At 40.4% G+C, this 72,089-nt stretch overlaps 2 protein-coding genes across 2 annotated transcripts; one reads left to right on the top strand and one right to left on the bottom strand.

Moving 5' to 3' along the window:
• Nucleotides 1-43,233: 43,233 nt before the first annotated feature.
• LOC145160925 (uncharacterized) lies at nucleotides 43,234-45,608 on the top strand. Its single transcript, XM_079080342.1, has 6 exons — nucleotides 43,234-43,781; nucleotides 43,982-44,124; nucleotides 44,314-44,457; nucleotides 44,628-44,813; nucleotides 44,906-45,030; nucleotides 45,120-45,608. The coding sequence occupies exons 1-6, from the start codon at nucleotides 43,583-43,585 to the stop codon at nucleotides 45,352-45,354; spliced, it is 1,032 nt and encodes a 343-aa protein (XP_078936468.1). The 5' UTR covers nucleotides 43,234-43,582; the 3' UTR covers nucleotides 45,355-45,608.
• A 460-nt stretch (nucleotides 45,609-46,068) lies between these two features.
• On the bottom strand, nucleotides 46,069-47,633 carry LOC145160838 (uncharacterized). The gene has a single exon (XM_079080232.1). The coding sequence runs from the start codon at nucleotides 47,447-47,449 to the stop codon at nucleotides 46,247-46,249; it is 1,203 nt and encodes a 400-aa protein (XP_078936358.1). The 5' UTR covers nucleotides 47,450-47,633; the 3' UTR covers nucleotides 46,069-46,246.
• Between the last annotated feature and the right edge of the window lie 24,456 nt (nucleotides 47,634-72,089).

Below are 72,089 nucleotides of genomic sequence, written 5' to 3'. Positions count from 1 at the left end.
TGAACTTGTGGGTTAGGGAGAATAATTGGAGGAGGTGGAGGAAGAGAAGTATGACTTCCATGAGCCAAACTCGGGAAGTCATATTCATTAGGAAAGCTTGGTTTGGGAAGATCATTGTTGTCTAAACCAGACATCAACAATGGGAGAAATTCACGTAAAGTTGATTTAAGTCCTTAATATCACCCAATATGATATATTAAGGCTCGGACCCAACAAACTATTTTATAACTTGGAAGAGGGATGCCGTAATCCAAGCTATAAAATATTTGAAGATAGGTGAATGACGATTCACCAATTTCCACCAAGATAAACGAAATGTATTATTAGGTTTTAATTGGTTTTGAAACTCCTAGATTCTTTTGAGATTCATTGAACTTTTCAATGGCATGTTTCAATCTCGAGTGTGCTCTTCAGGTTTTGTGACTGGGATGCCGAGGATCACAAAACAAGGTGTGAAGTAACCATGCAAATATACTTGGTACCCTTAATATTTACCCCTCAATCGATGTGCTGGTTAACCACACACGCTCCAACGATACTATGATAAACATTAAGTTACCCTTTTCCTACCTTGTTAAGTCCAGGTTAGTGTGCCGGTTAACCACACACTCTCCACTAACAGCTTAAACAAAGTGCAAAGTGTAATTTCATGGATTAGCACCTTATTCACATTTTCCTAAGTAACTAAGATTGGGAATTTATAAGTGTTTAGTTACTTAGTATTTATCATTATACTTATAATGAAGGGAGAATTATAGTCCTTGTCCTACCTGTTCGGCTAACGACCCTCCACCGGTTAAAGAAGCGGTGAGTGAGAGTGGACACCCATTAAACTGCCATTTTATAGGCAGTAACCTTATACCCCCTTATAGACCGGCGTCGTGAATGAGGCCTACTAATGGTAAAACGACTTGCTCTTATACATATAATATATTAAACTTTTAATATTATAATTGTATAAGGGTGTATTTTAGACATTTAAAATACTTGGTGGTTTAATCTATTAATTAAACTAGACTTTTAATTTAATTAAACTCAAACCATATATTTATGGATTAATAATACTCTTTTAATTAAACGCTTTAATTAACTATTAATAAAGTCCATAAGAGTTAATTTGAACTATTCAACAAAACATCATAATTCCAATTATTAAACTCAAAATTAAAACCATTTAATTAATTGTTTAAGTTATGAACCCAAGAGTTTTAGAATTCAATTCTTTTTTTCATAAAAAACTTTTCTCAAATTCCAAAACTTGAGGGCAAGTTTTGTAATTCTTGAAAACCTTTGGATTCCATAACTTACGGAATTAATGGTGTTTTATGATGAAACTTTCCATGTTCCATAACTTAAGAACAAGTTATGGAATTCTTTAAAACATTAACACCAAATTTTGTAACTCCATAAAAACTTTGAATCAATTTTTTTTTTAAAGAAAACTTTCATATCCATAACTTATGGAAGTTTCAAAAACCCTTAAGATCACAACTTTAAAAAAAACTTTTGAGCTCCAAAATTTTATGACAAAATATGTAACTCCTTAAAACATTTAGATTAAACTTTTAAAACTAATAAAATAATCATATCATTTTATCTGTTACTAAATTTGACCTAATTCAACTCATATAACAAATGATTTAAATTTTACAAATAATTCATTTTTCACAAAACAAGTAATTATCTTAAAATTTGACAAACGTCATGTTTTTTTTTTCCTTTTTTCTTCAACTTGAAAATAAAACATTTGCATCAATATAACAGAAAACAACCTATGGCTCTGATACCACTGTTGGGTTTTGAGCATTCTAACACTCCTATGGTGTACATGCAACCCTATAAACCTTGGATCTATGTTTTCTCTATTATACATGCAAATATTAACTGTTCCAAGGTTTCATCCTAACTAGCATATTATGAAGCACCTATACTACAAAGTTCTAGTTAGATGACATACCTTTTGATGTTGCTTGATGTCTTCAAGCTTTAAGAGCTTAGCCCCAATAGTGTGGAAGCCTCAAATGGAATCAAAAATCACCAAAACACCTTGGAAGAACTTGAGAGAATATGTATGCACACTAAAATCGGCCCACTCTTATTTTCACACACTTGTGCCAATTTTGTGAGCTAAGGACCCCTTTATATATTATGGAGGATTAGGGTTACATCCATCTAAACCCTAATACCCATGACCTTTCATTTACATAGGATCCATGGGTTAAAAGCTCCATGGACCATCCATGAAAGCTTAGCCCAACCTAAATGAACTTGGCCCATTCCATATATATAAGAGTCCATATTTAATTAGTTCTTTTTGATCACTTAATTAATTCTAAATTAATTCTTGATCAATACTAATTAAATAATATGATTCCATATTAATATATTAGAACTTATAATATATTAATATAAATCATAAATATACTATTCTCAAAAGACTATCCATATAAATTGTGCCGGTGAAGTGCAACCCAAATGGACCATGCCGGGTCGGGTCAAGTACATACCAAATATAGTTATGGACTTAGACATTAATCCAACAGTAACACCCATAAATTTCAAACCAATTTAAACTTTCAAAAACAACCCAAGTTCCATTAGTTATTACAAAAAGGTTTCCAAATGGTTTATCATCACATTATCCCAGAAACAAAATCATAAAAAGTGAGGAGCGGTACGATCACGCCTTTGCCTTGCCACGATCTCCTGATGTACCTGAAACAATAATCGATAAATGTAAGCTCGAAGGCTTAGTGAGTTACCCCCAAAATACCCATACACACATAACCATACACATACAGTAACAAACAGCACACTATGGGCCCAGTCAACCATCTGGTTGGAATACCCCTGGCCCTCAACCATCGGGTTGGAATGCCAACATACTACGAGTCCAATCATCCTCGGGATGGAATACTCTCGGCCCACAACCATCGGGTTGGAATGCCCACACACCTACACATACAACAACTACTATGGGTCCAATCATCCATCAGGATGGGATACCCCAGGCCCTCAACCATCGGGTTGGAATGCCAACCTACTATGAGTCCAATCATCCTCGGGATGGAATACTCTCGACCCACAACCATCGGGTTGGATTGACCACATACTATGAGTCCAATCATCCTCGGGATGGAATACTCGCGGCCCACAACCATCGGGTTGGAATGCCCACATAACCAATCAAACATGTGCACCTATATCAGATAATCATATAACAGTCTACCAGACAACATACTAGGGCCCTATCATCCTCGGGATGGGATACCCTCCACTACTGCTCAATCATGTGCACATATAACAGGTAATCTCCTACCAGCATACATACAATCAGACCACTATAGGTCACTAAGCATAAACACATCCGCTCTAACAGGATACAGATCTAACCGATCATACAAGCATATAACCATCCTATCTACCAGGATGTCGAGCTAACATATCGTAATAGTAACTATCTCAAATAACAATTCAAAGGGCTGGCCTTGGTGCCTTAGACCCTTGAGTACAGTGAGGATAACTCACATTGCAATTGCCGAACTGAAGAGATGAGATCAAAACTCCCGATCACCGCCACGAACACCACCGCCTAAAACTCCATTGAAACCATAACCATCAGAGCCCAAATTACCAAAATACCCCTTTGAAGTCACACTGGTCAACTCTTGGTCAAAGTCACAGTCCTGGTCAAAGTCAATCTTCCTGGTTGACCCTACTCGCTGAGTCATCCTAGTGACTCGCCGAGTTCACGAACTCAGAACCCCACAATTCGCGACTGGACTTGCCGAGTCACCCCATGACTCGTCGAGTCCTTCAATCCGAGTCCTAGCCTGTCCAACTCACTGATTCACCACTCAACTCACTGATTTGCATCATAACCAGTTGGGTTAGGGTTTGCGACCCAACTCGTCGAGTCCAAGAACAGACTCGCCGAGTCTACTTAAGTCATGTCTATTCAGAGGATTTCAGACCATCACACTGCTTCCAACTCATAGATCTGGACTCCTAGGGCTAGTTTCACACGTAAAGTTTCCAACTTTACGTGCATGCAAGGCAATATAGGATCAACACAAGCTAGAAAGAAGGTTTAAGACAAGAATGCTCTTATACATGCACAAAGGCTGATGCTTTATGCTTCCATGGACCAAAACCAGCCTAGATCTGAAGTTGCAACCTCAGATCTAGTCCCTACACCCGAAATGGATCCCAATCAAGCTAAAAAGCCCCAAAACCTTAACCATGAATAGATCTAAAAGGGAAAAGCTCAAGGTAACATCTTGTTACCTCAGAAACGTGCCCAAAATGAAGTAGGTTCCGGATCTACAAGGATTCTTTGATGCTAGCCTCTTGATCTACAAGCTTCCTTCCCTATATTCCTCCTCTAAAGCTCAAATCTCTTCAACAATGGAATCTCACACGATTTTAGGGTTTACTGACTCTCAAGGGTAACAAGGAGGCTGAGGGGAGGACATAAGGTCCTTTAAATAGGGTGCAAACCCTAAGATTTAGGGTTTTCTCCTCCCAGCACCAACTCGTCGAGTCCCGCCGCCGACTCGGCGAGTTGGTCACTTAACACGTGGCCAAAACCCGCTCCGAATCGACGAGTTAAGATACCTACTCGTCGAGTCTACTCCTTTATTTACACATAGCACCCCGAACTTATATTCCTGAATTTGGGATGTTACAACTCTCCCCCACTTAAATTAGGCTTCGTCCTCGAAGCCTGCTGCAGCACACAATTCCGGATAACACTCCTACATTGCAGCCTCCGGTCTCCCAAACTAGCCCAAATCTCTTCAGGCGCTACTACCGTGTCCCTTCTAAGGACAACTCCTTCCTGTCATGAACACACTTTCGTGACTTGCGAAAGTTAGATACTACTATAATTCACTGGGCTCTCTCACAGGGCTAGTCTATCTTTCCCTTTCCAAAACTGGCGATAACCCGAGTAACTTGCAATATTGGAAACTCATCTTGTCCCCTTCCTGAATCTAGTCCCTTTCCGCGCTGACAGGATATGCATCCTTCAGCTTCCGGGAAACTCTTATGAACAACCAGCTATATCACATAAACGCTCATACCTGGCCCACTCAGCCTCGGGCTGGAATACCAGGTATGCCTACGACGAGTCCAGTCATCCCTAGGATGGTATACCCTCGTATCCTCACGCATGTTTGGCCCAATCAACCCTCGGGTTGGAATACCAAACACATCAGGTCCAATCAATCATAGGGTCCGGTCATCCCCATGATGGAATACCCTAGATTGGAATACCACCACATTCATAACCCATGCCTATAACCATACTCGGAATCCAAGGATTTATCCTTGCATCTCCTTCAAACTTCTCTGATTCGACACAACCGAGCACAACTCGCCCAAATCTCGACAATACGTCTACCTCAAACCCGCTATAGCAGTGAATACAACTGTCACAATCTCTACGCCCACGACCTATGACTGGAATACCCTTACGTGGTCCTCAGTATAAGTCTGGATTGCCTCTTAGCCCACATCATGAGTCTGGTATGCCCTCCCCGGCCCTCAGCTCATGACTGGGATGCTCCCGATGACCGATCGACACTACTGTCGTCACTTCAGTTTCCCAACACTTCGACCTTACAGATATCCACTTTCCTCCGCCACTCGAAGGGCCTAATCGACGCTCCTCTCATCAACGCACAACATACGATGCGAAAACTACTACCACACGCGAATCACAATGGCTCAAACCAACAACAACATACCTACCACTACCGGCCAACCAGCACGGCCCTCATATCTAACCCATACCACCCCTTTGGGTTAGCATACTAATATGTCTAATCAATTCGACTATTGAGTCGAAAATTCTCAGGGTCTGTTGGCCTAACGCCTCAACCCTGCTGCTCCCTTCGAGCCTCCGTGCCTACGACTTACAGTCGGCCCGCACCGGGTATCTTGGCCTACTGCATAAAGCAGGACCGCCTCAACCCTATCCAATGCCATAACCGATCAAGAAAAGACCTAACTCGGTTCCCAAAACCTAAATGACATGATATTCTAATCCCAAACCTTCCCAAAACTGACTAATACCCATTCAGATCCACTCTCAGTCCCCAACTGGAGTATTACCTGACCCAAGAAGATGAAGCCTCGGAGATACTCCGAACTGATGGGATCGCCAATATCCTTTGAACTCCGTCCGACTTCTAATAACAACTTCCATTCAGCCAAAATACACCGGAGTCCTCAGTATACCGGACCTCCTTATTGCACCCCTCAAGTAACCGCCATCCAAACTGCATCAGGCAGCACCTTCCAGAGCAAACACCGCATCTGAGAATTTCCAATTCTCCCCCACTTAGAGCACTAACTATTGTCTACCGGCGGCGAAGCTGGTACGCGACTCGACTATCCTATCTGGGGCAACGAACTTCGAAGAACCCGAGCTCCTACTGATGATTTCTGAATCCCTGAATCATGAATGCTCGTCCTGGTCTGGCGATTTCTCTGTCCTATCCCTTTCCCTTGAATGCACCACTGGATCCTACCCATCTAAGATCCCTTAACAATACATTCCACCTAGCATCTACTACGCCCTAATAACTCACGCAGAAAGAAACGGAAACTCATAATACAAATATGAACAAAAGATAGGAAGAAAGACATACCGGCCGTCACCTCTGGCGTTGTCCCTGTCTCCTCGGCCATAAGCTTATAGGCACGCCCATGAGCCCTCGGAGGCTCTGCTCTACCCTGACCCCCGTCAGTAAGCCTCAAGGTGGTTGGTGCTGGGGCCTGCACTTGCCTGGCAGCCAAAAGAGGACATTGGGCCTTCATATGGCCCACATGCTCGCAATGATAACAAAGTCGGACTCCGGCCACTGGTGTTTGCTGTCTGCAGTCCCTGGCTATGTGACCCTCCTTGCCACACTTGTGGCACCCAGAATAAAACCGACAACCTCCATCATGCACCTTGTCGCACTTCCCACAAGTGCGACCCCTCTGACTCCCCTGTCGATAATCAGTGGCCCTCAACCGTTTCGGCGCAGGCTGTGACTGCACTGGGGCCTGTCTCTACTCCCTCAGCTGGAGCTCAATCTCTAACTCGCGCTGCCTGGCGGCCTCCTGCAACTCCAACAAAGTATCACATCTATGTGTGGACACAAACTGTCTGATGTCCCTCTTAAGCATGCTCAGATATCGGGTCATCTGATCCTGCTCCGAAGCAAACTCAGGGCAGAACATCGCCCTTTCTGTAAACATCCTGGTGATCTCCGTCACCGACTCTGAATCCTGTCTAAGCTACAAAAACTCCTGAGCCAATCTCTCCCGCTCTACCCGCGGAACATATCGAGTACTGAACATATCCAGAAACTGATCCCAAGTCACCGCAGCTCACTGCGCGTCAGAGTATGATCCCGTAGTTAACCTCCACCAATCTTTCGCCCCGAGCCTCAAAAGGTTCAGAGCACACCTCACCCTCTGCTCGGCAGGGCACGGACACGTGAAGAAACTTCCCTCCACATCCGACAACCATCTCATAGCAACGATCGGATCGTGAACCCCGTCGAAGGTAGGGGCTTCGTATTATCGAAGTCCCGGTACTGGAAACCCCGTCCGACTCCTGCCCCTGCCGCTGCTATAGCCGCTGTAGCTGCCGCGGCAGCCGTCTCAGTAAAAGCTGCATAACGATCATCGAAGTACTCCATCATAGCGGACTTAATAGTCCCGAACAACTCCGGAATCTGACCCCAGATAATCTCAACCACCTCCTCGCGGATGATCTCCCTGACCCGATCCTCTGTCAACATTGGCCCCTCCTGACCGATAATCTTAGGTGCCACTGGGGCCCCCTGATCACCCTGTCCTGATCCCGATCCGGATCCAGTCACGACACGCCTCGTAACCACCATACTGAAAATAGAAGAGGAAGATATCAGACAATCCGCATACACGACGGGGAACCTACTCCCAACCCAACCCTAGGGGTTGTGACTTCCTTGACACACGTATGGGTCTTGTGCTTTCAGTACTACGGGCCCATACTACCTTCCACACCTACCCATATTTGTCTCAAGTATCACCACAACACCCTACAATAAACATATACATAGCGAGCGATAAATCCTCACTCCTAGAGGAATGCTAAATATCTCATAACTGGCCTCCCGGCCACTCACTACCCACCCATCCACCAACTGCCACACGACCCTCCATTGGTGCCAGTTAACTATTGCATGAATACAATCACATACCACACGACTTAAACAATCTTAGACTAAAAGATTTAACCCCACAACGGTTGGACTCAGACAAGAGTTGCGCAGCAGGACCAAATCCCTTACCCTAAGACCATTTAACCCATGTAGCATGTGACATAGAGTATTCACCCAATAGTTAGTTCACACGCGAAAGAGTCACAAACAATCAATTGAGGTACTCTACATAAGATAAGGCATCAAAGATCAGGCAATTCTATCATACGAGTCCTGAGGATCCCTATCTTATTACTAGCATGTTGTTCTAACATATCACATAATATCAAATAACTTGTATGGTATTTTGGGGTCTACTTACTGGCTCCGGCTGATCGTACACCCTACATCCACCTTTTCTTATTTTGAAAACCTTTTGAAAAATCCTTTCCTTGATTTGAGATTGGAGTTACACGAGTGTTCCTCCAATTCACTCAAACCAAGGCTCTGATACCAACTTGTAACACCCATAAATTTCAAACCAATTTAAACTTTCAAAAACAACCCAAGTTCCATTAGTTATTACAAAAAGGTTTTCAAATGGTTTATCATCAGAGTATCCCAGAAACAAAATCATAAAAAGTGAGGAGCGGTACGATCACGCCTTTGCCTTGCCACGATCTCCTGATGTACCTGAAACAATAATCGATAAATGTAAGCTCGAAGGCTTAGTGAGTTACCCCCAAAATACCCATACACACATAACCATACACATACAGTAACAAACAGCACACTATGGGCCCAGTCAACCATCGGGTTGGAATACCCCTGGCCCTCAACCATCGGGTTGGAATGCCAACATACTACGAGTCCAATCATCCTCAGGATGGAATACTCTCGGCCCACAACCATCGGGTTGGAATGCCCACACACCTACACATACAACAACTACTATGTGTCCAATCATCCATCAGGATGGGATACCCCAGGCCCTCAACCATCGGGTTGGAATGCCAACCTACTATGAGTCCAATCATCCTCGGGATGGAATACTCTCGGCCCACAACCATCGGGTTGGATTGCCCACTTACTATGAGTCCAATCATCCTCGGGATGGAATACTCGCGGCCCACAACCATCGGGTTGGATTGCCCACATAACCAATCAAACATGTGCACCTATATCAGATAATCATATAACAGTCTACCAGACAACATACTAGGGCCCTATCATCCTCGGGATGGGATACCCTCCACTACTGCTCAATCATGTGCACATATAACAGGTAATCTCCTACCAGCATACAGACAGTCAGACCACTATAGGTCACTAAGCATAAACACATCCGCTCTAACAGGATACAGATCTAACCGATCATACAAGCATGTAACCATCCTATCTACCAGGATGTCGAGCTAACATATCGTAATAGTAACTATCTCAAATAACAATTCAAAGGGCTGACTTTGGTGCCTTAGACCCTTGAGTACAGTGAGGATAACTCACATTGCAATTGCCGAACTGAAGAGATGAGATCAAAACTCCCGATCACCGCCACGAACACCAACACCTAAAACTCCATTGAAACCATAACCATCAAAGCCCAAATTACCAAAATACCCCTTTGAAGTCACACTGGTCAACTCTTGGTCAAAGTCACAGTCCTGGTCAAAGTCAATCTTCCTGGTTGACCCTACTCGCCGAGTCATCCTAGTGACTCGCCGAGTTCACGAACTCAGAACCCCACAATTCGCGACTGGACTCGCCGAGTCACCCCATGACTCGTCGAGTCCTTCAATCCGAGTCCTAGCCTGTCCAACTCACTGATTCACCACTCAACTCACTGATTTGCATCATAACCAGTTGGGTTAGGGTTTGCGACCCAACTCGTCGAGTCCAAGAACAGACTCGCCGAGTCTACTTAAGTCATGTCTATTCAGACGATTTCAGACCATCACACTGCTTCCAACTCATAGATCTGGACTCCTAGGGCTAGTTTCACACGTAAAGTTTCCAACTTTACGTGCATGTAAGGCAATATAGGCTCAACACAAGCTAGAAAGAAGGTTTAAGACAAGAATGCTCTTATACATGCACAAAGGCTGATGCTTTATGCTTCCATGGACCAAAACCAGCCTAAATCTGAAGTTGCAACCTCAGATCTAGTCCCTACACCCGAAATGGATCCCAATCAAGCTAAAAAGCCCCAAAACCTTAACCATGAATAGATCTAAAAGGGAAAAGCTCAAGGTAACATCTTGTTACCTCAGAAACGTGCCCAAAATGAAGTAGGTTCCGGATCTACAAGGATTCTTTGATGCTAGCCTCTTGATCTACAAGCTTCCTTCTCTATATTCCTCCTCCAAAGCTCAAATCTCTTCAACAATGGAAGCTCACATGATTTTAGGGTTTACTGACTCTCAAGGGTAACAAGGAGGCCGAGGGGAGGACATAAGGTCCTTTAAATAGGGTGCAAACCCTAAGATTTAGGGTTTTCTCCTCCCAGTACCGACTCGTCGAGTCCCGCCGCCGACTCGGCGAGTTGGTCACTTAACACGTGGCCAAAACTCGCTCTGACTCGACGAGTTAAGATACCTACTCGTCGATTCTACTCCTTTATTTACACATAGCACCCCAAACTTATATTCCTGAATTTGGGATGTTACAGTCGTTGGAGCAGCTGTCAGAGATTCCTCACACGAGATTTTACAGCTAACATTTGAGGTGAGTTTCATCCAGTAGGAACGGGTCTAAGGCACCAAGGTCGGCCTGTTTAGTTAGTAGTAATTTCGGACTACGGTCCGATGCCGGGCGGGGCCCGATGTAGGTTTATATGCTTTTCCGGATTTCGATCTGATGTCGGGGTGGTCCCGAGGAATGCTTGTATGCTTGATGTCTTTGTAATTCTTACATATGTTTGTATTGTATGTTTCCGGACTTCGGTCCGATGCCTGGGCGGTCCCATGGAATGATAGTATGTTACCGGATTACGGTCCGATGCCGGGCAAGGCCCGAGGAATGTTCAAGTGTTAATGTTACATGCTTAGGTTTATGTGTATTACTGATTATGCTCATATGTATTCCGAGATGTGCTCGATGTCGGGCGGGGCCCAATGCCGGGCGGGGCCCGATGCCGGGAAAGCCGATGCCGAGCTTGACCCGATGTAGCAGGGGCGGGGCCCAAGACATGTTTATGTGTTATGTGTATGGTATGTGGTAGTTGGGGAGACTCACTAAGCTTCATGCTTACAGTTTTCAGTTTTGGTTTCAGGTACTTCCGCTAGTAAATGGAAGAGCTCGGGATGACTTCATGACACACACCACTGTTTTTAGTCTGGGAGGATTTACTCTGATTTATGATACATGGTTTTGATACATTGACGGATATTATGATATTTTTGAGATACATGATTATGATTTTTATGTGATTGATAATATTGATGGTTTTATTTATTGATTTAAAACGAAATTTTTGGTCTATAGTCAACAAATTCATAACTACAATGGATTCCATTGTTTTCATCATAATTCCCCCCCCCCACCCCCCACCCACCCAAACCATCTCAAATCCAAGTTTATCCACTCCTTATAATATTATAGATACAAAATTTCCAAATTTGATTTCTAGGGTTCATGGAGATTTTTACCCAAATAATCAAATCCATCAATGAGATAACTGGATTGAGATTAGAACCATGGAAACCATTCAATGGACGTTAGAAAACCAAACCCTAATTATCAATTGAAGCCAAAATCGACATTAAGGTTTTCCCCAAACCTTGAGTTCGAAATTTAGAGGTAGAAGAGAAGAGATTATGTGACATCCCCATTTTCACGGCCAGAAAAGACCGATTTTGTTTATGCTTGTTTGAAAATCAGAGTAACATTTTTACATAAAAGTGTTGCGGAATTTGTTCCTAAAATAAAAATATGATAAAGATTTATCAAATCATTTCCGTAGATATGTATTTCATTAAAAAGACTCGGGATGTCATGTTTGATACAAATCAAAAGCATAAACAGTACAATATAAGACTTACTACATTATTTCATATCTACAGGCCTATATCCGTAATCCCTCATCCAAAACATCACATCTATGCTCGAGCGCCACTACCTGTAATACATGAAACTGAGTGGGTCAGGCTTGGGAGCCTGGTGAGCACATAGGGTTTTCAACCCACAATAAATAAATTTATTAATTTCATCAACCAACAATAACCCGATTACCCGTTCCCGTTATCCTCACATTACGTCCCTAAACACCTATCATAAGGGACCTAGACTAAGGATCATCATCGGGATGGACACTACTGCTAAGGGGATTCCTCAGCAATAAATGTCCTTAAGGGAACCATGAGGGGGATGGAGTACACCGGTGAACACATCGTTCACAAACACCTACAGGTTGCGAGCCTGCTAGCGTTCCACTGGACTGTCTACAAAAGTCTGTGGTTGTTATCCATACTCCGCTAGATGACAGAATCAACAACAACAACATCGAGGCCTCTCATCATTTTATCACACATCGTCTATTACATCTACCCATGTTTTACCCCAACATTTTTGTAGATATAAAATACATATACAGTTTAAATCATTTAAAACATGTATAAAAATCTTTCATCAACATAGACAACAAGTATTTAGACAATATGCACACATAGCACGTAGTTTATATTAAATACTTCATATCTATGTGTAAGATGAAAGTAACTATGCACTCACCTGAAGAGGTGGTGATTCCGAACTCAGATAGCGCTTCGTTACTCTTAAAACAATTTCCTTCAACAGAACCTAGTATCATTAACACTAGGGTTTAGTCTAACATTCAGCGAGACTAATTAATAGTCTAGATAGTGTTACTATTATATAAGCGTTAAACAATACTCTTCACCCACTATGTACAGACAGGGGCCAGACATAAAACACCGGAGGGCAGGACCATTTTGGCATATAGTACTTCTGAAATCCAACAACCCTATGCGACCCTTTAAACTAGATTCCCTGTACCGAGAGTGGTTAAAAAGGTATTATAACGACTCTTATATAACTCATAATAACAACCCAAATAATTATTATAAGGTCCTAATACCATTACTATAATTAATTAAAACCTATATTAAAAATAGCGTAGGCGTAGCTCACTTACAGCGGGTTTTCTTGAAAATCGGACTCCGCCGGAGCAGAGTTTTTGAGCCGAAAGGCTATTTTCTTGGGGCTTCGGGAGCCTCGGGGCTTCCTTCGGGTGCTAGGGGTTTACCTAGACTTTAGGGGGGGGGGGGTTGGGGCTTTAGAGAGAGAAAGTAGAGAGAGAGAGAAGAGTTTGGATGATGTGAAGAATGAGGGAACCTGACACCTCTATTTATAGGCCGAATTCCTGATCGACTCGCCGAGTCCATGCCACATGTCAACTTTCTGGTGGCCAAACGTGTGTGGCATGTATTGTGCCACGTCACCCCTTTTGCAGCAGCACCCTGCAGAATTCTAAACCCCGTAACCTTCGCATATGAGCTTCGTTTTCGATGTTATTTTTTTCCATGCGTAGGTAAAAACAAGATCTACAACTTTCATTTAGACTCTGTCGGCTAATTCTCGACCGATCTTAAATTTAACAGTAGGAGGAGATTAGACTGTTAAATGACCGCGAAGAATTCGTAACTCCTTCATACGGACTCCGTTTTCGTATGTCTTTTTACCGTTGAGTTCCTATTAATGAGATCTTCAACTCTCATTTAGGTCGCGTAAGCCAAAAACCGCTCGAACTAAAATTTGAGTTTCGGGTCATGCACTACTAAGCCGAATCTTAGAAAAATCATAACTTCTTCATACGAAGTTAGATTTGGGCGTTCTTTTTATGGATGTTCTCGGTTTAATATATTCTACGACTTTCGTTTAGATTACTAAGGTCAAAAGGTCCTCTATCTCAAATTCTCTATTTACGCTTCCCGGTGCCGTAGCGGTTCCGTCGCAAAACTTCGACGGGTCATAAATTCTTCGTTATAACTCGGATTTCGGCGTTCTTTATATCCCCGGAATCCTTGTTTCGACCACTACAACTTTATGTAAAGATATCGGGCTTATATCACACTTTAATTTTGACGCTTATTTTTATCCTTTATTAATTATATCTTTATAACTAAGTATATAACACATAAATGCACATAATTCACATAATACTCAAATAATTCATCTTTATTACTTCAAAAAGAGTTACAATTGTTGACCTAGACTATTACATCATCTAACAATGCTTAGCCCCGAAACACAGGCGTTACAATTCTCTCCCCCTTACGATGATTCCGTCCCGGAATCATGCGTCAGCAAACAGATGCGGATAGCCACTCATCATGTCACTTTCTATTTCCCAAGTGAGATTCGGCCCATTCGAATGTTTCCAACGGACTAGCACTAAGTCGACTATCTTGCATCGTAACTTCTTAGTCTTACGGTCAACAATTGCCCCAGGCTCTTCAATCAGCCTCTTATTCTCATCCATTCTTAACTCTGAGATTGGAATTATGTCGGGAACTTCTCCCGTGAACTTCCTCAAATAACACACATGGAAGGTGTTATGAATTCCATCCAGTTCTTCGGGTAATTCGAGTTTGTAAGCTTGGTTCCCAATCTTCTGAAGAACTTTAAACGGTCCAATAAACCTTGGACTTAACTTTCCTCGTTTCCCGAATCTTATAAGTCCCTTCCACGGTGAGACTTTAAGCAAGACCGAATCCCCAACTTCAAAAGTCATTGGTCGTCTTTTTCTTGTCAGCATAGCTCTTCTGACGATCCTGAGCTGCTAACATTCTTTCCCTAATCACTTTCAGCTTCTCAGTAGTTTCGTGGACTATCTCGGGGCCCATAAACTGCTTTTCTCCAGCCTTAAGCCATCAAGACGGCGTACGACACTTATGTCCGTACAAGACTTGATAGGGTGCCATCTTGATGCTCGAGTGGAAACTGTTGTTGCAGGAAAATTCTACCAAAGGTAAGTGCTCATCCCAGTTTCCTTGGAACTCCAGGGTACATGCTCTCAGCATATCTTCCAGTGTTTGAATCGTTCTTTCGCTCTGACCATCAGTCTGCGGATGGTAAGTTGTATTCAAACACAACTTTGTACCCATTTCCTCTTGTAGACTTCCCCAAAACCTTGACGTGAAACGACTATCACGATCCGATACAATTGTCAAAGGAACACCGTGAAGTCTTACCACTTCCTTCACGTAAGCATTTGCAAGCTTATCCATAGACCACCTCTCGTTGGCTGCTATGAAGTGTGCACTCTTGGTGAAACGATCCACGACTACCCAAATCATGTCGTGACCGTTCTTCGTCCTGGGTAGTTTAGTCACAAAATCCATGGTGATGTCTTCCCATTTACCCATGGGCACAAGTAAAGGTTCTAAACTCCCATACGGTTTCTGATGTTGTGCCTTAACTCTTGCACAAGTTACACACTCGACCACATACTTTGCAACATCGAGCTTCATCGTCGGCTACCAGTAGTAGGGTTTTAGGTTCCTATACATTTTTGTGTTGCCGGGATGAATTGAGTACATGGTCTTGTGAGCTTCTTGTAAGTCCCCAAAAATGCTTGTGTATCAATCAGATCTGTTTGATGGTGCGGAATCCCAATCAAACGGATGATGTCAGATCAAAATAGAAGAGAACGAGGAGAAGAATAACTTGAATCTTGAATGTATTGATGATATGATTGAAGTTCCTTACACAAGATTCACTTTCTCTCTCTTCTCTCGTTCTCTATTCTTCTATTCACTATCTGTTCCTCACACCCCTCACCCCTATATATACATGAGAAACATTGGCCGTAAACAGGGTTTACGGCCGTAAACACCCACCTGGCCGGAAACCTGACCGTAAACTCATAAAACATTACAGAAAAATACAATTGCCTAGAAAAGCAAAGTATAAACCATAATTTTGACCCAACAATCTCCCCCTTGGTTTATAACTTTCTTTTCTTAATTGACCCAACAAGCTCCCCCTAAAAAGTAGCTGGCTTTTCTTGTTAATCTTCATTGGGAGCTTGGCTTCAGCATTAATCTTCAAATTCTTCACAGCTTCAAGATGAACATGATGAATCTTCAATAATTGACTTCATCTTGAGCAGTTGGGCATTTCTTCAAGATTTGACTCTGAACGCACATTGGGTGAGGAGGCTTGATGTACTGATCTTTGAAAGATAGCTTTCAGCTTGAAAATCTTCAGAGAGAACATCAGAGAGAACATCAGAGAGAACAAATCTTCTGGATCACTTCAGCAGGTTCAAGTTAGCAGCAGACTGATTGAGGAGGCTTCAATGCAATCCGTCACCTAATCTTCAAGTGCAGCTTCACCTTGCTTATGGGGTTGAAAGATTGAATGTTGAAAGAATAATCTTCATTTCTTGCTCCTTCGAATAAGAATTCTTCGATGCTCACGGATGAAGCCTTGGCTCAGAAATCTTCGACACAAACTCCGTGAGTCTCATCTATACCTGAATTCACTTTTCAAGACAAAACAAAACTAAAAGAAAACTTAGCACACAATATTTTTGGATTTTTCATATTTTCTGAAAAAGAAATAAAACAGAAATAACACTATTTTTGGATTTTTAATTTTTTGATTTTTGTTTGGTTTTCAAAAATTTTAATTCTCCCCTAATATTTAAATTAGAAGAAAACTATGAACAAATTTAACAAAAATAAAAATGATATCTAACTTTAAGAGTGATTTGGGATCAAAGTTTTTAAACAGCCTTTATCCGTTTATCAGTACCTCTCCCTTCATGAATAGATCTGGTCAATCACCGGTATTGTGGTCCACTTAAACACGAGAGATTGTGACAAAATTAGGACATACTATAAGTGACAAGACAATGTGATCCTAAGTTCCTAGATAATATTCCTTAAGGACCATTCAGCTGACGACGACCAAAGATATTGTTGTCCACCTAAATTGAGCAGCGAGATCTACAGACAACCTAGTGATTGTTCAATTTTAAATGTACTAGAACATGTTTCCCGCTTCCTGACATACCCCAATAATCAGGAACTTCCAAAGTACTCCTTACTTTAGGTGAACAGACAATTATTATGAAAGAAGTCAGATTTAGAGTGCATATGCTATACACCCATGTCGGATCTCTTCCAATCTCGCAGAGGGTGAAACATATGACTAACCAGATTTAGAGGGATTGAGAAGTAGAATTGTGCGTATGCTGTGTACCAGGTCGGATGTATTTCAATCACGCAAAGGAGACAACATATGACTAACAGACAGGAAGAATTGCATAGATAGAAGATGCAGAGAAATAGAATTGCATATGTTACAGTCCAGGTCGGATGACGCAGAGGAGGCAACATATGACTAACAGAAAGAAAGCAAGAAAATAATTTCCTACAGACCTACTTTATCGGAATTCCCCAGTCTCCCCATCAATACCGGAATTAAGGACAAAGTCCGTACATCGAGGAAGAGTTAAACCACGGTTCTAGATACAGATTATTTTAGTGTGACCGGTGGATTATCATGTATATCTCCCTGCTCAACCTATCTGAGCGTCATATTGTCAGGCTAAATGGATCTATCTAGGTCAAGATTTTTCAATTCTCTAGATTCCTTAAGTTCATTAATGCCTAGTCAAGTCCATTTTAATCTTTCGTGCCTACCAGCGCATCGAACACAAAGCCTAGATAATTCAGATTCAGTCCCTTACACAGATTCAGATTGCCTGTTATCACATGATTATATCACTTCCCAAAACATCATCTACAAACAAAAACTATCAGCAACATATTTTTGATTTTTTGATTTTCTAATGTTTTTGTTTTAAAATTTTCTAATTTTTGTTTTGTTTTTATTTCTCCCCCTAAATTTGTGCATAGGAGAGAAACGAAAGTAAATGCGCAAATTTAAACTATCCTAAAACAAAAATTAGACTTTAAAGCGAATCAGCTTAAGAAAAACTCGGGAGTATAGAGAAGAAAACTCAAACCGTAAGTCACCGATTGAATTTGCATCCAGAAGGTCTGAGAACAGCACGCGTAATCTCATAACAGATCCAAAAATTCTTCACATCGCTAAGCACTAACCCCATGAGTGATCCCTTCCTTTCTTCCCTTCCCGCAAAGGACACATACTCTCAAATAATGTTCTGAGTGTTGTACAGTTGAGAGATGCCTCCTATCATGTGCCAGGAACAGCCACTATCAACAAACTGAAGTCTGATGATATGCCTCCATAGCTGCTCCGACACAGAGCGGGATCATTTGGTCTTTGGAACCCAGTCCATTTTGAAACTGGGTAGACCTTTGTCATCTACGCAAGATACATTCTCCCATGACATGTCCTGTTTATCACAAACAGAAGATGTAGAAATATTAGAGTCATTAGTTGATTTGGGAGATTGAGCTTTCGGAACCCATTTGTAGTTGGGTTTGACCCATTTCTTTTTCGATCCGATGGGTGGCTCAGTACTTGCTTTTGATCTTGATGTCGGCCGTTGAGATGACTTTAACCTAACCGGTCTTTGTTTCACTGGAGCATCTCTTGGATTGGGCTTCTTGGCTGACATTCCCTTCTTGCCCTTGAGATTCAGATTCTTGGCCTTGTGGGTTTGATTCTTGGCCTTCTGCGCGTTCCAGTCACCATTGTCTGAACGTGACCTTGAGGGGTTTCTTTTGGAGTATCTCCCTCTTGGCGCGTTCTGCCACCCTTGTGCATAGTAGGGAACGTATGCGCGATTAGGACAATTTCTGGAAATGTGACCAGGCGTTCCACAGTGAAAACATGTCTTTTTCTTCATTGTGAAGTTGTTTCTTCCTGCCCCTGGTGGCGTATCCTTGCCTTGTCTCTTATTGTTCCAACAAGCACAATTACAACAGGCACTCTGTTTCACTGGAATTGGTGGCCTGTATTTCTCAACAGCAGGTTGATCAGAAGCAGCTGAGTTCGAAGCAACAGATTCAGAGCTCAAGGAGATGTTGGTTTGTTCAATGGTTTTCTCATTGTTCTCATATTCTGCTACTTTACTATCAGACACACTCTCTTCAGCTGCTTGCTTGGATTGGTTTAAGGATTGATCTGCATAGGAAGTAGAAACATTAGTATTTTCAACATTAATAATGCCTCCTGATACAAAACCAGCTGGTTTGCCATAAACCGTGAATGGTTCGTTGGCAATCTCCTCTTTAGTCATAGGGTGATACTGATACGTGTGATTGAAAGGAGGATGAACTTTATCGTATCCTAAACCCTTTTGCTGGTTATGTTTAAAATGCATGCAATGGTCTATCATGTTCGCTACTACTTCGCTTGACACATCAAATTTTCTAAAATCAAAATCTGCATTTTCAAATTTGCTTTTTAATGTGTCAAGCTCAGCAGTTAATTCAGCAAGTTGTCTCTTAACATAGTCATAATTTTCACATTTATTACTATAGTCTTCGTGAAGCTTCCTAAAGTCTTTGGTTTTTGCTTCTAGTTCAGCCTTCAGGGGTTTCTGTCCTTTCCTAAGTTGATATCCTTCGTATTTTAGGTCCTCAACTTCCCTTTTTAGCAAATCATTATGTTCACGAAGAATTTTAATCGTATCTTCACAAGATGGAGTACATGAAACTTCATTGACCGGGATGTTTGCGGAACTCATTGTTTTTCCACACTTCAAAGCGTCAAGTTCTTCAATTACAGCAGCAAGACTAAGACGATTGACATCTTTTGTCTTCTTGATGATAGCCACGTTCATATCCCATGACTTCGGAAGTGCATTCAACAGCTTTTTGTTTATCTCAAATTTAGTTAAGAAGATCCCAGCTGTATTCATCTCAGTAGTAAGTGTAGTAAATCGCTGCAGCTGAGCTTCCAGGGTTTCTCCAGGGATATAGTTGAACATGTTGAATTTTTGTTTTAACATATCCTGACTCTCTTTCATGTCTTAAAAGTCAAACTTAAAAGTCAAATCGAAAATCTAAATTTGAAAATTTAAAAGTCAAAAGAGAAAATCAAAGTTTAAAGTCAAAGGTCAAATTTTAAAAGTCAAAGTCAAAATTTTAAGTAAAAAGTCAAAAATAAAAGTCAAAATTTAAAAACAAATTTTTTTGGGTGAAAACGGAATTTAAAAATAAAGGAAATTGATTTTTTGGGTTAAAAGTGTCAATATGCGAAATTATGAACGAGACAGTAACGACTTATGAATTAAATCGCGAAGGTTTGTAGCATGTGATATGTTGGTTCAACTGGTAAGGCGGAGGGGGAAGGAGGCAGGTGATCCGGGTTCGATCCTTGCAACCCCCAAAAACGCTTCGCTTTCTTTTAAGTGTATGCAGTGCGAACTTCGGACCCTGATCGAAGTCTCGCACACGCTGCTGACCGAGACCGAGACCGAGGCTGGCCGTAAACGAAGCTGACCGTGAACGCGAAGGCCGTAATCTCGGACCGTAAACTCCGGGGCCGTAAACTTCGGCCGCAAACTCTGAGGTCGTAAACTTCGGAAACCCTAGCTGCTGACCGTACACGCCGCCACCCCCTCGCTGTTTACGACAAAAAACAACGTTTTTCACCCTTTTTACTACAAAACTCGATCAAAAACTCGTTTTTATCAAAAATGCGAAGAACAAACCCCCCCTAATTTTCATAGATCTATCCAAAAACGCAGGAATCCTTCAAAAATAAGATCAAATCAGCTCCAGATCTGACAAAATTAATTGATACAACCAAGCTCTGATACCAATTGTAAGTCCCCAAAAATGCTTGTGTATCAATCAGATCCGTTTGATGGTGCGGAATCCCAATCAAACGGATGATGTCAGATCAAAATAGAAGAGAAGGAGGAGAAGAATAACTTGAATCTTGACTGTATTGATGATATGATTGAAGTTCCTTACACAAGATTCACTTTCTCTCTCTTCTCTCGTTCTCTATTCTTCTATTCACTATCTGTTCCTCACACCCCTCACCCCTATATATACATGAGAAACATTGGCCGTAAACAGGGTTTACGGCCGTAAACCTATTTACGGCCGTAAACACCCACGTGGCCGGAAACCTAACCGTAAACTCATAAAACATTACAGAAAAATACAATTGCCTAGAAAAGCAAAGTATAAACCATAATTTTGACCCAACACTTCTTCCATCAGAACATCTCTTATTCCTCCCGTCTTAGGTACCCAAATCCGATCTTGGAATACCTTCAGTCCTTGACTGTTTGTACCGAACACTAACGTTTTGCCCAAACGTTCTTCCTTTCGGTCATCCTTCTCTGAAGCTTCTTCTTGAGCTTTCCTGATACTTTCCACAATCGTCGAGACAACTTCTATTCTCAACGCTCTTGGCCTTTTTCTTTTAAGGTTGACTTTTCTACTGAGAGCATCAGCGACAACATTTGATTTACCGGGGTGGTAAAGTATCTCACAGTCGTAGTCCTTGAGTAACTCTAGCCAACGTCGTTGTCTCATGTTCAATTCTTTCTGATTAAAGAGATACTGGAGACTCTTATGATCAGTGAAAAGTTTGCACTTCGTGCCATAGAGGTAATGCCTCCATATCTTTAGAGCAAAAACTACCGCTGCCAACTCCAAATCGTGAGTAGGGTAGTTCTTTTCATGCTCCTTCAATTGTCGAGACGCGTATGCTATCACCTTTTCTCTTTGGGTCAGAACACAACCCAACCCGACTCCCGACGCATCACTATATACCGCGAAGTCTTCAACTCCATCGGGTAGAGAAAGAATCGGTGCTTCACATAATTTCTTCTTTAGCTTCTCGAATGCTTCTTCGTGCTTCTCGCTCCATGTATAAGTAGCTCCTTTGTGGGTCAAAGCTCTTAGTGGAGCAGCTATCGAAGAAAAGCCTTGGATAAACCTTCGGTAATATCCAGCTAATCCCAGAAAGCTTCAAATCTCTGTGGGACTCTTCGGACGTTCCCACTTCATCACAACTTCGATTTTTGCTGGGTCAACCATTATTCCCTCCTGGTTAAGCACATGACCCAAGAATTGGACTTCTCGGATCCAAAAATCATATTTGGAGAACTTTTCATACTGCTTCTCCTTCATCAAGACTTCTAGGACTTCTCGCAAATGCTTGCCATGCTCCTCCTGGCTCTTTGAGTAAATCAGAATGTCATCTATGAACACTATCACGGATTTATCGAGGAATGGTTTACAAACCCAGTTCATCAAATCCATGAATGATGCCGGAGCATTGGTCAGTCCAAACGACAGAACCAAGAACTCGTAGTATCCATATCTCGTTCTGAACGCAGTTTTCTCAATATCCTGCTCTCTTACCTTCAGCTGATGATATCCTGACCTAAGATCGATCGTTAAGAAATAGATCGAACCTTGCAGCTGATCGAATAGGTCATCAATCCTTGGCAATGGATACTTGTTCTTCACCGTTGCCTTGTTCAGCTCTCGGTAGTCTATACACATTCTTATTCTTCCGTCCTTCTTTTTCACGAACAACACTGGAGCTCCCCAGGGTGATGAACTAGGTCGAATGAAACCGTTGTCCAACAACTCCTGAAGTTGCGTCATGAGCTCCTGCATCTCCGTTGGTGCTAATCGGTATGGTGCTTTGGCTATCGGTGTCATTCCTGGTAATAAGTCTATTCTGAACTCCACTTGTCTATCAGGCGGTAATCCAGGAAGATCTTCGGGAAAGACCTCCGGATAATCACACACCACTGGTATATTCTGCACCTCCTACTTTTCCTTCTTGGAATCGATCACAAACGCCAAGTATGATGCGCATCCTTTGGACAAACATTTCCTGGCTTTCATCAGGGAGATGATTCCAGAATTCACTCTGCGTTTGTCCCTGTACACCATAAATGACTCTTTCCCGGGTGGGTTCACCCTTACTATCTTCTTTTTGCATAGTATCTCGGCGTCGTTGGCGCTAAGCCAATCCATTCCCGAAACGATATCGAAACCGTTCAACTCTATAGGTAACAGCTCCTCGTGGAATTCGTTTCCGTTTAAGTCGATGACTATGTTCTTAATACAATCACTAACAGGTACGAACTTGCCACTGGCAACTTCTACAATCAGGGCATTATCTAGTTTTTCTACGGGCAATGCTAGTTTCCCACCAAACTTATGTGACACAAAGGACTAGTTTGCTCTGGAATCAAACAGTATATTGGCAAACAAACCATTTACAAGAAAGGTACCTGAAGCGAGATTTTCTGCCTCCTTTGCAGCCTCGAGCGTCATCTGGAAGGCTCTTGCCTTCGGCTTTGGTGGAATGTTGGGTCTTCCTGCCTCCTTCTTCTTCAGGCAGTCCCTCGAAATGTACCCTTCCTCGTTGCACTCATACCAGACCTTCTTAGTGAACGTGCACTCGTTGGCATAGTGCCCGGGCTTTCCACACTTGAAACAGGTGACCCATCCGTCACATTTTCCTTGGTGCTTCTTCTTGCATTTCTCGCACCATTTTGCTTCGGCTCCTCCTCCTCTCGAACCAGACTTCGAGAATTTACTCTTCTTGCTAGACCTCGAGGATCCATCGAATTTCCTTTTCTCACCAACCACCGCTCTCTCCAGATCCTTCTCTTGAATCTGGGTCTCCACATTCTTAGCAGCCCAGATGGCGACTTTCAGAGTGGTTGCTTGTTTGACCATCAGACCAAAGTCCGCTGGTAATCCGTGGGCAAACTTGTTAACCTTGGAGAGTTCGGTTGGAACTAGGTACGGAACAAGCTTCATTTTCTCTGTAAAACTTGCAGCGTATTCAGCGACGCTCATTCTTCCCTTCTTCAGATTTTGGAACTCATTGTTGATTTCCAGAAGATCCTGCTCCAAGCAGTATTGCATATTCAGTTGTACCAGAAAATCCTCCCAATGCATCTTGCTCGCTTCACCCTTGGGCATTGAATCAGCTAGTAGCTTCCACCAGCTTAGTACTCCAGATTTTAACAGGGGAACCGCGAGAGCGGTCTTCTGCCTGTTGCTACATTCGCAGCTCTCAAACATTGTCTCCATCTCGGAGATCCAGTCCATAACTTCTACCGGTGTTGGGCTTCCAGATAGACACGGTGGTTTGGATGCCATGAAATCCTTGTACTTGCATCCACGTCCGTCATTTCCCCCATCCTGGTTGTTTCATCTAACTATTGGTGGGTTGGCTTGACCAACAGTCCCACTGTAGTTCCCTCCTTCTGACGGCCCATCATTCAACTCAGGCTGTTCGACCAGTATTGTAGCTTCCGCTCGATTCTGTTGAAGTAAACGTGTGATCTCCTCCATCTGACGATCCAACATCATCTGGATCATCGCTTGTACTCCGAACATCGTGATTGGCTCAGGAGCGGCTGCTACAACAGGTATTCGCTCAATCACTGGGGGTTGAGACTGTTGATTCCTGTTCCCATTCGCGTTCCCAACTCCACTTCGGGTTCTTGCCATTTTGATCTATACACCGAAATAGGTGAATTTAGATCTTTATTTTTGATAGACGTTTAAATCATCCTTATCGCTCCGAAACGTTTACATGTTAGTTCTAATATCGTAGTCGTACGTTTAGAATCCTGAACACATGAGGTTTCCATATCCGGTCGGCAACAGACCATAGATCCGAACAAATAATAGTATATAGCACATAAAAGCATTTTAGACATCTTTCCTAAAATAAACTAGCGCTTGTGTCTAAAATATACTAGACACTCCTCTCACAATCATCGCTTAGCATTCTAAGTTTAAGTCTAGAAATCCTACAAATTCCTAGTTCACTTAAACTAATGCTCTGATATCAACTGTGACATCCCCATTTTCACGCCCAAAAAAGACCGATTTTGTTTATGCTTGTTTGAAAATCAGAGTAACATTTTACATAAAAGTGTTGCGGAATTTGTTCCCAAAATAAAAATATGATAAAGATTTATCAAAGCATTTCCGTAGATATGTATTTCATTAAAAAGACTCGGGATGTCATGTTCGATACAGATCAAAAGCATAAACAACATAATATAAGCCTTACTACATTATTTCATATCTACAGGCCTATATCCGTAATCCCTCATCCAAAACATCAAATCTATGCTCGAGCGCCACTACCTGTAATACATGAAACTGAGTGGGTCAGGCTTGGGAGCCTGGTGAGCACATAGGGTTTTCAACCCACAATAAATAAATTTATTAATTTCATCAACAAACAATAACCCGATAACTCGTTCCCGTTATCCTCACATTACGTCCCTAAACACCTATCATAAGGGACCTAGACTAAGGATCATCATCGGGATGGACACTACTGCCAAGGGGATTCCTCAGCAATAAATGTCCTTAAGGCAACCATGAGGGGGATGGAGTACACCGGTGAACACATCGTTCACAAACACCTACAGGTTGCGAGCCTGCTAGCGTTCCACTGGACTGTCTAGAAGAGTCCGTGGTTGTCATCCATACTCCGCTAGATGACAAAATCAACAACAACAACATCGAGGCCTCTCATCATTTTATCACACATCGTCTATTACATCTACCCATGTTTTACCCCAACATTTTTGTAGATATAAAATACATATATTGTTTAAATCATTTAAAACATGTATAAAAATCTTTCATCAACATAGACAACAAGTATTCAGACAATATGCACACATAGCACGTAGTTTATATTAAATACTTCATATCTATGTGTAAGATGAAAGTAACTATGCACTCACCTGAAGAGGTGGTGATTCCGAACTCAGATAGCGCTTCGTTACTCTTAAAACAATTTCCTTCGACATAACCTAGTATCATTACCACTAGGGTTTAGTCTAACATTCAACGAGACTAATTAATAGTCTAGATAGTGTTACTATTATATAAGCGTTAAACAATACTCTTCACCCACTATGTACAGACAGGGGTCAGACATAAAACACCGGATGGCAGGACCATTTTGGCATATAGCACTTCTGAAATCCAACAACCCTATGCGACCCTTTAAACCAGATTCCCCGTACCGTGAGTGGTTAAAAAGGTATTATAACGACTCTTATATAACTCATAATAATAGCCCAAATAATTATTATAAGGTCGTAATAAAGTTACTATAATTAATTAAAAGCTATATTAAAAATAGCGTAGGCATAGCTCACTTACAGCGGGTTTTCTCGAAAACCGGACTCCGCCGGAGCAGAGTTTCTGAGCCGAAAGGCTCTTTTCTCGGGGCTTCGGGAGCCTCGGGGCAGGGCCGGTCCAAAGATATTTGATGCCTTGGGCGAAATTATTTAAGGATGCCCTATGACTTTACTGTAAAACCTCCGTGAAGTCGATATATTTACGTTGTATACCATGAAAAATTCAAATATATACCATATTAATTAATAATTGCTAAAGTAAATATCTAGAATTTTATTTAAAATACATATGTTAATACAAAAAACAATAAAATGTAGCGTTTACTAAAATTCTACAAACCACATCTAACACAACAAGCTACATTAAGAAATAATACAATCATATAATATATATACAAACATCTCATATTCAACACAACTAATGATTAAAACATACATTTTCTTTTAAAGCCATCTCCCCGCTCACTTGAATCCTCTCTTAATGAATTTCTTGCTGCAACATAATGATGAATTTAAATTGCGAACATTAAGATTCCTCAAACATATGACACTAAAGATTCTAATGCAATTGTAAAGCCAAAAAACATATTTAATTGAGTTGAAATCAAATCCTCCTTAAATTCAAGTCCAAGTCAAATTTGATATCTTCTTTGTTGAATAGAAAATAAAATCAAATTATCCCAAACTCAACTGAAACACACCCTAATATTAAAAAGGAACATTTTTCTCAAATAAAATAAATAGCCAACTTGCAGGACCAAGAGTCATTTCTATGTATAGACTACATGGACCATTTTTAGTGTTTACTCTTTTTAAAACACTGTTGCATTTTCAACACCAAAACTTCTCACGAAAACCATTAAATGAATTCATACATTGATGCTCAACCATTAAATATTATAACCTCCCAAATATTATAACCTCCCAATGAATGAATAGATGTAAATTATACCTCTTCAAGTGTTGAATGGTTGGGAATTGTACTTCCTGAATAGCTGAAAATAAGATATCAGATTAAACATAATACCACCAAAACAAGTACTTAGATTGAATATAAGAACTCCATATTTTCGGAAATCAGAACTACAAAAAACACCTAGTGAAGCAAACTTTGAACTCTAACTTAAGAATTAGGGAAATAGATCACTGATTCTAAATCCAAAAATCAGGAATAAGAGAGATTAGATAACTGAGAAATTAGAAATACGTTTTTGTCTTCTTGATTCAAAAAATCGCATGGACTGATAAGAGAGACTGAGAAATTGGAAATAAGATTAAAGAGCTTTATCTACTTATCTAGGGGTAATCGGTTCTTTGCTTCTTGGTTTCTCCAATCTGTGGAAATTTATCGACAGAAGTGTAGACAGTCGACTCTTCATCCTCGTCTTCTACAGGCTACAGCTCGACGTTTCGTTGCCCTAGGTGTCGATTCACGAAAGGAGCAGCCACCTCTTCAATCTTTTTGCGTCCACGCTAAGCCATAAATCAAGGTTGTAAACTGTTTTGGGCATGAATGATATATATACTGCAATTCGATTAAACTTATGCCGCTATTATGTCTGCTGCCCTAGGCCTTTGCCCCACTCGCCCGGGTATTGGGCCGGCAATGCCTCGGGGCTTCCTTCGGGTGCTAGGGGGTTTACCTAGACTTTAGGGGGGGGGGGGGGTTGGGGCTTTAGAGAGAGAAAGTAGAGAGAGAGAGAGAGAAGAGTTTGGATGGTGTGAAGAATGAGGGAACCTCGCACCTCTATTTATAGGTTGAATTCCTGATCGACTCGCCGAGTCGAAGTACTGAATCACCGAGTCCATGCCACATGTCAACTTTCTGGTGGCCAAACGTGTGTGGCCTGTATTGTGCCACGTCACTCATTTTACAGCAGCACCCTGCCGACTTCTAAACCACGTAACTTTTGCATACGACCTCCGTTTTCGACGTTCGTTTTTTCCACGCGTAGGTAAAAACAAGATCTACAACTTTCATTTAGACTCGATCAGCTAATTCTCGAGCGATCTTAAATTTAACAGTAGGAGGAGATTAGACTGTTAAATGACCGCGAAGAATTCGTAACTCCTTCATACGGACTCCGTTTTTTGTCTGTCTTTTTACCGTTGACTTCCTATTAATGAGATCTTCAACTCTCATTTAGGTCGCGTAAGACAAAAACCGCTCGAACTAAAATTCGAGTTTCGGGCCGTGCACTGCTAAGCCGAATCTTAGAAAAATCATAACTTCCTCATACGAAGTCAGATTTGGGCGTTCTTTTTATGGATGTTCTTGGTTTAACATATTCTACGACTTTCGTTTAGATTACTAAGGTTAAAACGTCCTCTATTGCAAATTCTCTATTTACGCTTCCCGGTGTCGTGTCGGTTCCGTCGCGAAACTTCGACGAGTCATAACTTCTTCGTTATAACTCGGATTTCGGCGTTCTTTATATCCCCGAAATCCTTGTTTCGACCACTACAACTTTATGTAAAGATATCGGGCTTATATCACACTTTAATTTTGACGCTTATTTTTATCCTTTATTAATTATATCTTTATAATTAAGTATAAAGCACATAATTCACATAATACTCAAATAATTCATCTTTATTACTTCAAAAAGAGTTACAATAGTTGACCTAGACTATTACATCATCTAACAATGCTTAGCCTCGAAACACAAGCGTTACAGATTATACCTAAGAAGCTTTTGATTCATCTTTCCTTTGCTTGGATGCTCAAATATTGTATTAGATCAATCCTTAGATGCAAAATAGAATAAAATCAAAATGAGAGAGCTCCTTAGCTTCCTTTCCACATTTTTGATGAATGAAGAGAAACGGATTCATCTTATTTCCCCAACATTTTCATATTTAGTCCCTCAAGTTTACTTGTTTTGGCCAAAACCCACAAACCCTCGATATTTGTGATTTTAATTTATGTTTTGACATAATATGTCATTCCTCATACATTTTATAAACTTGGTAGTATCTTCCATTTATTTAGTCAACTCTTTGGTCAAACTCACTTTGCTAACTTGACACTTTTGGCCCTTTAACTTTTAAAAATGTTATTATTTTCACTTTTAACTTTCTAAACTTCATTTCACTAATGATATGATTATTACTTGATGATTTATCTATATAAATCATCTTTCATTTATTTACTTTATTAATTTAAGAATCTAGTCTTAAATTTTAGGATGTTACAATATATAATTGAATTTAATGATCTTTATACGCATGTCTCGCCATTTTGAGTGCATTTGATGGTTAGTATAATCACCCCTCATTTGTTGGTTAAAGCCTTCAAGTACATGTTTCCAAAAGACTCACCATGTTGGTGCTTCTCAATCTCTCTCTTTTGAAATGTCGGACCACACCCTTTCTAATGTGAGTTCTTTTTTCTTTCCATGTTTTTTACTTACTTCTTTGAGTTTTCGTTGTTAACTTGCCAAATTCTTCTTGGACTTTCGTGTAGGGGTGATGGGGTGGTTTCTTCCTGTGAATCGTCACTTTCTTATTGGTCTTGTGTATTGGGTTGGGTTTCGTCGATTTCGTCATTGAAAGCTTACGTTGACAGTTGACAGTAGGCTAGATGTGAGTTTTGGGTGGGATTAAAATGTTGTTGATCTTGGGCTAGTCATAGATCATTGTATGAATGTTGTATCGAGAATTGCAGTAATTGTGAAAATTAGCAAAATTAACTTTGATATTTGCAGGTATTGTGGATATTGAGTTTCGGGAATTGAGTGTTGGGAGTATGTGGATCTTTTGTACTTGAAGTTGTATCGAGAATTGCACTAATTGGGAAATTTTGGAAAATTGGCTTTTATATTGCAAGTATCGTGGATATTTGTAACACCCAAAAATTTCAAACCAATTTAAACTTTCAAAAACAACCCAAGTTCTATTAGTTATTACAAAAAGGTTTCCAAATAGTTTATTATCAGAGTATCCCAGAAACAACATCATAAAAATGAGGAGCGGTACGATCACGCCTTTGCCTTGCCACGATCTCCTGATGTACCTGAAACAATAAACTGAAACTGTAACCCCGAAAGCTTAGTGAGTTACCCCCAAAATACCCATACACATACAACCATACACATACAGAAATGAACACCATACCATGGGTCCAGTCAACCATCGGGTTGGAATACCCCTGGCCCTCAACCATCGGGTTGGAATGCCAACATACTATGAGTCCAATCATCCTCGGGATGAAATACTCCCGACCCATAACCATCGGGTTGGAATGCCCACACTCCTACACATACAATAACTACTATGGGTCCAATCATCCATCAGGATGGAATACCCCAGGCCCTCAACCATCGGGTTGGAATGCCAGCATAATACGAGTCCAATCATCCTCGGGATGGAATACTCCCGGCCCACAACCATCGGATTGGAATGCCCACATAATACGAGTCCAATCATCCTCGGGATGGAATACTCTCGGCCCACAACCATCGGGTTGGATTGCCCACATAACCAATCAACCGTTGGTCAAAGTCAAAGTCAACTGTCAAGGTTAATAGTCCATGTTGACCTTAACTCGTCGAGTACCCTTAGCTACTCGTCGAGTTCCTTGCATTACTTGCCAACCCGCTGAGTCACTCGTGTGACTCGTCGAGTTCCTAGGGTCAGTGGCCAAAACTCCTTGGCCAACTCGCCAAGTTTTCCCTTTATAACTCGCCGCGTCTAAACGTGTCCAAAGGTTGGGAAAACCCTCGCTGACTCGCCGAGTCACTCGACTGACTCGCCGAGCCCACGACAACCTTCATCAGACTCGCCGAGTCGTTCATAAAACTCACCGAGTCTACGATAATCTTCATTGGACTCGCCGAGTCGTTCATACAACTCTTCGAGTCTCTTCAGTCATTTCTTCATACAGATGATTTTAATCCATGCTAAGGCTCCAAATTGTAGATCCAGCTTCCCAATGCACGTTTATCACGTAAAGTTGCAAACTTTACGTGCATGCAAGGCTTTAATGACTCATAATGCCAAAACTAAACTTGAAATGGAGTTTAACTCAAAGGAATGTTTCATGCTTGCCAAAGCTGGAGACTTTATGGCTCTAGAGTCCAAGATGAGCTCAGATCTGAAGTTGCAACTTCAGAACTTATCCCATACCCGAAAAATGAATATTACCCATGCTATAAAAGCCCTAATCTTGAACATGAAGAGATCTAGAAAGAACAAGGTCAAGGTAACAACTTGTTACCTTCAGACTGATGCCACTGAGCAGAGAGATCGAATCCACCAGCTCCTCTATGAACAAATCTTCTTAAACTCCAAGCCTTCTTCTTCCAATTGCTTCAAAACACACTTTCCCTCCTTCACACACTCAAAATGGAGGTTTGGATCGGTTAAGGCTTGCTCTGGACGTCAAGGGGTGATAAGGGGGCTGAGGTGAGGAATTAAGGTCCTTTAAATAGGGTGCAAACCCTAAAATTAGGGTTTTCTCTTCCCAGCACCAACTCGTCGAGTCCAGCCGCCGACTCGGCGAGTTGGTCACTTAACACGTGACCAAAACCCGCTTCGGCTCGACGAGTTAAGACACCTACTCGTCGAGTCTACTCCTTTATTTACACATAGCACCCCGAACTTATATCCCTGAACTTGGGATGTTACAACTCTCCCCCACTTAAATTAGGGTTCGTCCTCGAAGCCCGCTGCAGTACACGATTTTGGTTAACACTCCTGCATTGCAGCCTCCGACCACCCAGCCAACTTAGGTCTCTTCAGACACTACCACCGCATCTTTTCTACGACAACTCCTTCCTGAGCAGGATCCCTGCCTAACGCTCCAAGCCGGCCACCGGCCTCTTCTCCTTATTAGCAGCACACATCAACCTAAGTATCACCCGATGATACCGCCACCTTCCTGAATCTAGTCCTTATCCGCGCTGACAGGATGATGCATCCTTCAGCTTCTGGGCAACTCCCATGAACAACCAGCTATATCACATAAACACTCATACCTGACCCAATCAACCTCGGGCTGGAATACCAGGTACGCCTACGACGGGTCCAGTCATCCCTAGGATGGTATACCCTCGTATCCTCACGCAGGTTTGGCCCAATCAACCCTCAGGTTGGAATACCAAACACATCAGGTCCAATCAATCATAGGGTTCGGTCATCCTCAGGATGGAATATCCTAGATTGGAATACCACTACATACATAACCCATGTCTACAACCATACTTGGTATCCAAGGATCTCTCCTTGCATCTCCTTCAAACTTCGCTGACTCGACACAACCGAGCATAACTCACCCAAATGTCAACAATACGTCCAATCCGAACGCGCTCCTACAACAGGCATAATCACACAATCTCTATGCCCACAACCCATGACTGGAATACCCTCACATGGTCCTCAGCATAGGTCTGGATTGCTTCCGAGTCTGTCCACCCCGCTACTTCCACTTCTGCTGTCCAAAACTCCATTCTAGAGATACTCACCTCCATCACTTCCAAGGAGGCTTAACCCACGACCTTGCAGCATCAGTCATTGCCACAACATCGAAACTTCTCTCTACACTATCCACTTGTGGATCACGATGCCATTCCATAACACATATACTCAGAACCTAAACACACAACTGATAACCTATAAAAAGTCCTCATCACGCTTCCTCAACATGTCAATCACTTGAAGACAGACCCATTGATTGCTATTAGCATAGCAGTATACTCCATACCCGCACATAGATCTACCTTTCATACAGATTCTTCAGCATAACTGGGCCGACTCCTTACTCCACTCTAGAAACCGCCATCCAACTGCATCAGGCAGCATCTTCCAACGCAAACGCCTCATCTGAGAATTTCCAATTCTCCCCCACTTAGAGCACTAACTATTGATTACTGGCGGCAAAACTGGTACGCGACTCAATTGTCCCTATCCAAGGCAACGAACTTCAAAGTATCCGAGTTCCTGCTGATGATTTCTGGATCTCTGAATCACGACTGCTCAATCTGGTCTAACGATTTTTCCTATCATATCTCTTTCTCTTGAATGAACCACCGGATCCTACCCATCTAAGATCCCTTAACAATACAATCCCCCTAGCATCTCCTATTCTCTAATAAATCACACAGAGAGAACAGAAACTCATAATACAAATCTGAACAAAAGATAGGAGAAAAGACATACCAGCCGTCACCTCTGGTGCTGTCCCGGTCTCCTCGGCCATAAGTTGATAGGCATGCCCTTGAGCCTTATGTAACGCCCGTAGATCCGGGCTAGTCAATTTAGAGATGATAAGCATCAAAAATGACTTTGATGGAATATTATTTATAAGGATTAATCTTAACCAAGTTGTAGTATATGTTTCAAGGTTTCCGGATATATAAAGAATGCCGAAATCCGAGTTATAACGAAGAAGTTATGACCTGTCGAAGTTTCGCGACAAACCGGCACGGTGCCGAATGTCGTAAAAAGTGAGTTTTTGATAAACTACTTTTTAGCCTTAGTAATCTAAACGAAACTCGTAGTATTCATTAAACCGAGAAGTTCGATAAAAAAACGCCCAAATCTGACTTTGTATGAGGAAGTTATGATTTTTCGAAGTTTCAGCTTAGCAGTCGACAGCTAAAAACTCGAATTTTAGATTGAGTGATTTTAAGCCGACACGACCTAAACGAGAATCGAAGGTCTCATAAATAGTAGCACAACGGTAAAAAGTCTGACGAAAACGGACGTCGGATGAAGAAGTTATGAAATTTTAACGAATTTCCTGTCCCGGTCTGTTAAAAATAATAACATAAAAATTAAAGTCCCGGAAAATTTATCTTTTCGGTTTTGAAGCCCGACCCTCGCAGAGCCCGGTTTCTCAATAAAGCTCCCGGTTTTATTAGAAACGATCGTTTTAGGAAACGAATTGCTGCCCGATTTTCATTAAATCAGGTGAGTGTATAGTCCCTTTCACAAACACAATTTTAATACAAGTAATGTTTGAATGTATTAAGTATATGTTTTGTGTGAGTGTGTAGTTACTTTCTTCTAACACATATATATGAAGTGTTTGCCATGAAATATGTGCTATGTGTTATATATTGTTTGTCTATTTGAGATGGGCGTGGAATTGATGTTTTATATAGGTGTTAAATGATTTAAACTATGTAAGTATTTATATCTACGAAAATGTTGGGTAGAACATGGGTAGATGGGATAGTTGGTGACTATGGAGTTATCGCCTATTGTATAAGCCTTGGTGACTATGGAGTTAGCGCCTATTGTATAAGCCTTGGTGACTATGGAGTTATCGCCTATTGTATAAGCCTTGGTGACTATGGAGTTAGCGCCTATTGTATAAGCCTTGGTGACTATGGAGTTAGCGCCTATTGTATAAGCCTTGGTGACTATGGAGTTAGCGCCTATTGTATAAGCCTTGGTGACTATGGAGTTAGCGCATGTTGTATAAGCCTTGGTGACTATGGAGTTAGCGCCTATTGTATAAACCTTGGTGACTATGGAGTTAGCACCTATTGTATAAACCTTGATGACTATGGAGTAACGCCTATTGAGTAAACCCTGGCGACGATGTAACTTCGTGCCTATACCTCAGGTCAATCCTTAAGAATGAAGGATAGATGATTCTTAGGGTAGATCCTTAAGATAAATGGACATAATGGGGATGGGTAATTGGGTTGATTGTTTGATGATTAAATATAATAAATATATTATTGTGGGTTGAAAACCCTATATGCTCACCAGGCTCCCAAGCCTGACCCACTCAGTTTTCTTTGTATCACAGGTATCGATGCGAAGACCCATTTCACTGAGAGATTATAAGAGATGTAAATCACTAGTGTAAATGAATGTATGATATGTTTATGCTTATGTGTCTGTATCGGAACATGACATCCCGAGGTTTTATTATTAAATAAAAATACATTCTCTTTGAGAAATGTTTTGATAAGTTATTATCATATCTTGTTTTGGGAACAAATTCCGCAACCGTTTTCTTTAAACGATCACTCTGATTTATAAAACAAAGCATAAACAAATCGGTCTTTTCTGACCGTGAAATTGGGGATGTCACAGTTGGTATCAGAGCATTAGTTTAAGCGAACTACGAATTTGTAGGATTTCTAGACTTAAACTTAGAATGCTAAGCGATGATTGTGAGTTGAGTGTGTCTATTATATTTTAGGTAGTACACCTAAATTGACACGAGCACTAGTTTATTTTAGGAAGGATGCCTAAAATGCTTTTATGTGCTAAATGTTTTGTGTTATAGCTATAATGATGCTATTATTTGTTCGGATCTATGGTCTGTTGCCGACCGGATCTGGAAACCTTATGTGTGTAGGATTCTAAGCGTATGATTACGAGATTAGAACTAACATGTAAACGTTTCGAAGTGATAAGGAGATTTATACGTCTATCGTAAATAAAGCTTTCTTATCTTAAATTCTCGCCCGGTACACCGAACGTCTGCTTGGGTGTACAAAACGTTATGGTGAAGACTCATGGAGAATTGAGTAAATGGAGAAAATGAAAGGCTTATGATAGTGAATGACACCTATCAGAAGATATCATAAGAGTGGTATCTTGCCTTTAGAATATGTCTAATAAAATAACGGAACGTTTAGAGGGGTACGGTACGTCTGAAGTACACCTCCGATTGGCAGGATGATGAATGGTTGGTGTAATTCTTGAAGTTGTCCCATCGTCTGGAATTTCTATCACCAACCAAGTTGAAGTAGAATTGATGATTGAAGATACGCGTGGAAGAAGTCCTAGTAGAGTCTAGGAAAATTTTATGATTAATTGGACACATTCGTATGTGTTAAATTGTTTTGTGATTTTAGGACTTGGGGACTGCGAGACAGTACTTGGGACGAGTATGAGTAGGTGTGAATAGTAGTAGAGATCTATACTACTGGAAGCACACGACTCACGCTTGGATCAGGGAAAGTCACAAGGTTACCAAGAAACTAGTGATTGATTCCGTTTTATTCGGATATGTCATTACCCTTGTTTCGGTAATGACTAGTAAGTTGGTTGTTATTCCGACCCTAGTGGTCATATCAAATTGAGTCTAACTACGATGAGTTTGTTACATGGTTCGGAGGACCAAGTTCGATGTAGCATCTGACTAAAGTCAGAAGGTTGAAATTAATGCGATCGATAGCATCGCGCTCGTTTTTAATGAAGCTTGTAGCTGGAAATGCTATATGCTAAAATGTGATTATATCACATTAAGATACGAACGAAGGTATATTCCATTCTGGAATTTGACTCAAAGAGACTTGAGTCTAGACGTTGCATCATCCGATGAAGGTCATTAGAACATGACCCGTCGATCTGTTACAATAGATAAGGGGAAGTACTTATCCTAAGAAGAAGAAGGAGTCATCAGTAAGGATTTATTTTGTAACTTGTAGGTTACGATTGAAAGTCCAACCTAGTACGAAGAGCAGGTGTAAGATTGAGCATCATGGTTATTACTTAGGATGGAAAGATAACGTATGGAATCATTATACAAGTCCTATTTTCGTTGATGATTCCGGGACGTAAACATCCTAAGGGGGAGATAATTGTAACGCCCGTAGATCCAGGCTAGTCAATTTAGAGACGATAAGCATCAAAAATGACTTTGATGGAAGATTATTTAGAAGGATTAATCTTAACCAAGTTGTAGTATATGTCTCAAGGTTTCCGGATATATAAAGAATGCCGAAATCCGAGTTATAACGAAGAAGTTATGACCTGTCGAAGTTTCGCGACAAACCGGTACGGTGCCGAATGTCGTAAAAAGTGAGTTTTTGATAAACTACTTTTTAGCCTTAGTAATCTAAATGAAACTCGTAGTATTCATTAAACCGAGAAGTTCGATAAAAAAAACGCCCAAATCTGACTTCGTATGAGGAAGTTATGATTTTTCGAAGTTTCAGCTTAGTAGTAGACAGCTAAAAACTCGAATTTTAGATCGAGTGATTTTAAGCCGACACGACCTAAACGAGAATCGAAGGTCTCATAAATAGTAGCACAACGGTAAAAATTCTGACGAAAACGGACGTCGGATGAAACGGATTTCCTGTCCCGGTCTGTTAAAAATAATAATATAAAAATTAAAGTCAAAATTAGCTGACGAAGTCTAAACGAAAGTTGTAGAGCGTAATTTTACCTACGCGTGCATATAAAGAACGTCAAAAACGGAGCTCGTATGCGAAAGTTATGGATTTTAGAAGTTTTTGCGCGAAAATCAAGAAATTATTTAAAATCCGAGAAATTTCGCATAGGCCACGTCACCTTCGTTGTAGGAGTGTCACGTGTCCGAAATCAGTGAGTCATGCGAGCCACGTGTCCGAAATTGATGAGTCACCTCGCATGAACAGTAGCCACGCGCTCGCTTCTGATTCGACCGAAGGGAGGCCCAACCGAAGCAAGCCGCGTGTCGCTCTTGCTCCGATCTGCTGACGAGTCCGAAGCGATCCAATAAGGATCCGACGCGTGTGCCTCGGTGGCGAGCGCTCGCATGCGAGACGTGTCCGCCTCCGGATCCGACCACGTGTCCGAGCCTCCTACTGCCTCGTGTCCTCGGTGCTGACTCCTTTCTCTCGGCCGACTTCGGATCTCCCCTCCTATAAATAGAAGACCTGCGAGATCTCCCGGCTAGAATTAGAAACTTGGCATTTTTCACCCCTAAACTCATATTTTCACTATTTCGACCTCCCCCGAAGCCCCGAGATCATTTCCAACACCTGGAACACGCCCCGAAGTGCCCGAAGACCCGGAAAATTTATCTTTTCGGTTTTGAAGCCCGACCCTCGCAGTGCCCGATTTCTCAATAAAACTCCCGGTTTTATTAGAAACGATCGTTTTAGGAAACGAATTGCTGCCCGATTTTCATTAAATCAGGTGAGTGTATAGTCCCTTTCACAAACACAATTTTAATACAAGTAATGTTTGAATGTATTAAGTATATGTTTTGTGTGAGTGTGTAGTTACTTTCTTCTAACACATATATATGAAGTGTTTGCCATGAAATACGTGCTATGTGTTATATATTGTTTGTCTATTTGAGATGGGCGTGGAATTGATGTTTTATATAGGTGTTAAATGATTTAAACTATGTAAGTATTTATATCTACGAAAATGTTGGGTAGAACATGGGTAGATGGGATAGTTGGTGACTATGGAGTTAGCGCCTATTGTATAAGCCTTGGTGACTATGGAGTTAGCGCCTATTGTATAAGCCTTGGTGACTATGGAGTTAGCGCCTATTGTATAAGCCTTGGTGACTATGGAGTTAGAGCCTATTGTATAACCCTTGGTGACTATGGAGTTAGCACCTATTGTATAAACCTTGGTGACTATGGAGTTAGCGCCTATTGAGTAAACCCTGGTGACGATGTGACTTCGTGCCTATACCTCAGGTCAATCCTTAAGAATGAAGGATAGATGATTCTTAGGGTAGATCCTTAAGATAAATGGACATAATGGGGATGGGTAATTGGGTTGATTGTTTGATGATTAAATATAATAAATATATTATTGTGGGTTGAAAACCCTATATGCTCACCAGGCTCCCAAGCCTGACCCACTCAGTTTTCTTTGTATCACAGGTATCGATGCGAAGACCCATTTCACTGAGAGATTATAAGAGATGTAAATCACTAGTGTAAATGAATGTATGATATGTTTATGCTTATGTGTCTGTATCGGAACATGACATCCCGAGGTTTTATTATTAAATAAAAATACATTCTCTTTGAGAAATGTTTTGATAAGTTATTATCATATCTTGTTTTGGGAACAAATTCCACAACCGTTTTCTTTAAACGATCACTCTGATTTATAAAACAAAGCATAAACAAATCGGTCTTTTCTGGCCGTGAAATTGGGGATGTCACACCTTAGGAGGCTCTACTCTACCCTGACCCCCGTCAGTAATCCTCAAAGTGGCTGGTGCTGGGGTCTGTACTGGCCTGGCAGCCAAAAGAGGACACTGGGCCTTCATATGGCCCACCTGATCGCAATGATAACAGAGTCGGACTCCGGCAGTTGGAGTCTGCTGTCTGCAGTCCCTGGCTATGTGACCCTCCTTGCCACACTTGTGGCACCCAGAAGAAGACCAACAACCTCCATCATGCACCTTGCCGCACTTCCCACAAGTGCGACTCCTCTGACTCCCCTGTCGATAATCAGTGGCCCTCAACCGTTTTGGCGCAGGCTGAGACTGCACCGGGGCCTGCCTCTGCTCCCTCAACTGGAGCTCGATCTCTAACTCGTGCCGCCTGGCGGCCTCCTGCAGCTCCAACAAGGTATCACATCTCTGCATGGACACGAACTACCTGATATCCCTCTTGAGCATACTCAGATACCGGGTCATCTGAGCCTGCTCCGAAGCGAACTCAGGGCAAAACATCGCCCTCTCCGTGAACATCCTGGTGATCTCCGTCACCGACTCTGAATCCTGCTTCAGCTCCAAAAACTCCTGAGCCAACCTCTCCCGCTCAACCCGCGGAACATAACGAGTACTGAACATGTCCCGGAACTGATCCCAAGTAACCGCAGCCCGCTGCGTGTCGGAGTATGATCCCGTAGTCAATCTCCACCAATCCTTTGCCCCGAGCCTCAACAGGTTCAGAGCACACCTCACCCTCTGATCAGTAGGGCATGAACATGTGAAGAAACATCCCTCCACATCCGACAACCATCTCATAGCAACGATCGGATCCTGAACCCCGTCGAAAGTAGGGGGCTTCGTATTATCGAAGTCCCGATACTGAAAGCCCCGACCGGCTCCTCCCCCTGCCGCTGCTACAGCCGCTGTAGTTGTCACGGCAACCGTCTCTGCAGGAGCTGCATAGCGCTCATCAAAGTACTCAACCATAGCGGTCTTGATCGACCCAAACATTTCCGGTAACTGAGCCCGGAACATAGAAGCAACCTCATCATGCAGGATCTCACGAATCCTGGCATCCAACTCCTCCGTCCTCATCTGACCGATGACCTCGGGTGGTGCTGATCCATCCTGACCACCCTCTCCTACCCCTGATCCCGAACCGGATCCCGCCCCGAAGCGCCTCGTAATCACCATACTGAAATACATCCAAAAAGGGCATTAGACATTCCTCATAACAGCCCAGAAACTAGCTCCCAACCAAAACCCTAGGGGTTGTGACTTCCTTGATACGCGTATGGGTCCTGTGCTTTCAGTAGTACGGGCCCATACTACCTTCCACACCTACCCATATTTGTCCCAAGTATCGCCACAACACCCTAACAATACAAATAAACATAGTGAGCGCTCAATCCTCACTCCTAGAGGAAAGCTAAATATCTCATACTGACCTAACGGTCCCACCACTCACCCATCCATGAAACTTCCACCAACCCTGCAGCACTAGTGTATGCTAGTCATATATAACGCTGGACCCTATAGACTTTCAAATATCCAATCCTACCCTAAGCTCCCAATCAGAAAAGAACAGAACATAAGGCCAAATCAAACATTCTCAGGCTATAAGATCTTAGTTATGTATAATCGTGATGCATACACTAAATAACTACACTAATGATGTCAATTTCATATAAAGAGAACCCTAGGCTAGCAGGCATCATGCAATCAGGCAATTCTATCATGCAATTCCTGAAGATCCCTAGCCTAGTACTAGCATGCTGTTCTATCATATCACATAATATCAAATAACTGTATGGTATTTTGGGGCTACTTACTGGCTCCGGTTAACTCGTCGAGTACCCTTAGCTACTCGTCGAGTTCCTTGCATTACTTGCCAACCCGCCGAGTCACTCGTGTGACTCGTCGAGTTCCTAGGGTCAGTGGCCGAAACTCCTTGGCCAACTCGCCGAGTTTTCCCTTTATAACTCGCCGCGTCTAAACGTGTCCAAAGGTTGGGAAAACCCTCGCTGACTCGCCGAGTCACTCGACTGACTCGCCGAGCCCACGACAACCTTCATCAGACTCGCCGATTCGTTCATAAAACTCGCCGAGTCTACGACAATCTTCATTGGACTCTCCGAGTCGTTCATACAACTCGTCGAGTCTCTTCAGTCATTTCTTCATACAGACGATTTTAATCCATGCTAAGGCTCCAAATTGTAGATCCAGCTTCCCAATGCACGTTTATCACGTAAAGTTGCAAACTTTACGTGCATGCAAGGCTTTAATGACTCATAATGCCAAAACTAAACTTGAAATGGAGTTTAACTCAAAGGAAGGGTTCATGCTTGCCAAAGCTGGAGACTTTATGGCTCTAGAGTCCAAGATGAGCTCAGATCTGAAGTTGCAACTTCAGAACTTATCCCATACCCAAAAAATGAATATCACCCATGCTATAAAAGCCCTAATCTTGAACATGAAGAGATCTAGAAAGAACAAGGTCAATGTAACAACTTGTTACCTTCAGACTGATGCCACTGAGCAGAGAGATCGAATCCACCAGCTCCTCTATGAACAAATCTTCTTAAACTCCAAGCCTTCTTCTTGCAATTGCTTCAAAACACACTTTCCCTTCTTCACACACTCAAAATGGGGGTTTGGATCGGTTAAGGCTGCCTCTGGACGTCAAGGGGTGATAAGGGGGGCTGAGGTGAGGAATTAAGGTCCTTTAAATAGGGTGCAAACCCTAAAATTAGGGTTTTTTCTTCCCAGCACCAACTCGTCGAGTCCAGCCGCCGACTCGGCGAGTTGGTCACTTAACACGTGACCAAAACCCGCTCCGACTCGACGAGTTAAGACACCTACTCGTCGAGTCTACTCCTTTATTTACACATAGCACCCCGAACTTATATCCTTGAACTTGGGATGTTACAATATTGAGTTTTAGGAATTGAGTGTTGGGAGTTTGTGGATCTTGTGAACTCGAAGTTGTATTGAGAATTGTAGTAATTGTGAAAATTGGAAAAATGGCTTTGATATTGCAGGTATTACAGATATTGAGTTTGGGGAACCGAGTGTTGGGAGTATGTGGATCTTGTGAACCCAAAATGTGACTTGTCTTTCGGTTTGTACCCGTACTTTTAGATTTAACACATATTAGAACCATTCAGTATAAAATGGGAGGATGAATGAAAAAGTGAGGAAGGTTGTGGTGTGATAAAATGAGAAGATGAATATGATATTATGTTTTTAATATAAAAGCAAAACGAAAGTAATAGTTAGGAGGGGTTTGAAAAATTGGATTGTTGCCCAACGCTTACAAAGCAAGCTAAGTAAGGGGAAGCTGCAAAGGCTCGATATTGGGACCACCATCCCGGCGGTACCGTGCTTCCCGTACCAACTTTCCCGTGTCCCCGCATTGACATTGTCTCCTCTTAGATAAGGAGTGATTGACAAGTTAATTCTTTTGGAAGACCATTACAGATTAAGCACCACATTTGTTCATCCACTAAATTTTGTTCGAAAAATTAACTTGCATATATCGAGTAAGTTACTTACTTCGGAAATTTAACACAATCAATGGAAATTCTAAAAAAAATAAGGGTGAAAAGTCGAAAAAAGTTAACAACAAACATTCAAATTAAATATCAGTTATATTCAGTTAATAGCTTATCGTTCATCTATTATGGACGTATTCGGCAAAAACAGCTGGTAGCGGGTAGCTTCTAGCTTGTAGCGTTTTTGTTAAGCGCTACATGAAGTAACATTTGAATTTGGAGCGTTTTGTTTAAATTAAACGCTAGAAGCTTGTAGTGACGAACGGAACTTTCTGTTCAAAATGGAGTGTTTTGTCAAACGCTAGAAGTTAGAAGTTTTCAAACGCTCTCAAACGTTCAGTGTCGAACACGTCCTATATCGAATAAAGTTATTCTACAATCACAAAACGTCTTTTGACTTTTGACTGATGCTATTACCTTTTGATAAGAAAAAGTAAACGTGTGAGTGGGATGAAATTGCATGAACAGTTTCATTATAGGACATTTTCAGTAAAAACTAAATGTGAAGGATTAAAAATGAAAAATGGAACATATAACATTTTACGTGATTCACACCTTCATTTTAGTCGGTGCCCAGATGCAGAGTTGACATTTGCTTGGTTCAAGGGGCAGCTGCTACGGGGCTTAAATCGAGCATAATCTTGGATCTTGTGTTCTTCCTCTTCTCTTACACAAATCTCAGCCATGGCTACGATCGCCTAAGATTTACAGAATTCCCCTTTAAGCTGAACTTATTTCTAGAGATAGAAGCACTCTACTCATCAATTTCATTCCCGATATTAGTGGCAGATCCGTTTCGCCAAAAATTTCATTCATTCTAACGGAAAAACAATCTAGAGAGAGAACTGTGTGTGAGAGAGAAGGGGATTCGCATTACTGAGAGTATTGCCATTGACAAGGGTAGAAAATGGGGTGCTCTTTCTCGGGACTCAACGCCTTATACGATTCTACTGCTGGCGATGTTTGGATCAACGAAAATCGCTTCAAAGTTATCCGGCAGCTCGGTGAAGGTGGATTTGCCTTTGTGTATCTAGTTAAGGAAGTTGTTAATGACACTTCCGATGGTGGTGTCTCTAAGAAATTCAAAGATCCCTCTCACGTCTCTGGTATGATCATAGATCCCCAATTGATACTTCCGTTTATGTTTTCTACAATCTGCCCATTGCGATTCTGTGGTTTCTTAATCATAGATTCATATAATCAAGTAAAATGTGGCGATTTAATTGTTAAGCAGGGAAAATGTGGGGATATCATGAGATTTAATTGTGACTTGTGAGCTTGTAAAGGAAATGATTTTTACCTGCAGATGATGGAACTTATGCTATGAAGAAAGTCCTGATTCAGAATAATGAGCAGTTGCAGTTCGTGAAAGAGGAGATCCGTATCTCGTCCTTGTTTAACCACCCAAATCTGCTTCCCTTACTCGATCACGCCATTATTTCAGTAAAGGTATATGCGGATCACATCTCAGATCTTACATTACACTAAATCTCTTACTTCCGAACAATATCATAATCTCCATTATCATTGATCATACATAATTTGTTAAAAGATTGCAATAAAGAAAGAGATGGGAAGTAAAATTTGTTGAACTAGAGTAGATTTAGCTTAAGGGGTTTACTTTGTGTACTTGGCTAGGGCACACCAGAACAGAATTGGACACATGAAGCATACCTGCTATTTCCAGTCCATATGGATGGGACATTGCTGGACAATGCAAAAACCATGAAATTCAAGAAGGAGTTCTTTTCCACCTCTGATGTTCTCCAAATTTTTCGTCAGGTAACTCAAGATCTTTATACATTAAGACCCAATACTATCTATTTGGTATGTTTCCCCAAAAGGGTTATTCTTCCAGCAACCCCTGAGCTATCCCACACTGCCCTGTCCCAAAGGCTATCATGTCAGATGTAAATCAAGTATGCAGTGTGAAAAAAAAAATTGGGTTGCAGCTTTGTGCAGGACTTGAGCATATGCATAGTCTTGAAACTCCATATGCACATAATGATGTGAAACCTGGAAATGTCCTTCTAACACATCGTAAAGGGAAGCCACCATTGGCTGTTTTGATGGATTTTGGAAGTGCTCGTCCTGCTAGAAAGCAGATCCGATCTCGATCAGAGGCCCTCCAGCTGCAGGTTCTTTATATTTACCTATTTTACCCCTCTTCTTTCATGTTTTTGGAAGTATTTGAAATTTTGAATTATGATCTGTTTGATATGTTTGTTAGGAATGGGCAGCTGAACATGTTTCAGCACCTTTTAGATCTCCTGAATTGTGGGATTGCCCGAGTCAAGCAGACATTGATGAAAGGACTGATGTATGGTCTTTGGGTTGCACTCTGTATGCTATAATGTAAGTCTGAGTTAAGCCCTGTTTCTTTTTCTCCTTTAATCTATTAAGTCGTTGTTTCTTTTATATAATATGATATATATATGGAACAGGTATGGTGTTTCTCCATTTGAGTATGCACTAGGGGAGTCGGGAGGAAGCTTGCAGTTGGCTGTGATGAATGCACAGATCAAATGGCCAACAACAACACTTAATCCTAAACAATCATATCCGGATGCCCTTCATCAATTTGTGTCATGGATGCTGCAGCCTCAAGCCACAGTTCGACCTCGCATAAATGACATTGTCATCCATGTTGATAAGTTGATTGCAAAATTCTCCCATTAAATTAAAACCTTATACTACACTTTTCACTTTTATAGTTACCAGGGTTGGGTTGGGTTTCTACTTTCTAGTTTAATGTTTGCTACAGATATTATATATGTCTACTCCCCATCTAAATCTTCTTACCTCAATCTTGCTACCTGTGAAAGTAGGTGTGCAGGTGTAGAAAGGGTGTTGGCTGTTGATGATGTATCATTTTGACTAGATTTATTTATCTTCACTTTTTGTAATATTTATTTATGGGATCTTGTAAAACATATTCAGGTGGTATCATTGAAAATTAAGTAATCAATAATTACATATTATAACAATTTTAATAAAATAGTATAACGATCATAAATGTGATCGTGATTTTATCATTAAAATGTTTGAAAACATTCGATATTTTTGGAGTAAAGAATCAATGCTAAGCCTGAAAATCATACTATTTTTCATGTCATTTTTGTTCCCTGTGGGAAGACGGAGATATTTTATGTTATGGATGTCTAATCTGTCTAAAAGACATGACTATCTTTCTAAAACCTTGTCGAATCCTGTCCCAAAAAGAAAAACAAGTCCAAATGACCATGTAAATAACAAAACCACAAGTAGTCGCTCAAATCTTGCATAATATAAATATAGTCCAAATGACCCTCCCTGCATGATGTATATAATGTACAAAAAATATCATATATATATATATATATATATATATATATATATATATATATATATATATATACACTACAAATCTCCATCATCTTTGATCCAGATTTCAATTCAAATACAAAACCTACCAATCAAACAATCATATAATTAATTCACACAAAGACACATTACCAATCTGTACAATTTACACCCTAACAATTAACACAACTCCAAAATCATATCTCACCTTTTTCCATGATTCCATCCATTACTGATCACCGACACCCCTTTCAGCCTTCCTACGTTCATACTCGGGATCATCAGTCAGCAACTCATGACGACAAACAGGACATGTATTCCGGATGCACAACCATGGAAGAATGCAATCGCCATGGTAACGATGGCCACAGGGGAGCTGCTTTGCCATTACCCCAACACCAATTTCATCTTTACAAACTGCACACCGAATGTTATTCTTTTCAAAATCTTCATCGGTTATCACCACCGATAAAAGATTCTTCACCACCGTCATGGAAGCAGGTGGCCGGCCAAAAGAAGATGGGTCTATAAACATCTCGTACTCTGTGTAATTCGATTCATCATCATAGGTACCTGGTTCTAAATCTGGATTGTGGACATTCAACAAAACTTCCCACTGATGCGGCTGTTCTTCCTCTGATTCATGGCTATCGGGATGAGTTCTTGGTAGATCAGATGTGTCATCGTCGGGTTCTGATTCGAACATCATATTCAGTACTTCCCGGTCGTCGATCCGGCCATCTACTTCCTCCCATTCGAAATCTTCATTTGGATTGGTTTCACCTCTTTCGTTATCATCTTCTAGCTGAAAATCTTCTAACCGAAGGTTAGATTCGTTGATCCCGATATCAAGCGCGTTTCCCCCGTCGACATAGGAATCCGACCCCAAATCAGGCACCATGAAATGTTCCGGACCACCTGAACGACTAGACGGATCTCCCGTTGTTCTCCTGGGTACGATGAAATCATCACCACAATCGCCAAGCATAAACCCTAAATTATCGTCACCATCATTACGATTATCATCAACTTCAACAGGAAAATCTAACCCTAACCCAAACTCCAGCTCCAAATCGTTCGCATCCATCTCCTCATTCCCTTGCCGAGTACTCCGATCAGGATTACAGAACCCGTTCCCTATAGCCAAATGCGATTGCGACTGCGACTGTTCAACTCGCTGATGAAACATGTCGATTACGAAATTCACCTGGTATTCTCTGTCGAACAGCACCGAATCGTTGTTTCGATCGGTGTGGCAAAAGAAATCGTCGAAGGAAGGACAATCTAGATCCGAAGGGTAAACATCGAAAGCATCGACACCGTGAGACCAGTTATTGTGGGAAGAAAAAGATACCACGACCTCGTCCCTGTCGTTGTATTCACCATCTTCATCATCATTTTCATGAAGATGGAGGTAGGAAACCTCCGCCATGATCGAGGTTGAAGGGGAGATCGAAAAAGGGCTTCTGAAATGAAATGATGAAATGAATAACAAATTGCGTGCAAATAGGAATTTTGTTGGTTGCTGTCGTAACGTAGAAGTTGCTGGACAGCATATTTCCCGACTCTGGACACTGTTTGTTCATTGTTCAGTCACTCGCCGTACCTTACCTTTTCCTTTTCCTTTTTTTTTTTTTTTTTTTTTTTTTTTAATCATATTAATTTAGGGGGTGTTTGCTTTTTATAAAAATCTCTTCGGTCTATTCTTAGCTATATGCACTTGATATTATGGGGTTGTTTGTTTTTCTAAAAGGCTTATAACTTAGAAACTTTTGTTTGTGTTATGTATCATATAATATTGGACTTTCCTTATCAAACCACTTCTAAACTTTGAAAAACAAAGAACGGACATTAGGTAGCATATGCCGCTCCCATCCTTCTTCCTTCTCCCATATGTCGCCGTCCCATCTGATTTCGTCGCAACCATGATTTATGATCGCAACCTCATAACGTTGTCACCTCGCCTGCCTCATCACTTCTCTGTCACCTCCCTCAACCCTGATTTCTCGTCGCACCACTACCGTTAACGTATGGCCCATTAGCATGTCCCAAACGTTAAGACTTGGCGCGCCAGCCTCTCCTAGCGCTTGCTTGCCAGTCTTGTCTAGCGCCCACGCCCGCACTCGCCTAGCCCACGCGCCCGACACTCGACGGTCTTTCCCGACTCCTTGCTAGCTGGGCCTGAGTTGGGCTAGCCCAAAACCTGACCTAATTCCTCTTGACCTAATTGTCCCCTATAAATAGAATATGTCCTCCTTGAGGAGACATCTTGAGTCAGCCCCAGATCAGCCTCCATAGACAAACACACACCTAACACCAAGATGGTTCTCTCCAGCTAGGGAGAACCATCTCATCTCTACCAACCGATCTAACTTGATCGTCGGAGCTTGCTCCCAGGGCAACTCTAACGACTTTGCTGTGACTCCAGCTTAGGTATCTCGCCGGAAACTCGCTAACGACACCGCTTCTAGATCTCTGATCCGGATACAACATAGAAGACCCGACAGCCTGAGCACATGTCGCAACATTTGGCGCCATCCGTGAGACTCGAACCCATAAATCACTAACATCGACATGTACTTTTCTTCTAACATATCATGAAATAGTTTTTTGTTATGCTGATTTTCTGAAATCGATTGTTGATTTGCAAATGTCATAGAGTGTAGTACTTTCTCTCCTTCAAACTTTCAAACTTTATAACTAGCACGGAACAATCTTTATGATGATAATCTGCTTAAAATAGAGGGAAAACGTTAGTACATTATCTCCTTCAAACTTATAAACACTAATTTTATAGTTATTAGTTATGAAAGAGTTTAGTCTTTATCTGTAGGGCATTATTCCATAATCATTGATCATGAATCCGAGGTATATTGATGATACACAAGGGGCATTCTGGTATCTTCTTTACCCAATAATTTTCAAAAAGTGATGTATCTCCCACCTTGAAAAGATAAATGAATGAAAGATTGCACCCCTTTTGAAGAGGCGTCACAACCAATATAAACATGGTTAAGAAAACTGAAAATCTATTTAGATATAACTGCAAACATCTAATTGTGTCTTTGTTAACACGTTGTCGCGGACGTCTTAAGCAAATAAAATATCACTGCTTCGTTGCACTTTTGGGTAGCACATGAAAGCAGGGTCGAATCCTCAGGGACACAACCTAATGGTCAATGCCTCTTTGCGTAAGGCACATACTAGTCAAAAACAGATAAATATAAAATAGGGGTTTTGATTAATAATTAAAAACTAAATAGCAATGAAAATAACTAAATGAAATTCAGTAATAAAAACGAATTCAGTTCTGCTGTGACTTTCCTAATCATGCAATCAACACAAACTTGGTTATTTATAATGCGTTCTATCTAAGCTGGAAACCACTAACAAGCTCTAGTAATTTCTTTTTTACCTAATTAATTAACCAAAACAAGCTCTTCAGTTAACCACATTTTTTCACTAATCTAATTAAACAAACTCTTAATTAAATTCAGAAAAACAACATTATGATCTGTGTAAAATTCCCAACAATATTCAATACTTCTCACAAGCTCATAAGCATAAAAATATGAAATTTCAATTTATATCAGAATTCGTCCCCAACACGGAACCAATATGAAATTTGTTACTTATTACCAGTTTATTAGAACAATTACGGATTCCAACAATTGATTAACTAGAATGATTAAACCATAAATTAGGTGATCAGGCTAAAAAGAATCAAAATCAAACATTCGTTAACCACAAAACTGAAAAATCTAGATAGAATCACATATCAAAAACCATATCTAATGTTGATTACATAAAAAGTATTAATCTGTGCAGAACTGAAATCTAGGGTTTAGCCAGACATGGCTAAAATCTGATCTAAATTAATAAAAAGAGACATTAAACTACTAAATCTTACTAATCTAACTGATTGAGATGATCCACAGCCTTCAGATCTTTAGAAAGTAATGAAAAAGTGCAGAAAATCGCCTTTAGAAGTCGTTTTCGTCGTTTGGGAACGTCTAGGGTTCTAACTTATCAGAGAGGCAATATTTATACGCAAGCCAACAACATCCAAAATCAAAATTAAGAAAACACGATCGTGTGTGACATCCCCAAATTCACGATCATTTAAAAATTTTATTTATGTTTATTTGAAAATCAAAGTGTTCATTTTTAAAGAATAATATTGCGGGATTTGTTCCCAGAAAACATGATATATATATATATATATATATATATATATATATATATATATATATATATATATATATATATATATATATATATATATATATATATATATATATATATATTATCAAAGCATTTCCGAAGAAATGTATTTTGTTTATATTAAATCTTTGGGATGTCATCGTCAATACAGAAACATAAGCATAAACAGACCTTACATTCATTTACACTAGTGATTTACATCTCCTTTAATCTCTTAGTGTAATGTAGCTTTGTATCGACACCTGCGATACAAATAAACTGAGTGGGTCATGTTGGAAAACCTGGTGAGTACATAGGGTTTTCAACCCACAATAATAAAGTTATTATGTTTCATCATCAAACAATTAACCCAATTACCAATCCCCATTAGCTTCTTTATTTCTTAAGGATCTACCCTAAGAATCATATATCATTCACTCATTTATTCCTAAGGATTGTCCTAAGGAATAAGCACGAAGTCCATCGCTGCCAGGGTTTATATAACAAGCACTAAGTCCATAGCGACCGATGTTATTTGTTAGGCACTAGGTCTATAACTGTCATTATCCATTTATAGGGTACTAAATCCATATCTGCCAACGTTCATTTGTAAGGAACTAAGTCCATAGCTGCCAATGTTCATTTGTAAGACACTAAGTCCATAGCTGCAGGGGTTTGTCTATTTGGCACTAAGTCCATAGCTGCCAGAGTTTATCTATCAGACACTAAGTCCATAGCTGCCAGGGTTTATCTATCAGACATTAAATCCATAGCTGCCAATGTTCATCTATTTCATATTTCATCTCTCATCATTCATATCATCTTTCATCTTTCATCTCATCTTTCATCTACCCATCTTTACCCATCATAATTATAGGTACAAAATACGTATATAGTTTAAATCGAATAAAACATGTATGTTTTGTTCATCCAACATAGATATCAAGAACACATATAATATACACACATAACACGTAATTTATATTAAATACTTCATACCTATGTCTAAGATGAAAGTAACTATGCACTCACTTATTAAAGTGATGATTCCAAACTCGGGCAGCGCTTCGCTTCTAACAATTCTATTTCCCTTCGACGAAACCTAGTATCATTACCGCTAGATTTTAGTCTAATATTTATAGCAACTATTTACAAGCGATATTGTTTTATAAGTGTTAAACAATACTTTTCAACCACTGTGTACAGACAGGGGCCAGACATGAAACCTCGGAGGGCAGGACCATTTTGGCATTATAACATTCCTGAAATCCAACAACTCTATGCGGCCCTTCAAACCAGATTCCCCGTACCGCGAGTAGTTAAAAGATATTATAATAACACTTTGTATATTATATTTTATAATATATTTATTGTTTATAAGTTCATAATAACGATATTGAACTTAAACAGAAGCTATACTTAAATTAGGGTAAACATAACTCACTTACTAGGAGGTTTGACTAGGAACCGGGCTCTACAGGGGCAAAACTTCCAAGCCGAAAAGCTCTTCTTCTCGGAGCCTTCTGGCTCTCCGGGACTCGCCTCTTAGCACTTGGGAAGTACTAAGGGATAGGAGAGGTTTAGAGAGAGACAGAGAGAGAGAGAGAGAAGTGTTAAGGTGTGAAGGAAAGTGTTGAACCTCGCATGGTATTTATAAGGTGCTGATCCTCAGTATGTTGGCCGTTCTTCGGTACGCAGGGTGTACGAGCGTACACTGCGTGTGCGAGGGGGCATGAGACGAACTTTGGATGGGGCGACGTGGAAGCTTCTTGGCCGTGTATGCGAGACCGCGGGGCGTACAGGTTATCAACATAAAGTTGGTGAGTCCACAGGTTTTGATTCTGAGTAAAAATAGTACTTTTTCCAAGTTGAAAAAGTATAAAACATAGTTTGAAAGTGTCTCTCTGACTCATACTTGTTTCCAACATATTATATATATCCTAGGTATAATTGTTTACTTACTGAATAAGTGATATACCTATAATTTCCATATATTGTGAGTATAAGTGTTTGTAATCCTATACAAATGAAGGTCGCTATGTATAAATCTTATTTCAATTCTATACGAGTGTGTGTGCTAGGTATAATTGTTTACTTAATGAATAAGTACTATACCTACAAGTTTCTTGTACTTAGAGTATAAGTGTTTGGGAAACTTATACTTAACATTAATACTTGTATATCGACAAAGTATAACGTTTCTAGAGTAAAATTGTGCTACCATGAGTCTATAACCGCTCCTATATGACATACAAGACCTCTGATTGATACTACAAAGGATCCCATCATTGGTGCCACGAAGGATTCCACCATTGGTGTTATGAAGGATCACACCGTTGGTGCCACACAGGATTCCACCATTGGTGCCATAAAGAATTCCGCCATTTGTGCCACAAAGGATTCCACCAATACAAATACTCTGCGCGCTTCATCGATGTCGGGGCCATAATAAAACAAAATAAAAGGACAGTTCGTCACCCGGTGGGTTTCATAAACCGTGGGTTGTAGCTAGCAACCACGAGTGGGGGTGTCAACCCGTATAGATCTATACACAACTTCCTCGCTCACATGGGCTTATCGGTTACAGGTTAGAGGATTTCCCCTAACATTTTCAGTCTTAGTTGATGAATAAAATAGCTCATGTAGACTTTTTCGAGTTCCTATAGTTCTAAAAGTGAAAGGATGTTCGTGTCTAAAACCCTAAGTTACTAGACTATGCTTTAAACATTACTCCTAATTTTTATAATACTTAGGCAGTACAACAACTATAACTTGAAGTAAAAACCAAGTTTTATCTAACATAAAACCAATAATAGCAACGCACTTAACAAGTCAAAGATGAATTCAAATTATCAAATATATAGATCAATATCAAGTTTTAACCAACGTAAAACTTATGATAATAACATATCAGTAGTTGTATAGTTTCAAAATATTAGATATATCATAAATATATATGATTTAAAACTACTATATTTTAGTTAATAGAATTTTATGTTGATCTGAACATACAATCATATAAACATAATATTAACTTATACATAATATTTAGCATGCATTTTCCCCCGAAAACATTAAAAAGTTGGGCCGTGAAACTCACCCTAGTAGCGTGATCTATAGAATCTAACTGAAAAATGGTCAGAGGCTCATCGTTTTCAGGCTCGGGAAGGGTAACGGCCTTCAGAAAACCAGAGAGAATGAAAGTAGAAGGTGTACCGAATGAATGAACCTCGATTGCTATTTATAGGCTATTCAAGGCCCATTCACGTCGAGACACACATATGGTCACGTCGTGAGGTTCCATGAGTCATCCCATAGCCTTACCACGTGTTTTCTAGCCTCAAGTGGTGTCCTGGAGTACTTTCACGTCGTGAACATGCATGTTCACGTCGTGAACCAAGGCGGATAGGGTTTCTGCCACGTGTCATGCTCTCAGACTGCCACATATTCGGAAGATCATAACTTTTGCATACGAGCTTCATTTTTGACGTTCTTTATATCCACGTGTAGGTATTTCCGAGTACTACAACTTTATTTTAGATTCCAATAGCTAATTATCACTATATTTTAATTTATTCTTATTATAGAGGCTATAGTGCTAAAATTTATCATAACTTCTTCATGTGAAGTCAGATTTAGACGTTCTATATATATTTGGAATCGTATAGACTTATAGTGTTGAATGAAAATTTCATTAAATATTAAAGTAAACTGGTTATAATATGTGTTTGTTATATTTATAGGGATTATCTTTGACCTAATTTTGACTGGTGTTACATTCTCCACCCATTGAAACAATTTCGTCCCGAAATTTATCTTGTGGACGAGGAATTGTTAATTAGTTGGGGTTAGTTTTTTTCATCTGATCCTTGCGTTCCCAAGTAAATTTTTGGTCCTCACAAAGAGTTCTATTGAACTTTCACTATGGGAATACGACTTTTTTTTTCAATTGTTTGACCTCTCGATCCATGATTTCAACATGTTCTTCTACAAAGTTGAGTTTGGTATTGAATTATATTTCGTCAAGAGGTACAAAAAGAGTGTCATTGGATAGGCATATTTTGAGATTTGATATGTGGAAAACATCGTGTACATTACTTAGCTCTTGAGGCAACTTAAGTTGATATGCGACAAAACCAATTCTTGCTAGAATTTCAAAAGGTCCTATATATCGCGGGTTTAGCTTGCCTCGTTTCCCGAATCGAATCATGCCTTTCCAAAGAGAGACTTTCAACATTACTTTATCTTCAGCTTGAAATTCCAAAGGCTTACATCTTATGTCAGCATATCTCTTATGACAATCGCGTGCGACCTTTAATCGATCCTTAATTTTCACGATCTTTTTAGTTGTCTCGTGGATTATTTCTGGCCCGGTATGTAAGGTATAAGTTGTATGTTTTCTGGCCAATTGTGTGTCTCCAACTTCTGCCCAACATATTGGGGGACGACATTTTCGTCGAAAAAGAGCCTCAAACGGTGCGGTCTTAATGTTGGTGTGATAACTGTTGTTGTAAGAAAACTCAATTAACGGTAAATGAGTATGCCATGCTTTTCCAAAGTCTATTACGCAGGCTCGGAGCATATCTTCCAAAGTTTTAATGGTCCTCTCGCTCTGACCATTGGTCTATGGATGGTAAGCTGTACTCATATCCAAGAGTGTTCCCAAGGATTTATGCAGTGATTGCCAAAATCTTGAAGTGAGTCTATTATCTCTGTCAGAGATAATAGAAATCGAAACTCCATGCAATTTGACGATTTCCTTGAGATAAGTTATGGTAAGCTTTTCCATCTTGTCGGTCTCCTTGATTGGCAAAAAGTAGGCGGACTTAGTTAATCTATCGACTACTGCCCAAATAATGTTGAAACCACTAGGAGTTTTGAATTACGTGTTCACCAAATGTACTCTAAAAACCCTGACAAATATGGACTTAGTGCCTTATTCCTTAGCAATAAATATTGGAGAATAGATGATTCTTAGGGTAGATCCTTAAGAATAAAGAAGAAAATGGGGATGGGTAAGCAAAAACTACAGCTCCCAATTCAAGGCCATGGGTAGTGTAGTTATTTTCCTATACTTTAAGTTTTCGAGACACGTAAGCAATAACATTGTCCCTTTGTATCAACACACACCCCAATCCTTGATGTGAGGCATCGCCATATACGACAAAATCTTCTGTCCAATCTGGGAGGGATAGGATTGGTGCACTACATAGCATTTGTTTTAGTTTCTGGAAAGCAGCTTCTTGTTTGTCTTCCCAGTTGAACTTCATGTCTTTTTGGGTTAGTGTTGTGAGCGTCTTGGCTATCTTAGAGAAATTCTCTATAAATCTTTGGTAGTAGCCAGCAAGCCCTAAGAATTGGCGCACTTCTGTTGGCGTCTTTGGTGCTTCCCAATTCTTAATTGCTTCAATCTTGGAGGGGTCGACATTAATCCATTTGTTGCTAACCACATGCCCTAAAAATTGTACTTCTCTAATCCAAAATTCACATTTGGAGAATTTGGCGTACAACTTTTCTTTTCTTAGTAGTTCCAAGATTATTTGCAAGTGTTAACCATGTTCTTCCTTGGTTCGTGAATATATCAATATATCATCGATAAATACTATCACAAATTTATCCAAGTACGGTTTGCAAACACGATTCATGAGATCCATGAACATTGTTGGGGCGTTGGTCAATCCAAAGGCATAACTAGGAACTCATAATGACCATATCAAGTCCTAAATGCTGTTTTTGGAACATCGTCTTCTTGTACTCTGAGTTGATGGTATCCTGATCTGAGATCTATCTTTGAGTAGTAGCTAGATCCTTGAAGTTGATCGAATAGATCATCAATTCTTGGACGCGGGTAACGGTTCTTGATTGTTAATTTGTTCATCTCCCTATAATCAATAAACATTCGAAAGGATCCATCCTTCTTCTTAACAAATAAGATTGGTGCTCTCCAATGTGAAAAGCTTGGTCTGATAAAGTCTTTGTCAAGAAGTTCTTATAGTTGTCTAGATAGTTCTTGCATTTCAGATGGAGCCAACCGATAAGGAGATTTTGCTACTGGTGCTGCTCCTGGAATTAAGTCGATTCGAAATTCGACTTGTCGAATAGTTGGTATTCTAGGTAGATCTTCAGGAAACACATCTGAGTAGTCACATACTTGAGGCATGTCATTGATTTCTTTTGTTTTGTTTTTCTTATCTACAATGTGAGCTAAGAATGCGCTACATTTCTTATTTAGATATTTTTGAGCCTTGGTGCAAGAAATGACTTTGAGGTTTTTCCCAGACTTATCACCATAGATAATCAGGGCTTTGCCGTTTAGTAAGCATAATCGTATGGCTTTTTCATAGCATAGGATTTCGGCGTGGTGTAAAGATAACCAATCCATGCCAATGACGACGTCAAAGCTCCCAATAATGATTGGCATGAGGTTGACGTGAAAAGTATGATTATTTAGAGTTAAAAGGCAATTTTCTAAAATTTCTTGGGTGATTTCGTTTTGTCCGTTAGCCATTTCCACTTCATATGCTTCTTTTAGTTTACTAGACTCATGATTTAAATGTTGCCTAAATGTTGGAGTAATAAAACTCCTATCGGCTCTTAGAGTCGAAGAGTATTGTAGCATATAAGTTATTTATGAGGAATGTACTAGTTACCACAGAAGGGTCCTGGATAGCGTCCCTAGTTCCAATTAAAAATGCTCTGCCACGAGCATTGCTTCCTTGGTTCCTCCATTTTGGACATTCTCTCCGAAAGTGTCCAACTTCTCCACACTTGTAACATGTTTTTCCTTTGCCAGAGCCTGTTCTTGTGTTTGTTCCCTGATTTACTGTTGTAGGTGTTATGCTTCTACAGTAATTGGTAGTGTGCCCCCTTATTTTTACACTTCGTGCAAACAAAACAGTCACCTGGGTGATGACGGTTGCAACGATTACATAATGGATGCTTTCCTTCATATTGCTTTGGTGGCGTGGGTGTTGCTGTTGTTGTTGTAGCGGCATAAATAGTTGCCACTTCTTGTTTCTTTCCGGATGATTGTCTTGGGTTTCTTCCATTAAATTTACGCTTATATACTCCGGATTTGAGAGGCTCGACTTTCGCTACCATGAATCCCCCTCGGATCTCTGTGTTGGTTTAGATGATAGGCTAAGCGTTTTGTACTATCATAGGTTGTGGGTTTTGAAGCAATAACCATCCCTTGGATCTTATGGTGATAGACCCCAGATGTATCGTTCAATTTTCTTGTATTCACGGTTTACAAGTGTCGGACACATCATAACAAGGTCATTGAACCTAGCGGTATAAGCATTTATTTATGAACCCTTCATTGTTAGGTTCCATAGTTCTCTTCTATTAATATCATCTTCAGATCCTCCCAATTTTTGCAGTACTGATGCCCCTTGTGTTTGTATGGCTATTCCACCATGTTAATGTCGCATCAGAAAAGTACTAGCTGCAAATTGTACTTTGCAACCATTCGGATAGTAGCTTATTGGTAAGACGGATTCTGTCTTTTCGATCCAAAGAGTCATTCCTACAACCCCTTGAATGTCGTAGAAGGATCTAGGTTTGTAGCTCATGAATGTTCCGCATGTGCAATACCTTGAAATGCTACTTTTATTTCGACGGTTGCTGCTCCAATCTCTACTTTGTTCAGAGGCGTTGTTTGATTTTGAGTTCCTTAGTGTTTTTCCTTTGTGTCTTGAACTGCGATCTTTCTTGAATCTTCTAGAATCTTCAAGTGTTTTAGTCTATCAACCACCGTATCCAAGTTTAGTTGTGCATCAGTCTGACCATAATTAAACATAGGTGATCAGTCTACATTTAGTTGTGGTTCGGCCCATGTGAAAATAAAACTCAACTAAGGAGTTTGATCTAAAACCTTGCGTTGTATTGTTTATCGAGGGTTTGGGTTTTCTATATTTTTGGGTTGTATATACATGTGTTCTCATCACAGGACTGAGTTCATACATAACTCTATATATTTGTGTTTGTTGTGTTCACGGGTATCATTAATTATTGTTTATTACTTCAGGTCTAGCTGATAAGGCACCGTCTAGTCAGGACAGTCGGTGGGCACGATCATTTTAGCATATAGGCGTTCTGAAATCCAACAACCAAAGCGACGTGTCTATCCTGTCACCGCTCCTGTAAGTATTCCTTTAGTAGTATAATTAATAATACTTATTATTTGTAGGTTAAGGGATATACCTAAACCTAAAAAGTAATCCTTAGACTATAGTCGTGCTTTCTAAGAAAGCACTAGTTCTCTATAGTCAATAGCTCTTATACCAATCTGTCACACCCCCATCCGGCGGTGAAAACACCGGGTGGTGTAACTTCATTCTTGTATCACAGTTATTAAACATACATTGAACAGTACAAAAGAGTTTTATAAACTACATACCTTTATTGATGATAGAAAGTTACATTATTCCTGTCTTCCTAGTAATTATGACATAGTATCCGAACTATCACACACGTCTTACCAAATATATGTTCCATACGAACAAAAAGGATAATAGTAAAACTTCCTCTGTTCAAGTAACATTCCAGCTTATCAAGTCCTAAAAACACATGTGTTTTGAAAATACGTCAACATAAAGTTGGTGAGTCCACAGGTTTTGAATCTGAGTAAAAATAGTACTTTTTCCAAGTTCAAAAAGTATAAAACATAGTTTGAAAGTGTCTCTCTGACTCATACTTGTTTCCAACATATTATATATATCCTAGGTATAATTGTTTACTTAGTGAATAAGTGATATATCTATAATTTCCATATACTGAGAGCATAAGTGTTTGTAATCCTATACAAATGAAGGACGCTACGTATAAATCTTATTTCAATTATATACGAGTGTGTGTGCTAGGTATAATTTTTTACTTAATGAATAAGTACTATACCTACAAGTTTCTTGTACTTAGAGTATAAGTGTTTGGGAAACTTATACTTAACATTAATACTTGTATATCGACAAAGTATAATGTTTCTAGAGTAAAATTGTGCTACCATGAGTCCATAACCACTGCTATATTACATACAAGACCTCTGATTGATACTATAAAGGATCCCACCATTGGTGCCATGAAGGATTCCACCATTGGTGTTATAAAGGATCACACCATTGGTGCCACACAAGATTCCACCATTGGTGCCATAAAGAATTCCGCCATTGGTGCCACAAAGGATTCCACCAATACAAATACTCTGCATGCTTCATTGACATCGGGCCCATAACAAAACAAAATAAAAGGACAGTTCGTCGCCCTATGGGTTTCATAAACCGTGGGTTGTAGCTAGCAACCATGAGTGGGGGTGTCAACCCGTATAGATCTATACACAACTTCCTCGCTCACACGGGATTAGCGGTTACAGGTCAGAGGGTTTCCCCTAAGATTTCCAGTCTTAGTTGATGAATAAAATAGCTCATGTAGACTTTTTCGAGTTCCTATAGTTTTAACAGTGAAAGCATGTTCGTGTCTAAAACCCTGAGTTACTAGACTATGCTTTAAACATTACTCATAATTTTTATAATACTTAGGCAGTATAACAGATATAACTTGAAGTAAAAACCAAGTTTTATCTAACATAAAACCAATAATAGCAACACACTTAACAAGTCAAAGATGACTTCAAATTATCAAATATATAGATCAATATCAAGTTTTAACCAACATCAAACTCATGATAATAACATACCAACAATTGTATAGTTTCAAAATATTAGATATATCATAAATATATATGATTTAAAACTACTATATCCCGGTTAATAGAATTTTATGTTGATCCGAACATACGATCATATAAACATAATATTAACTTATACATAATATTTAGCATGCATTTTCCCCCGAAAACATTAAAAAGTGGGGCCGTGAAACTCACCCTAGTAGCGTGATCTATAGAATCTAACTGAAAAAAGGTCAGAGGCTCGTCATTGTCAGGCTCGGGAAGGGAAACGACCTTCAAAAAACCAAAGAGAATGAAAGTAGAAGGTGTACCGAATGAATGATCCTCGATTACTATTTATAGGTTGTTCATGGCCCATTCACGTCGTGGCACACATATGGTCACGTCGTGAGGTTCAATGAGTCATCCCGTAGCCTTACCATATGTTTTCTAGCCTGGAGAAGTGTCATGGAGTACTTTCACGTCGTGAACATGCATGTTCAGATCGTGAACCAAGGCGGCTAGGGTTTCTGCCACGTGTCATGCTCTCAGACTGCTACATCTTCGGAAGATCATAACTTTTGCATACGAGCTCCGTTTTTGACATTCTTTATATCCACGTGTAGGTATTTCCGACTAATATAACTTTCTTTTAGATTCCAATAGCTAATTATCACTATATTTTAATTTATTCTTATTATAGAGGCTATAGTGTTATAATTTATCATAACTTCTTCATGCAAAGTCAGATTTAGACGTTCTATATATTTTTGGAATCGTATAGACTTGTAGTGTTGAATGAAAATTTCATTAAAGATTAAAGTTAATTGATTATAGTATGTGTTTGTTATATTTACAGGGTTTATCTTTGACCTAATTTTTACTGGTGTTACACTATAGTTGTAGATCGTATAATTTCGGTTCCGAAGTATACCGGGACTGTGTGTTGGATATTTTCAGTGTTGAATTTCTGATTGATCTCATTCCTATTACGATGGGAGATGTCTGTATGATTGCGAGTATGGATTGGCTGAGTCGGTTTTGGGCACTAATTGACTGTGAAAACCAGTTAGTGACAATCTGTGATCCTAATGGAGGAGTGCTGACTATCTATGGTGAGGGTAATAGAGTTGGATTCACTTTTTGTTCCGCCGCCCGGGTGAGGCAGTGCCTTCATCATGAATGTATGGGGTATCTTGCGTATGTGGCCGATACGCGGGTCGAGAGGGAGAAGTCAGTTTCCGATGTCCCTATTGTGAGGGAGTTTCCCGATGTCCTCCTGGAGGAATTGCCTGGCATGCCTCCCGATGTAACGCCCGTATTTCGAGACTAAGCATTGATGCGATGATTTAATAGTAAGGGTCAACAAATGTAACTCATTTTGAAGAATAATAAGGAATTATTCGAGTATTACGTGAATCATGTGAATTTATGTGCTTTATACTTGTTTATAATGATATAATAAATTAAGGATGAAAATAAGCAACAAAAATAAAATTTTATATAAACCTGATATCTATGAAGAAATTTGTAGTGGTCGTGACAAGGATTCCGGAGATATAAAGAACACCGAAATCCGAGTTATGACGAAGAAGTTATGACCTGTCGAAGTTTCGCGACAAAACCGACACGACGCTGTGTGACGTAAAAAGTGAATTTTCTATAAAGTGTTTTTTAGCCTTAGCAATCTAAACAAAAGTCGTAGTATACGTTAAACCGAGAGCGTGCATAAAAAGAACGTCCAAATATGACTTCGTATGAGGAGTTATGAATTTTCTAAGATTTGGCATAGTAGTGTACAACCCGGAGTTCGAATTTTAGATCGAGCGATTTTTAACCGACACAGCCTAAACGAGAACCGAAGATCTCATCAATAGGAGCTCAACGATAAAAAGACAGAAGAAAACTGACGTCGGATGACAAAGTTATGAATTTATAACGGACACTTCCTGTCCCGGCCTGTTAAAAATATAACTTTAAAAATAAGGTCAAAGTTAGCTGACTGAGTCTAAACAAAAGTTGTAAAGTATGTCTCTACCTACACGTGGATATAAAGAACGTCGAAAACCGAGCTCGTATGTGAAAGTTATGAATTTTAGAAGTCGGGAGAAAAAAATGCGAGTGCTGTCCGAAGGGGAACGCCCCGCGTAGAGGGAAGGAACGCCTCACGTTCGGATACTAGGTCCAGAGTTAGCCACGTCGCCCCATCCAATGAGTGACACACATTCGTACAAACCTCGGATGTCGAACCCGCTCCTACGCGCTGCGTACGAGGGTACGCCCTGCGCTCCTCGCAGGAACGCCTTGCGTATCGAGGCTTAGGCCTATATAAGGAGGTGTGAGGCCAACCATTATTTTCACACCAAAAACTTTTCCTTTCTCTCTCTACTCTCTCTCTAAACCTCCCAAACACCCCCAACCTTGGGAAACCTCCCTAGCACTAGAAGAAAGCCCCGGAGTGCCCCAAGACTCCGAGAAAAAAAGTTTTTCGGTTCGGAAAGCCCTGCCCCCTCAGAGCCTAGTTTTCAAGAAAACCACCCGGTTTCTTTAAAGGGAATCATATTTTTAAGAAGTGGAGCGCTGTCCAACTTAGAATCACCACCTTATCAAGTGAGTGCATAGTCCTTTCATGAACTTGATTTTAATACAAATATTTAATTATATGTTGATGTGTGGAATATTTGATACTGCCTGAAATACGTGTTAAGAGCATATCTCATAAATATATGATGATTTGGGATGCAGAGTAGACCTAAATAAATTAAGAGGGATATTAGGTAGTATCTCCTTGTGAGTACAAGTGAGATATACACGTAGGGAATAACTTTAAAACTTGTCATTGATCCGAGAGTATGGATTATACTTAGTCAGTGGTCCTTAGTCCGAGAGTATGGATAGGACATAGTTATTTGTTATTAGATCCGGGAGTATGGGTCAAACATACCTAATCCGAGAGTATGGATTAGGTAAAAAGGTAAATTTTGGATCCGGGAGTATGGATCAAGACATACCCGATCCGGGAGTATGGATTAGGTAAAAAGGTAAAATTTGGATCCGGGAGTATGGATCAAGACATACCCGATCCGGGAGTATGGATTAGGTAAAAAGGTAAATTTTAGATCCGGGAGTATGAATTAGGAAAAGAGGTTAATTTTAGAGTATAGATCGCGTCATTGTAAGGATCGATGGGGTGGGGTAAAGTTGCTTATATATGGTGAAATTTTATATTTTGTGAGTTCTAAAATATATATATGATATAAAATTGTGGGATTGAAATCCCTATGTACTCACCAGGTTTCCCAACATGTAATACTCAGTTTATTTGTATCACATGTGTCGATACGATGCTACATTACACTAAGAGATTAAAGGAGATGTAAATCACTAGTGTAAATGAATGTAAGATCTGTTTATGCTTATGTTTCTGTATTGACGATGACATCCCAAAGTTTTAATATAAACTAAATACATTTCTTCGGAAATGCTTTGATAATATAATTATCATGTTTTCTGGGAACAAATTCCGCAACACTTTTCTTTAAAAGTATACTCTGATTTTAAAAATGAAGCATAAACAAATCAGCATTTTTTGGCCGTGAAAATGGGGATGTCACAGTTGGTATCAGAGCATTAGTTTAAGCAAACTAGGAATTTGTAGGATTTCTACACTTAAACTTAGAATGCTTAACTATGATTGTGAGATGAGTGTCTACCATATTTAGACACGAGCACCGGTTTATTTTAGGAAAGATGCCTAAAATGCTTTTATGTGCTAAATGCTTTATGTTATAGTTATAGAGATGCCTTATATGCTATTATTTGTTTGGATCTATGGTCTGTTGCCGACCGGATCTGGAAACCTTACGTGTTCAGGATTCTAAGATGTTCGATTACGATATTAGAACTAGCATGTAAACTTTCGGAGTGATAAGGAGTATTTAAATGTCTATCGTAAATAAAGATCTAAATTCACCTACTTTGGTGTATAGATCAACATGGCGAGAACCCGAAGTGGACTCGGAAACACAAATGGGAACATAAATCAGCAGCCTCATCCCTAAGGGATTGAGCAAGTTCCGATAGTAGAAGCTGCACCTGAGCTAGTCACGATGGCTGGAGTACAAGCCATGATTCAGGCTATGATGGCCGAACAGAGGGAAGAAATGAGGCAACTGTTGCTGAATAATAGGGATGAACCTTCGATGCCTGTTGAACAACCAGAACTGAATGACGGACAGTTAGAAGAAGGGAGCTACAGTAGGACCGTTGGTCAACATGAACCGCCAGTGGTTAGGAGGAACAACCAAGATGAAGGAGTCGAGAGGAACGGATGCAAGTATAAGGACTTCACAACGTGCAATCCATCGATTTTCACTGGGAAAGAAAATTCAATTGGAGTTATCGACTGGATCTCGGAGATGGAGTTGGCCTTCATAACATGTGGTTGCTAGGGCAAGCTACAAACCACATATGCAGTACGTCAGTTCAGAGGTGGCGATGTTCGTTGGTGGAACACGTTGAGAAAGATCATAAGCCCCAATGAGCCACTACAACTGACATGGGCAGAATTCTTGGTACACTTTAAACGCAAGTTCTGCTCAGCCCAAAACATGCTAGAACTGGAGAATCAGTTCCTGACATTGAAGAAGGGCAACATGTCCATTGACGAGTATACGAATGCCTTCACAGACAAGATGGAGTTTTCCTTGCGCATTGTCCCTGACGAGCTAACAAAAATTGATAAGTATACGAAGGGACTACCATGGGAGTACACTGTGCCAGTATGCCAGACACCTACTCTTGAGGCAGCCATCTGGGTTGCCAAGTCTGTTGAAGAAATGATCTAAGGCAGAACCGCCAACAAGGTTGAAGTTGGCGAGAAAAGGAAGTTTCAGGGGTCTTCAAGATCCGACAAGAGAAATATGTCCCCAAATTCTGACCCCAACAAGTATGGGGATAACAATGAAGAAAAATGGCGTGACAAGTGTAGACGGAAACACATTGGGAGATGCTCTAAAGAGGTGACCTGCTTCAAATGCGGAAAGACTGGCCACTATGCCGGTGAATGCACGGCCGAGAGAGAAGTCTGCTTTAAGTGTGGTGAAGAGGGACACTTCAAGAAAGACTGCCCAAACAGGGAAGGAGCTACGAAGCCAAACGTTCCACCAAATCTAAAGGCAAGAGCATTCCACATGATCCTCGACGAAGCACGCGACAATGCAAGGGATCAGGAGTAAGGGACTTTATATCCGAAGATCAAAATATAAAGTAGCCATGTGGATAGTATCATGTGGTGTAGCCTATTAGAGGCATAGTATAGGTTGAAATTGAACATTTATGTAATCGTTTCAAGAAATGATATAAAGCTTGGTTATGTTATCCAATGCGTTAAATGACTATGTGAAATTCTTGTATGATGACTTGGAAAACTGCACTTGGAAAACTGCGAGACAATACTTGGGACGAGTATGAGTATGTGTGAATGGTAGTAGAGGCCTATACTACCGGAAGCACATGACTCACACTTGGATCAGGGAAAGTCACAAGGTTACCAAGAAGCTAGTAATTGATTCCGTTTTGTTCAAGTGTGTCGTTATCATCGTTTCGGTAATGACTATGAAGATGATTGATATTCCAACCCTAGTGGTCATACCAAATCAAGTCCGACTAAGATAAGTATGATGTGTGGTTCAGGGAACAAAGATCGATGTAGCATCTGACTTAAACCAGACGATCGAAGTGAAAGATAATCGGAGCGATCAATAGAAGTATCACGATCGTTGTTAAAGTAAGAAGCTTGTAGCTAGAAGTGCTGCATGCTAGAATGTGATTATATCACATTAGAACATGAAGGAAGGTATATTCCGTTTTGGAATTTACCCTAAGAGACCTGAGTCTAAGCATTGCATCATATGATGAGAGGTCATTAGAACATGACCCATCGATCTATTATGGTAATTGAAGGAAAGAACTTATCCTAAGTTTGTTAAGAAGAAGAAGGAGTCTCCAGTAAGGACCGCGATTGTGACTAAAAATGGTCGCGATTGAAAGTCCAACATGAGATAGAGAGCGGGTGCAAGATCGAGCACCGTCTGCAGTCAAGAAGTCCAAGAGTTAGATACTCATTCGAAGGAACACAAAAGTTACAGTTATTATCTATGATGAAGAGATAACGTATGGAGTCATTTTACAAGCCCCGTTTTGTTGATGATTCTGGGACGGAATCATCCTAAGGAGGAGAGAATTGTAACGCCCATATTTCGAGGTTAAGCATTGTTGTGATGATGTAATAGTAAGGGTCAACAAATGTAACTCATTTTGAAGAATAAAAAGGAATTATTTTAGTATTACGTGAATTATGTGAATTTATGTGCTTTATACTTGTTTATAATGATATAATAAATTAAGGATGAAAATAAGCGACAAAAATAAAATGTTAGATAAACCCGATATCTATGAAGAAAGTTGTAGTGGTCGTGACAAGGATTCCGGAGATATAAATAACGCCGAAATCCGAGTTATGACGAAGAAGTTATGACATGTCGAAGTTTCGCGACAAAACCGACATGATGTTGTGTGACGTAAATAGTGAGTTTTCGATAAAGTGTTTTTTATCCTTAGCAATCTAAATGAAATTCGTAGTATACGTTAAACCGAGAGCGTGCATAAAAACAACGTCCAAATCTGACTTTGTATGAAGAAGTTATGAATTTTCTAAGATTTGGCATAGCAGTGTACAGCCCGGAGTTCGAATTTTAGATCGAGCGATTTTTAGCCGACACAACCTAAACGAGAATCGAAGATCTCGTCAATAGGAGTTCAACGATAAAAATACAGACGAAAACGGACGTTGGATGACAAAGTTATGAATTTTTAACGGACTTTTCATGTCCCGGCCTATTAAAAATATAAATTTAAAAATAAAGTCAAAATTAGCCGACGGAGTCTAAACGAAAGTTGTAGAGTATGTCTCTACCCACACGTGGATATAAAGAACCTCGAAAACGGAGTTCGTATGCGAAAGTTATGAATTTAGAAGTCGGGAGAAGAAAATGCGAGTGTTGTCCGAAGGGGAACGCACCGCGTTCAGATACTAGGTCCGGAGTTAGCCACGTCGCCCCATCCGATGAGTGAAACGCATTCGTACGAACCTCGGATGCCGAACCCGCTCCTACGCGCTGCGTACGAGGGTACGTGCTGCGCTCCGGAACGCGCTGCGCTCCTTGCAGGAACGTCGTGCGTACCGAGGCTTCGGCCTATATAAGGAGGTGCGAGGCCAGCCATTCTTTTCACACCGAAAAATTTTCTTTTCTCTCTATACTCTCTCTCTAAACCTCCCAAACACCCCCAAGCCTAGGAAATCTCCCTATCTGTAAAAGAAAGCCCAGAGTGTCCCAAGACTCCGAGAAAAAGAGTTTTTCGGTTCGGAAAGCCCTGCCCCCGCAGAGCCCGGTTTTCAAGCAAACCACCTGGTTTCGTCAAAGGGAATCATATTTTAAGCAGCGAAGCGCTGTCCAACTTGGAATCACCACCTTATCAAGCGAGTGCATAGTCCCTTTTATGAACATGATTTTAGTACAAGTATTAAATTATATGTTTATGTGTGGAATAATTGATACTGCCTAAAATACGGTTTAAGAGCATATCTGATAAATATATGATGATTTGGGATACAGAGTAGACCTAAATAAATTAAGAGGGATATTGGGTAGTATCTCCTTATGAGTACAAGTGAGATATACATTGAGGGAATAACTTTAAAACTTGTCATTGATCCGAGAGTATGGATTAGACTTAGTCAGTGGTCCTTAGTCCGAGAGTATGGATAGGACATAGTTATTTGTTATTAGACCCGGGAGTATGGGTCAGACATACCCGATCCGGGAGTATGGATTAGGTAAAAATGTACATTTTGGATCCAGGAGTATGGATTAGGTAAAAAGGTCAATTTTGGATCCGGGAGTATGGATCAAGACACACCCGATCCAGGAGTATGGATTAGGTAAAAAGGTAAATTTTAGATCTGGGAGTATGGATTAGGAAAAGAGGTTAATTTTAGAGTATAGACCGCGTCATTGTGTGTAACACCGTAATTTTTCAAACAGATTTTTCATTTTAAAATCGCATACTTTTCATAACATATTGTATAGAAATCTCGTTTATTCAAATTACAATCACAACTCCATTAATTAGCCAAGATCCTCAAATATAACTCTTTCTCTGGTGTGTACAATCAAGCCGGTGCCGTCCCGCGATCCTGAGAAAACCTGAAACATAAAACACATAACACAGTAAGCACAAAGCTTAGTGAGTTCCCCAGAATACCACATATAACACATATTAGCCACTCGAGGCTATAACTCTGTGGGCCCACTGGCCCTAACTCTGTGGACCCTCTGGTCCTAACTCTGTGGACCTTCCGGTCCTAACTCTGTAAACTCTGGAATACACACAGCATAAATCACATAGAAATAATGCAGTGCAACACGTCACATACATAGCATACAAGATACTCTGTCACATAACTCTACTTACCACTCAAGGTAAAGTATAGTGAGAAGACTCACCTCGCATGATGTCGGATACCCTCTCGTGCTCGATAACCCGACCTAGCCTCCTCCTATCAAAATGATAACATCTCTAATAAAAATCCTCTCATTTTCTCATCCCTAATAATAGGTAGAAGACCATTCTACCCCTCTCTGACCTTTCTTGAATCAGCTTGACCAAAACCCCAAGGTCAACTGAAGTCAACTCTAGTCAACAGTCAAACTTTGACCAGACTCGTCGAGTGCACATGGGTGACTCGGCGAGTCCAAGCGTGTCCTCTGAATCCTCCCATGGTCTCTCTCGGCTCGTCGAGTTAACCCTTCACTCGACGGGTTACCACGGATCACGAATCGCGGGGCAACCCGACTCGACTCGTCGAGTCCCCTTATGGACTCGGCGAGTTTCCTCCATGGCAACACTCAAAAGACCTTCTGAGGTCAGATCTGTTTCTCTAACCTATAGATCTGACTTCCCAATGCTCAATAATCACGTAAAGGTCCGATCTTTACACTCATGCAACACACATAAGACTTCTTTTGGTGAAATAGCTTCTAAAATGGCAACCTAGGCTCATATCTCCAAAGGAACAGCCTAAAGCCGAATGATTGGGACTCTCTGGACCTCTTAAGGTCCAGATCTAAGACTTTCTCCACATTGGGACCTCGTATGCATCATATACTATCCAAGAAAGGGTAAAGAAAACCCTAGATTCAAGGATTTTACACAAAAACAGAAGGAAGGGGCGAAATACTACCTCAAAATGGAGATCCTTGCTTAGATGTCTCAGAATAACAACCTCCTTTGGTCCTTCAAGCTGAATCCCTTCACTTCATTTGAAAAACCACACCAAAATTACTTGATTTCATCACAAGAACTCTTCCTTGGCTCCAATGGCGATTTAGGGTTTCTCACAGGAGATATGAGGCGCACCCAAGGTCATAAGTTCCTTTAAATAGGCTCCAACCCCAGAACTTAGGGTTTTCTCTGCCCAGTACCTACTCGGCGAGTCCATCCTTGGACTCGTCGAGTCCGCTCATTAAATCCACGTGGCAATCTCGACTCGACTCGGCGAGTTGGTCCCTCAACTCGTCGAGTCCCTCCTCAAATCTCAAGATTAACATACACAATCATGTCCCTGGAAATCCGGTTGTTACATTGTAAGGATCGACGGGGTTGGGTGAAGTTGCTTAGATATGGTGAAATTGTATATTTTTTGAGTTCTAAAATATATATGATATAACATTGTGGGATTGAAATCCCTATGTACTCACCAGGTTTCCCAACCTGACCCACTCAGTTTATTTGTATCACAGGTGTCGATACGAAGCTACATTACACTGAGAGATTAAAGGAGATGTAAATCGCTAGTGTAAATGAATGTAAGACCTGTTTATGCTTATGTTTCTATATTGACGATGACATCCCAAAGTTTTAATATAAACTAAATACATTTCTTCAGAAATGCTTTGATAATATAATTATCATGTTTTCTGGAAACAAATTCCGCAACACTTTTCTTTAAAAGTACACTCTGATTTTAAAAATGAAGCATAAACAAATCGCCCTTTTTTGGTCGTGAAAATAGGGATGTCACACCCGAGAAGCAATTTGAGTTCATGATCGATTTGATCCCTGGTGTCGCCCCGATTGCGAAGGCGTCATATCGCCTTGCACCAACAGAGATGCAGGATTTATCCTCACAGTTGTAGGAGCTGTTAGGAAAGGAGTTCATTCGGCCGAGAAGCTCTCTGTCGGGAGCACCGATCCTTTTTCTCAAGAAGAAGGATGGTTCACACTGGATGTGCATTGATTACCGGAAGTTGAAATAACTGATAGTGAAGAACCGATATCCATTACCGAGGATTGACGACCTTTTTGATCAGTTGCAGGGGGCATCTTGATTTTCCAAGATCGACTTGAGATCCGGTTATCACTAGATGAGGGTTCAGAATGAGGACATCCTGAAGACGACTTTCCGAACTCGCTATGGGCATTACGAGTTCGTGGTGATGCCTTTCGGGCTCACCACGCACCGGCAATGTTCATGGATAAAACCCCTTCTTACTTATTGTTTTTGGATTAATTTTTAGTAATTATTTTATTATCTAAATCCATTCCCTGTGTTCGATACCCAACTTACCTAAACTATTCTATAAATTTGACTAGGTACACTGCCTAAGTGCAATTAGTTAGTTAAGTAGGTTAGGATTATAAATTTAAAACTAGGTAGTATATAAATTGCACATCAGTTTCTTTACCATCCCAATTTTCTTTAAGATCTCTAAAATACGTTTGGAAGTGACAAATAAAAAAAATGAAGTACAATAATGTAACATTGAGAAATATATGAAATATATGTGGAGTTTCATATTAACTCTCCAAAAGAGCCTTTATGGGGAGATGGTTGACTTCAATATATATAGTTAATTATAAGATTATGTCGCACTGATATGAGATGCACTAACACTCCCTCTCAAAAGACGGAGGTTCGATGGGGATAAAAAGGGATGTATTAGAGGGGGTGTAAATATGAGACCATGTAAGACATATGTGGAGTCCAAGGCTGTCTCTCCAAAAGAGCCCTTATGGGGAGAGGGCAGACTCCAACATATATAGTAACTTATAGGACCGTGTTACACTGTGAGATACACTAACACATTCATCCTAGGCCTATTCGATGTGTATGGATGGTTTTCACTTCGTGAGTGTATTCATTCATGCGTCTTGAAATATTATAAAATGAAATATGGAAATAGGGAATGCTCTTTGGGTCAACTTCGAAAATTGGTTGCTCATGTCTCATCAACTATCATTTATCATAGATTGCCTCTATTATGTATAATTGTATTTGAAGTTGATCTCATCTTATAACATCAATCACTATTCGTGGATTACATTTTCGAGGAGACTTCAAAAATGGCGATATTCTGAAGTGGTTGCAAAAAAAAAAGTTCGTTGCTATTTTTGGTGATCTTCACATAGTACAATGCTATTACTTGATCTTAGGGTTTGTTTGGTTGCTTGGTGTTTGTTTGGAAGTAAAAGAGATAGACTGGGATTGGTTCATGGTGTTATTATAAGGACGATGCCAACTTCAGTTTTCCGCACAAAGCTTGTTACTATAATACTATTGCACTTCGTGGTGTTGGTTTCTAGTTAGAGTTCGTTTCATATTTTTTTTATTATAGTTTGTTGGGTACTTGTTTCACTCACCAGTCCCTGGCTGCAGGCGTTTGTTATATTATATATATACTGTTTATATATTGTTGCCGTTGAAAATAAATAAATAAATAATAAGATTAATCGAAAATTATACTATAGTATTCATAAATTGAATTAGGCTTCTCGTAAAAACAACCGCGTGGTGGCCAACTTTTCAATGGTAATTGGGTCAAACATTTGCATGTGACATGCGAATCATCAAAATGAGGTGAAGCCAACTTCTACTTTTACGATGTCGTTTAATGATATTCCGTACACACAACCATGCGCCATTTTACACTTTGTGTCTCGTTTCGACAATCAGCCTATTAGAAGGTCAAACAGAAGCAAGCGTCCAATATCTATCTAGGTTGCCAACCACCATCTTACAGACTCACACTCCCACCCATGTCATACACAAAACATATATTTGTGATTTATTTAGTTTTGT

This window comes from Lactuca virosa, chromosome 1, assembly GCF_052849685.1.
Source record: "Lactuca virosa cultivar CGN04683 chromosome 1, Lactuca_virosa_CGN04683_v6, whole genome shotgun sequence".
Taxonomy (NCBI): Eukaryota; Viridiplantae; Streptophyta; class Magnoliopsida; order Asterales; family Asteraceae; genus Lactuca; species Lactuca virosa.
This window is presented reverse-complemented; position numbering and strand designations above follow the sequence as displayed.

What these genes read in the sequence shown, in the direction of transcription:
- LOC145160925 (XM_079080342.1), top strand. Translation starts at nt 43,583, where the DNA reads ATGGGGTGCTCTTTCTCGGGACTCAACGCCTTATACGATTCTACTGCT. An exon ending in TTCTCCAAATTTTTCGTCAG is followed by an intron (nt 44,458 to 44,627) that starts GTAACTCAAGAT and finishes ATTGGGTTGCAG; the next exon opens with CTTTGTGCAGGACTTGAGCA. An exon ending in CAGAGGCCCTCCAGCTGCAG is followed by an intron (nt 44,814 to 44,905) that starts GTTCTTTATATT and finishes TATGTTTGTTAG; the next exon opens with GAATGGGCAGCTGAACATGT.
- LOC145160838 (XM_079080232.1), bottom strand. Translation starts at nt 47,449, where the DNA reads ATGGCGGAGGTTTCCTACCTCCATCTTCATGAAAATGATGATGAAGAT.